Below are 72,056 nucleotides of genomic sequence, written 5' to 3'. Positions count from 1 at the left end.
ACCGTTATTATTTTTTAGGTATAAATGAACAAAACAAAATAAATCCTATCTCAAATCTCAAATCCGATTGATTTGTTTTTACTCCATCCATGACGATCAACATACTTAATCTTTGCTTTCTATGATGAACCCCGAAGATGAAATCTGATTATTCACTTTTAACAAGTCCAAACAATAACAACTCATTTTGACATACCTCCCAACCATTCTATGTATATTTAAGAACTCCATCTAGAAACATCACTTCTTATATTTATTTTCTTTATTACATGTTTTGAATGTTGTGTCGAATTTGATCCCGACAGGAAACGGTTTATATTACTTTTGATTAGGTTCCATAACGAAGGATGTAGAACGCTCTGTTGTATCCATTAAATTTTGAACTTAGATTCATCTCCTCATAACTCCATGCTAAAAGAACTATATTAATAATATTGATTTGAAACATAAGCCGGGTCCATGTTTAATTGTTCCTCACTTTGTAAAAAAAAAAAAAAAAATTATCAGTGTGGGCACCTACACTATCAAAGCCAAGTTGTTTGACTCCAGTCAAATTGTCATTCTTCTTATTTAAAATTTCCCATAAAAATTACCTTTTTCATGTTTAAAATAAGGCATATTGCCAGACAATAACGAAGGAAGGATTGTACCCCGTTTCTTTTTAGAAATTATGTTGTTTGTGGCTTTGTCAAAGCTTTTAATTCAAAAATCGTTTCAATTCAAAATTTACGATTATGGCCCTGTAAACTTTATATTTTTAAAATGTGAATCATAAAATGTAAACCCACATCTTTTCTGAAGAAAGGACTCATACTTAAATCATTATGAACTTACTACGATTCATTAACTGTATGTTGTGTACTTCAATGAGTGAGAAGGATTCAGTGCAAATGCTTTGCACGGGTTGACTAGCTTAAATTATTAAATAACATATGTTTACGCTAGTTGGGTATCTTTAAGGTTTATATATTATAACATGAGTACTCACGGTTGTAGATTATCATGAAAACTATGGTTGGAATGCTATGCTATTTTCAACTGTCCAGGGGTTTCAAAGAGCGTAAACAATTACAGAATAAAAATTGTTCAGCTTATTTCTACGGTACATATAAAATGTGAAATAAAGAAACAAAAAATAACAAACTCTATGAAATATTGCCTAAGCAGCTAAATTCTCTTTTTCTGAAACACTTTTAATTAAATGCATAACACCTGAACGTTTTCCCTATTGGATTCCGTTGATTTCAATATAATTTCATTTGTTGGCAAAATATTAATATGGCATGACTTCAACAGTTTAGTTTTACCGATGTGAGATGCATCCATCATAGCTGCTGTGCAATAAGGTTCTATAAAAGTAACATACCAGAGACTTGCAAAGTAAAGTATGAGGCAGCCTGTCGACTTCATCAACCTTTATTGCTCTCATATGTCGTTTACGCCTCTCCAGTACAACGCGCTCTAGTTTCATTGTCGCGGGAGATTTTACTCTTTAATTTAGACTAAAAACTTTACAGGGCTGAATAATTATTTAGTTTGCATTTATGAGACTAAAGTATGTTTAATTATAGTTTTATAAAATTTAATTTCAAGTTAACTTATTTATATAAAATTATGTACAATATTATCCACCATTAATAATCCGTCCTTTACGATGGATGATTCCTTTTAAACCTTCAAGGAACAAAATTACTCATTAACATTATTGTTATTATTTTTAAGGTATTTTTGTTATTTGCTTTTTTTTCAATTGTCCTAATCGATCACAACTTTTCACCGGAAATTAATGTAGACAATATTTAATGTATTGTAACTTTGCTAGTTATGTTTAAAACGTGGTAAATCGAACTGATTACCCGATAGAAATGATTGCTGTTTTGAGGGACGCCTTCAACTCTTCCAATAATTTGATATTGCTAGTAGGCCTTGCAATTGCCGCCTCTCCACTGAAGGAGCAAGAGAAATTCAATCTGTAGCCAAGGGAGATACTCCTGCCGACCATCATTTGCCCTAAGGTTTGAGCATAGGTAGGCCTACCGATAAGCCCAGCTGATAGATAAGGAAAACTAAGCATTGATGGAGTGGACTTAGACCTGACTCTTTGTGGATATCCAGAACACCCGTTTCTCTTCAAGAATATTTTAAGGAGGATATTTTATTGTATAATACAAATATCTAATCCAAAGTATAAGTAGTTTATTTTTAACTAAATCGTTACTATTGTTTTTGAATTAAAATCGATTCACACATATCAGTTACGGCACGTCACAATTCATATCAGTCAAGTCCCAGTCAACCAAAATATTCTTTAATGGATGTTCTATTGTTTTATTTACACTGATCTGGAGAGGTCTGTCAGTCGCTCTATCGGCATCCGTCAGTTAATTTCAGGATTCTTTCAACCGATACTGTTGGATTGTTCGGACGCCTTACGGACGAGTTTGAGGTAAGAAAATAGTGTTTTTGTTATTTATATGGTTGCGTTTATATTCTGAGTACTGTTTGTAATAGACAACAAGATGGACGATGAAATTTTGATAAAATATAGGATTTTAATTTAATATTTTTGACTGTAACATCACTATAAATATTAGAGATGGAGGACTGACTGGAACCAACTGACGGGAAGTTGACTGAAGGATTGCGGATGCAACTGAGACTAAACTGTGACTGGACTGTAATGGAATTGTGACTTGAGTGATATGTGTGAATCGACCATTATAATAATTCTAACATTGACTTTTTATGCATAGGCAATCTCAAAAAGCACATGTTTCTAAAACGTTGTAAAATAGGTAAAATATATTTTATTAGTAGTTTTGCTGTAAAATCAAAGTTAATTAACTTTATAGGTGATTTAATATAAAGGATAGCTTGAAATTTGAAGCTTACTATTGTTGTACATAAAATTTCATGAATATAAAGTTAAATAAATCACAATCATCGTTGGGCTATAACTGTAAAAATATAACTAGGTGTACAATGAACTTGTCTGCTTGCAATATTGAGCGGAGCAAGCATATTAATACAATACTTTTCTAAAGTCAATGCTACATCTGTTTGTCGTAAGAGATATACTGTAAGCTTGCAGTTTCATTGCCAATGGTATATTTGGTTTACATAAATGGAATGTCTACTTGCAGTATCCAAAGTATATTTACTGTACGTCTGGTCCATGTAAATAAATTGTCTACTTGCAATCAATGGTACTACACCTGCTTACACAATCTACTTGCAGTATCCAAAGTCAATGGTCCATTTGGTTTACATATATTAGATATCTTTTAGCAGTATCTAAAGACAATGGTAGACTTACTTCTGGTTCACTTAAATGTAATGTCTATTTTCACTATTCAAAGTAAATGATACTTCGGGTTCGAGACTAATTCAATAAAATCACAATTTATAAGTAACCGTTTGCCTTAAAACGTGTGGGACTAGAACTTATTTGGTAAAATCTATACATTCTGTTTATGGTTAGATCATTTACTATTCAGAATGGAATTTTGTATGGTTTTTGAATACTGCTGCTTACGTTTGATCTAACATTCCTGTCACTGATTCGTAGTCACAGTATGTTAGACAAGTAAGCATGTATTAATGTTTAGAACCCCAAAGACTATTTAATTTGTCCTTAAAAATTACTTTTGGTAGAATAAACAGTTATATTTTATGTTGACTTAACATATTTCTATATTATTCTTTAGGGTAAAGCGTTATTTGTCGATCCAAAAACACTAATTTGCATATGACTACGAAATCGCAACATATTATAAAATTGTTAACAACTATTTCATTATACCGCCAACACATGCGAATGTCAGCAGCTGGCAACAACAGACGCCAGATTTTGTTTTCATATCAAAAGGAATACAGACGCAGTATTGGGCCACGCCACACAACGTAGTGTTGCTTCCAGCGGTTCACGGGCTTGGAGAACAACTTTTATTGGGACTCCGCGTTGTATAACACTGCTTTTACTTTCCCTCATAAAAATTCAATACGCTCGTTCATGTGTTTGTAAAGGCTTTATTTTATGGTTGGCATTATTATGCTATTTTGTGTTTGTATTACTACTACTTCATATTCAGTTTGTTAGGCAACCACCATAAATGTAGTCAATACTGTCGTGTACATAAGACTCAATTCATGACTTTAATATAAATAAAAATGTTTGAATAGTTTTATTCATAAAATTTCATTCTATATAAAGCAAAAAATGTGCACGTGTGTGACATTATCTGGAAACAAGAATAATACATGTAACGTTGTTATACAGTAGTTGTATGTAATTACAAAATAGAGCTTCATTCTGTTTTCTTGTAATTATTTGAAAACTGTGATGGTGTTTTTTTAATATATATATATTTGTTTATTATAAAAATTACTCTTGGGATTTCTTTAAGACAATAAAACCAAACATACCTCGACGGATTTTTTTTTTATTTGATATTTTTATATATTATGATAAACTCTATTTATTTAATCAAGACTTAGCTATCTACATAAATATAATATGGTGCGTTAACATTTCCAAATTAAATACTTGGCATACTTATGGTAACCATGATTATGGTTAGTAAAACAAACAAAAAATATCTTTCAGAACACAAAATTATTTAACCACATTTTTGATTGGTGATATAATAGTAGTTTTCATTACTAGGAGCGAAAGTGGCGGTTTTTGGTACGCAATCGTGTTTTACAAGCAAGGCTCAGCTGAGCTTGGAAATACGATGAAGTACCAATAAGACAAATTTCCTCCGTGTGATGAACAATAATAATTTTCATCATACTGTGTAAATAACCTTCTAATCGTTACAAAATTAGACCACTTAATTTGAGGTAATACAATGTCGTCATCAATGTTTAAATTTCTGATGTTTACAAATATATCTTTGAATATCGTGTGATTATAGTAGAGTTTTAGGTTAGCGAACAGAAATTTTTACCATGTGTCTTTTTTTGTTCCCTATTTTAAGTTAACGAAAACGATGGTTTTGCTGACGATTTAGATAACTAAAAACGGCTGCTTTCTGGACAGTATGATGTCCGCCATTTTTTACCTAGCTGATGTTTTGAGCTCAAATTTGCGGCATTGTATTCTACTAATAAAGATCTTATGTGATGTGCATATCGACCTATGCTTACGTTGATGATTTTCATCCGACTCCTAGTGGGCGCCTCACAGTATAATAAGCATTGCAAATTCAAGGAATATTTGAACAGGTGTCATTTTTGACATCATTGTCCGTGTGAGTTTGGGGTTTTGGCATTGTATGGAGGCCTTTAATTTGATTTCAAACTTGACCTATCCTGCTATTTAAGAACTTTGTCTGACTCCTTGTGGACCGTCCCCCAAAGGGGTTAACCGGTCGGCAATTAGGCAGATGTGTGCGTTACTATCACCAGTAACCACGTATGAACTATGGTATTTTCTTCTTTTCTGGTTTAAACATTTAAAAAGAAGTTCCAGGCTTAGTTTTGACCCTGTAAAAGTTTATGATTGATTGAACAATTTTATTATTCTGCTCGACCCATTGTTTGTCACCAAGGTACTCATCCTGATCTAAATATATTATCAATGTAAAGCCACCTGTAATTTTAATATGACAATATAATGTCTACTGCAAGCCATGGTGAAAGAACTTAACTGAGGCAGGAAGGGTTAGTCTGGATGAATAAAAAGTCCGAAATTTGTATGCAGAAAAAACCACAAATAATTAACTGTTATGACGATTTAATTTGCCCCAGTACTTCATCTCCAGAATGATTTTTGGTGATTTAAAACATAGCCTTAAGGTATTTGTAAGCGAAAGAATACTAACCATTTCATTGTAAAGAAATCTATGAAGACATATGACACTACCTTAGTGACCACACAGTTTTATAAGGTAAAGGAGGTTATATTTAGGTTATATTATAGAAAGGTATAGTTTTAGGTTACATTGATTGTTTAACATGGAATTATTTTTAAAGAGCAAGAAAACTGTGTAACGTTAGAATTCGTGCGTGCATTTGAAGATAGGTCAATTCTGTGGAAATGCATTACGTCTAAAAATATAGAAATGGGTCCGGGCATAGCCGTTAGTATTATACGTAAAGTTAATTGCATTGATCAAAGCTAGGAAGCTATCCAGTTATCAAAGCTGCCCAGCTCTACAATGCAGTCCTGGAAGTATCAACAATTTAAAAATGCAATATATACTTTACAAAAAGTCTTACATCTCCGATCGGGAAAGTAACACTCTAAATGGCTTAAGTCAGGATGATTCGAAAGATGTTTTAATCAAAAAGCATAATTTTTTATAAATTATGTTATGAGCTAATTAACTAAACACGATGATGTTTTTCTACATCAAACATTACCATTGTAAATTATAAAGATTTGTGGGAACTCTGAGGTGGTGCTAACCCTTCCCAGACGGCTTATTGTCTATATACAGACAATAATATAGTAGGAGTATTTCAAGTAATATTGACAGGAATATCATTTTTGTAGGATATAAGCAAAAAAAAAAAAAAAAAAAAAAAATGTATGCCTCTAATTTGTAGAGTTTGGTAAATAGTTGACCCATGCAAAACTTTTGGACGAAGTACCTAATTGTTTACATACTTTTTGAATTTTCGTTATACTTATTTCTTTATTTTATTTCCACTTTATTATAAGCTGTTTTAAGCCCTGCATATTTCTTAGGGTTGTGTATCCAAGCGATACATTTATTTTAAAATAATAGATATATACCCTTATAAAACGGAAATAGTTAAGTAAGTGTAAAACAATATTGGTATTTGACAACAAACTCAGCTCGAAAATAAAGAATTATGACCCAGTTACTCAATAGGGTTCAAACAGAAAAAAACACTTGTATAAAACCCAATAACTCTACATTTGATATTCATTCATGTTGAACACGGCTTTTCAAGATCCAAGTAAATATGCTTCCTCTATCTCGTACTTTGGTAATCAAATATTCGTTTGTTGCTATTTTTCAGGTGATTGCATGTGTTGTTATGTAACGTATAGGCTTTTAAGAATCAATGATAAGGTTTAATTTCTTATTAAGAATAGGTATTTTCAGTCTACAGTCTACAGTAAAAACTGTTGTAATTTGACTTACGGCCGTTTTGGCATTATTTTGTTGTTTACTATCAACAAAACAGGTAAATACCTATTTTTAATTACGGCACTATCACAGCTCAGGGCTATAAATGGATTTTAATTTCTTAACATTATATAAATCTACAGACTGTTTTTTTCATATTATAAATTTCAAACAGTGCTATTCTCATAATGATATGTTAAATTATGTATTTAATGATATATTTGTTTTCAACAGAGTATAATAAGTGGAAAACATATGTATTTTTAATTTGTAACTATTTGAACCTCTTAAATATTATAAATAAAATTAGTGTTTGAGATAGTATAACATTCTATTATTTGTCATGTTATTTGGAATTATACCTATAAATAAATTTTTTTTAGAAATGTTTTCCATGAAAAACTTTTACTAGAACAAACTAATAAACCAACATAAGAGAGACAAAGAAAATAAATTAGAACTTGAATACGACTAGAGGCACAAAAGAAAGCAATTTAGGCAGATGCAGTAACCTGATTAGAGGGACACGACTAAGAGACCTTTGTGGAACTGGTGTTGCGGTGGCCAAAATTTTTTACCCAATTTAAAATAGTTATTATCTACGTGATATGTGTGTATTATTTAACCCCTGTAATTCGCTGGCAACTAGACATAGCTGCCACTGTATTTGTACAGTGCTAGCAGCTATACCAGATTGTTTGCAACTGGGTTGATTCTAAGTAGCCTACTGTTGTAAAAATATAAACATTAAAGTCACACTCCATCGACAAAACACAGTATTAAATGATTTTAATAGTCGTTTGTGGAATAATGAATGTATTTTCAAAATTTGCATTTTTACGGTTAATTGAAGTTGATTTAGTCAAACTTCTAATTAATAGGATTAATGAGGGTTTGTGATTTTCTAAGTACTCCTGTCAAACTACTGTTTATAATCATTGCAATACTTTCTTTTTTTATATCAATGTGTTGTATCTGTTTGTTTGTCAAAACTATGTAAGTATCCTCTTATCAAAACAGTAACAGTATTATTATTTGTGTACATTTAAATTACGTGTTTAATTTAACTTTAAAACTTAAAAATTCGCACACACACAGTGAAATTCACTCAATCCTGGGGGGGGAAAATACCGAGGGGTATGAGGGAATATCCCCAGCAAACGGGGGGGGGGGGGGTCTGGGGGTTCCCCTCCTGAAATTTTTGCAGTTTTGAAACACAAAATAGGGGTTTAAGCTAATTTTTATTGCCAAAAGCAGTTCGACAGAAAATTAATTAAACTAACAATTATTATTGACAACAGACAGAAACATAATAATGTGTTGGTAGTTAGTCATCTAAGAAAAGTGATCAATAGTTCCATGGTGTATTAATATTATGTTTGTTATTAGATTCATGACTAATTTCTCTTGTACAACATTTAGACCTATAGCAATAGCAATTAGACAAAGCAATGCTTCTAAAAAAATCTTCATGTTTATGTATACAAACTAGAAGTAAGTGGTTGATCATACGGAACCAAAGAGAAACAGTGTATGAATAACAAAACTACTAATTTATGTAAACTCAAAATGTGCTGCAGAGACACTAAAAAATAATATTTTGTTTCAAATTACTGTAGAAGAATAGGCAGATTTGTGTCTGCCGTGCATTTTCGAATTTGACAGGATAAAATATTTGTATATTAGCTAGTACAGCATATTTTATTTCTCTAGCCCAGGAACCAGGGGGGGCCAATGCCCCCTGCACCCCCCCCCCCCCAAATGACGCCCCTGCACACACAACAATATGTAGTTGTATAAAATGCATTCTATGTAAAAAAAAAACTTTGAATGTTATTCCATCTCATAACAACCTGTTTTAACTAGATACCACACTTGTGTTTTTCGAGGGCAACAGATGGTGCCACGTGCAACGTCAAACACTTCGTCAATGTCAGATGACTAATTATTTATTATCTGGCACTTGCTGTTTCTGTAGAAGCGCATATTCTTTGAAAATGTTATACCTATAGTGATTTGAGTATTATCTGCACAAAGATATTACAATAAGTTATTGTAATTATGTATAACAGCTAATAATTACGACAACTTTAGATAAATAATATAAATGAAACCCGTATATGATTACTATTGTCCTTGAACAAGACGTAGGCAGCCACATGGGTCCACAAAGCATATTGGTGGTAAACAACCATGTGGAACCACAGTATATACATTAGGTAGCTTTACAATGGATTTTTATGTGTCATCATTAATCGAAAGCTTGCATACAAAATGGCGTTTTCTTCAAATAAATTTATTTGGTTCTTTTGTAAATATTTCTTATATTTAAAAACTGAATACTAATGTAATATTACGCCAATGATAAAATGTTTGATGAGAGGATCTTTTGTAATTTCAAAGATATAATTGAATGTTCTAAATTGAAGTTTTTTTTACAGGGAACAATAGTGAAAAATCACAACCATAACAATAAATTTACTTTGCCGTAATGTAATAATATAGCAAATCATAAAACTACGGAAACATTAGTTTTAGTTAAAATGCATTTTAAACACCCTTTCCACGTATTTAAACACAAAAACTAATCAAAATGTTAATTTCTTGAGATTCCGCAACATATAAAAATACATGCAATATCCGGAAAAACTACGACGAACGAATATTAGATCACCAAAATACGAGATGAAGGAAGCATATTTACTTGGATCTCGAAAAGCTGTGTTCAACGTGATTGAATATCAAATGTAGAGTTATTGGTTTTATACAAGTGTTTGAACCTTATTGAGTAACTGGGTCATAATCTATTGTTACTGAGCTGGGTTTGTAGACGATAGAAACGTAAAATTTTAGCCCTAATTAAGAAATCTTTACCCAGTGTTCAAAACTTAAATACCATGCACAACTATTTGTGTAAGTATTATAAGTAGAAGTTTTTAAAATAAATATGTAATGGGTTGCAAAGTCATCTCGCTTGATACATAACTTTGAAATATGTCTCAACATAATACGATTTCAAATTCTTAACATAGTTCAGAAAACTTAAGATCTACGTGGAAAATTTTTTTCCCAATTTTGCTTAGTTGAGGATCTTTAACTTCTAATAAAACTAAAAAAGCCAATTGTTAACAAGTAAACAATGTAAACATGTAAACATGTGTAAACATGTGTAAAATCATGAACTACCTTTGCAATTTTTTTTTATTAAGTAAGAACTGTGTGAGTTACAGATTTATTTGAAATACACTAAACTAGCTCTACGAATCAAATACCCAAATTAAATAACACGTAACAACGATTTCAATATATTATTAATATAACAATAATTCTTTTTTTGATTAGTTGATATTCCTAACAATGAATACAAACTAGTACTGTAGTTTGAGAAACTCGGTGCTTTTAGTTGGGGAAGACGTTAGAGAACTATGCGTCCTAGTTGAGCAAGTAATCTCGGATTATAGAATAGTTCTTGTCCGAATAAGACCGAGCATAGAATTGTTTGTCCCATCTAAGTAATAACCCCTGATCAAATACCATGACCGTACTACGTACCAAAGCATCTGCTGTATAACAAAGAACTTATATTGTGTTATTGTTTAGTATTCTACAATCAACTTCGTAACCAAACTAAGTGTCAATAACCATTGTGTGGTTCAAAACATCATTTCACAGGTTTTCGTGTGATTTTTGGCATGAGGATGGTTTTTATTTAGCTATTTTGTCGTAGAGTAGACGAGATTCTCGTAAGTTCGTTATACGAAAAATCTTTTCAATAACTTTAATCAATTAGATTGTTTCCTTTTTGATAGTTTAAAAATGAATTATGGTAAAATAATTAATTTGATAAACGTGTTTTCTAATTAATTTTGGTTTCATTACAAAGTAGCTACCGTGCTAACGTACATAATTCGTAGTTTATGTACACGTTTTTTTTTAAATACACGTTAACATAAAAAACTATTAACAATAGTTTGTGTAAAGTTCATAAAATGTAAGAAACTGTAACATCGTTTCTCGGGAAGTATCTAGCAGCCGTTCAGATAACCACACCGTTTGTTATGCTAGCCCCCGTTGTTCTGGATAACTGACAGATTTATTGAAAAACTTGCATCGCATTGTTTCGTATTTTAATCAAAACTTGTCTAAATATTGTATTTTATTTTCTTTATTTCATAAGACATGTATGTAAACTATTGAAATTATTATGTAAACCATATATGCACTATCAAAAGGAATTAGCATTTACGTTGAAAGGTCTTCAAATTAATAGTATTTTGAAAAGTTAAAAATATTTTTACGTTTTTCTTTGTAATCAATTTAGCGGGGAATAATTTTTATTTCATCCTTGTACGTTATACCGTAAATTAGTCTGGATGAAACTATACAACCTTTTTAAACATTATGCCTGCTAAATAATTTCCGTCGATTCTTAAGTTGAATAAAAATTGCAAATCGTTTGTTGATATCTCTACTTAAAGTAAAAAAAATTATATTAATCTAATTTAATATTGTAATATCGTAAAACCAACTTCATCACAAACTGAATCAAAAGATAAATGAACCTCAATAGCAATAAATGTAAACAACATACGTTAATATGAAACATTACCAACATCTTCCTTTTTCAAAAATGGCTTCAAGCTGCTAAATTACGTCTATTTCTAACGTAATATTTAGAGTCGGAGATCAATGAAATAGCGATTTTTACGCTTCCGTATACGCTGTATACTTCCAATCCTTAAAATTAATTTTCTCAATAACAAAAATCCTATCTACTACGATAACGTCGTGTTGTTTGATGTGGATGGTGTTAATTGAATTACATAATCTCTCGGGGGATAACAAACACAATAAAAGTGTTTGAGCGTAAAACCGCGATCAACGACTACTTTTATCACTCATCATTGTATAACTAAACGCATATTGTTTGTTGGCGTGATACGGAATAAAACTACATAGCCTAGTATAAGTAAAATACCCCTTACTTCAGCAAACCTACAGACTATGCTAATATGCTTTTATCAGGTTGAATTTTGGTTAAATATTCCCTAACATTTTCTGTTTATTAACTATCTAAATAATATTAGTTTTACGAAAAAAATATTTTTGACGCTACAGATTATGTTTATTAATTAAAATATTAATAGCTAAGTATGAAAAATCAACAAATTGGCCAACATATTGTCAAATATCCCGAAACGAACAAACTACCTGTACACCAGTTTATGAATTTTCTATAAAAACAACATGATGGTTTAAAAGTTCCATATTAATTTACATATATTCTCCGTAACAACCTTTAAGTATACTCAATTAGTTGTATTTTTAAGTTCTACACAAAATAATTTATGACGTTGTCTTGCATCACGTTATGAGGATTTTTGTATTCTAAAATTAATAATATAGTAAAATATTTCATATCAATTTCGCTGATGTATTAAAAATTTGAAAACATGTTTCGATATTTGAGCAAAACACTTAAATAATTCGAAAAAGGTTTACAAATTGGTGGTAAGCATTTTAAAACACTCACTCTCACAAACCAATAAAAATTCTTTATACAGGGTGGTCTGGACCTAGAGTTAAAAACTTTTTTTGGATAGTAGAGCAACACAAGTGTGACTCAAATCCACAATTTAAAAAAAAATATTGTCCATACACCCACTTGCAGAAACATTATTTAGATTTTTTTAGAAAACCCTGTACATTTACACAACATTTTAAAATTCCTTTAGTATTTTAATACATTTTTATAACTTTGACAGTACTATCGTATTCTCCATTAAATTCTATGTAAGTTCTATGTTCTAGCTGCGCCACATGTTGCTCACGGCTAATAGGGGCCTAGAATAGAAAGCTTAAAAAAATAAGCTATACAATAGTTAAAGCTTTTTTTAATAGTTCGAAAGGTGGTGCTGTTCCAGCTATTATTATATCGTATTGTTCTGAAAGTGCAATAAATCGATATTTATTTTATATCCATAGCATTGTCTATTGCGTAAAATGTTTTTTTTTTATTAATACATCAGTTTTAGAGTAGAGAATACAGTTTTAATAACAGTTTGATTAATATTACATTTGTAGAGTCCAAGAATTAACTAATTTTTAACATTTACATTTTCAAGGTGTTGAATTGGTTGCAGATTTGAGTTACACAAAATGAGTATATATTGTATATTTTAGTCGATAAAAGGCAAGCGAGTTACGATATAAATAAATTTGTCAAGCTTACTGCAGTCGCAACGATAAACTGATATTTGTCTTGTGACAGTTGGAAAGCTTTTAAGGGCAGAGAATATATTTGATATTATTTGTATATACAGGGCGTTTATAAAAGAATCATCATGTTTTAAAACATTTTATTGACGTTGATGATAAACAAATACGGATATAAAATATATAAACATAAAGGAGAACTCTTAAATTTTTCATAGATACCCCTACAAGAGCGTGTCGGCCATTGGCCGTGGAGCAAGTTTCCAATCTATGCTGTAAATTGTCAAAAACACCAGCTAGCATCGCAAGGTTGATTGATTCTACGGTATTGCGATTTCGTCCACAGAGCTCTTGAAGCGTTTGAGGCATTGGCGGTACATGAACTTTGTCTTTGTCTTTTGCATAGCCTTGTGGAAAAAATCACATACTGTAATATCAGGAGATCTTCTGCCAATCCACCTCTGAGGAAGCTTCTCATTGAAGTTACGAACATAGATATTAAGGAGGAGGATGAGGCAGAGTTCTCAAACTAGCATACCACCTTAAAATGCTTTTGTATATAGGAGGGGTCTGTCTAAAATGCCTCCCAAACTCACGCTGGACGGTTATTAAAGATAAACTTGAGTCATAATGAAAAACAAAAAAAGGTTTTTTCTTGAATTGTAATCATTTTGAAAATTATGCAAACACGTCCAAGAAAAAAACCAAGACTGATTATTGAACAGCTTATTATAAAACATGGAAACATGCTTTTTAAGCACATGTTTCAAATATTAATGTGGGACATGAATTGGGTGAGGTACATGCCATTAAAACCTGATGATTCTTTTAAAAACGCCCTGTATTTTGTAATTCTCTAAAAATATTTATTCAAGGTATCATACAAGCAGTTTTATCAATGTTATTTTAATTACAACCTGATGATCATAATAGAAAAGCTACTTAAACTTTATTTTAATGGTAAATCATCTATGTTCTAAGCATCTTTGTAGATAATTTATTTTTAACTGTACTTAAATTTATGTTATGTGTTAATTTACTGTTAATTTATGTGTAAGGTAATTTGGAGATTATTAGGTAAAAAATTACAATCATGCAGTTATCAATATTAATAGGTTTACAATGAATAACAGTTGGCTACAATCAACGACCAATTTAAAGGAAAACAATCGACAGAACCAGTTAACTATTCGGAGATATTTTTAAAAGGCTTGGTTTATAGGTGAGGTAAATAATTCAGTTAGATAAATATTTTTGGGTGTCACCCACCTTATTGAAATCAGGAGAACACAGTTCCTGGACTGTGGTGACATGAACTGTATTCTCCTGATTTCAAAAAGGTGAGTGACAAGCAACAATATTTATCTAACTGTATTAGGAGTTATATTGACATTTCGTATCCCAAATCCCAATGTAGAAAAATATTTTGTTTACTAAAACAGACGAATAATTTTATTAATTACAGCTTGTAATAGTAAACACACACACAAAAGAGAGTTCGTTTTCAGAGTAAGTTAAGTACCTTTCCAGTTTCGATAACTGGAATGGAGTGATTGATTACATATTTTTGTTGTTGACTCTTTTAAGTCATAGAAAATTGTGATTGTTATTTGTTTTAAAATATAACGCCTGTAATCCTTTGTAATTACTCGAATTTGAGCAACAGGTACACTAGTATTAATATATTCAACGATAACAAACACATGAACGTCACCAACGTAAGCTACAAGCGAAAAGATTGTTTCTGGGTTTCTAAGAAAAGATTCTAAGTGACACTGCGAACGTACCTACAGTTTTCCATATAGAATTTAGTGAGTGACATGCCTGGTGAAATTTTAAACTACAAAAACGTAGTACTCATTAAAGATAAATACTATTACGGTTCATAGGTATTATTACTGTTAATTTTCAAAACACGTATATGCTAGTAGTGGTTACCGATCCTTTGTGACAAACATATTTTAACACACTTATTAAATATATACATTACATGGTGGCATTACAAAAGTTTGAACACATTTGTAGGCCTATGTAAAATTGGAGAGGTAGTGTTTGTAAAATTCGAAATCACAATAAAAGTTGTTCTTTTAGCCTGTGAACCGCTGGAGGCAACACTACGTTGTCTGGCCCAATACCGCGTCTGTATTCCTTTTTTTATAAAAAAAACAATCTGGCATCTGTTGTTGCCAGCTGCTGACATTTCCATGTGTTGACGGATAAATGTAATCGTGAACAACGATTCGATTACATGTAAGGTTTGCTTAGTCATGTGTGAATATGTTTTTGTAGGATCGTCGCTCTATCGTAACACACTTTCTTCTCTTCTAATTATATTGAAACATTCTGTGTGGTTCTATGCCTGATTGATTGAACTTTATTATGGACCAATGTCTATCCGTGGTGTATAAAATAATCATGCACCACATGATTAGGAGTTTCATGTTCCTATGAAATTTAAGCTTAATTGAACCGGTTAGCTATGTGATCTACACACAATATTCGTACTGTCTCAATTATAATATTGCAACATTAATGATATAGTGTAAGGTAACATAAATACTATTTGGCTCTAAGGATCCAATCATCCTTTTGTGCACTATTGATAAATCTTTTTTTACAAATTTGTAATCTATTTCACAGTACATATGAAACAATGATATGGATATGGTAACTCATAGCTACTTCTAATTTTGATTATATTTCAATGAACACTACACTTATATTTATACATTTTGCTGGCTGGTGATAAAGTTGCATAGTTTCTCTTAAATGCCTATAATCCAGTTTAGTTTCACTGGTGTTGGATCCCTCTATTAAAGCTCCTCTGCAATAAACTCCTACTAAAAGTAACATAACACAGACTTGCAAAGTAAAGTATGAGGCAGCCTTTCGCGACTTATATCAACCTTTATTGCTCTCATATGTCGTTTACGCCTCTCCAGTACAATGCACTCTATATATATTGTAGCGGGACTTTTTAACTTTCATTTATATCTTATATATATATCTTATCTTATCTTACTAATATTAAATGTGAAAGTTTGTGTGTTTGTTCCTTTGTTTGAAGTTGATCTGAAATTTGGTACGATTATAGCTCACATTCCCGATTAACATATATACATATTGTTATCTCAAAATTCCTTTTGGGATCCGCCCCATTGACTCTGAGATTCCCTTGTTAACCTTATGAGTATTCACATTTCAAAGAATTAAAGAATTTTGTCAGCTGTTTCAACTACACAAGTTGGTCCTATGGTATTCAACATAATTAAACAGTTATTAGGTTTACCACTTTAATTAGGTGTAGCACTATATTTTTTTGCATTTATGACATCAGCTAATTTAAACCAAGCAGCAACAAAAAGCTGTGATACACTGTCAATGTAGGATTCTTTACAGTTGAGTTTATGTTTTTAATTTATAAATAATTTCTCGTATATTGTTCGAATATTCGATAATTTATTATTGTTTAGGTGTAGTGGTAAAACATTATGGCTACGATAGATGTGTTATACTAATGCATACCGTAAACTAAAAGAACCAATTTTTTTCAAACCGTGTTCCCTTCCATTGCAAACGCAAAGCAAGAGTATAACTGCAATATGCATTTCATACTTATACGCTAACCCACAGAAAACGTACTACTATACCCCAACCCCGTACGAAGAACGGGTATTCTGCTAGAATTTTATAAAAGGACAGCATGTTAATACAGATTTCAACATGCAGTCCTGTAGAACATTTATATGCTTTCAAACTGTTACTCAAGATTATATAATTTAAGTTATATAATTTATTTATTGTAGCATACGATATTCTCCTATTCTGCTACAACAGATGTGTATGATCTGTTATGATTGACTACTGCTAAAAGATATGATACAAACATACCATATCAAAATTGTTTATAATGAAGATAGTCAAGTTTTGGAAATATTTGAAAAAATATTTTGAAAATAGTTTTTGGATGTTGCATAGTACGAAACATTAAGTCTTAACTGGTGTCTAGGATTTCAGCCACAGAACTATTCCTTTGAAGGTCCAAGTTCTATGTCCAAAAGCCCCCATAATTTATAGCAGTGGTAAAATTATGAGGCTTTAACATTTTGCAGTTTTTGTTTTACTAAAAAAAAAACAAATTTAGCAATACTCAAAGCTCTTAACCTACTATTACCAACATTAGCATTTGGGTTTCTATGAAAAAAATCTATATAAACTATTAGGAAATTCTAGGAACTGTAATTATTTTAAATCAATTAAACGTAAATAGTGTTTTTCTCTTAGCCTCTTAACATAATTTATACAGTTGGGGTAAGCGGTGAACATAGCTTTAATAAGTTAAAAAACATTATCAGCGGTAAAATCGAACCAAACCTGTGTGTTTTGTTTACGAGTCAGATGGTATACTCACTTCCAATGCGTAATAATATAAAAAAAAAATATTATTATTGCATTTTTACTTTGTCACACACATGCGCATATGTTATAGTGGTTACGGTGGTAGTTATGATTAGACTAAAGTGTAGGAGTGTTTCCCTCCTTAATACTGCATATTTTTAATAACGTATAGTAGGCATATATTAGTGTTTTTACAGCATTGCCAAATTTGACTTGATTAATAGTAATAGAATCACGACCTAAAAGTGTGTGGTAAATTATAATGTAAGAAATATCTGTCTGCACAAGAAGATAATTGTCATTTTAAGGAATCGTATTTATACCAAAATATAATGTAAAATCTTTTTCATAATTTATAGCAGTAATACTATCAGCCTTTTTGAACGAATTTCCTGATCAAGCATACAAACAGCGAAACAATGTTTCTCGTAAAAAAATCAACACGCTTTATAAAACTCTGCATGTTCCAACTTGTAACAACCTGTTTTGACTAGATACTGTAGTTTTGTTTGTCGATGGCAACAGATGGTGCCACGTGCAACAGCAAACACTTTGTCAACGCCAGACTACTAATTATTTCTCTCTAAAATCTGTTATTTCTGTAGAAGTTTTTAATTTGATCTATTTACTGATAATTAATTACTATTTATAATATTATAATTTGTTATACTGCTAGATGAATCATGTGTAGAAACTTGAACTGCGGTTTTTCATTTGAATCTATTCCTAAACATTTCATGATAATTATTATTTAAAATCAACCAAATGCTTAGTTTGAATGTTTTCTGCGGGTTTTGACGTTATATTGCTACTTAAACTATTGGATTTTGATTATTTAACAAAGCTACTTTTAAAATGCTAGTCTAATAGGCTAATAAATGTTTAGGACACTGTGGTAAATTTCATTAATCATCACAAGATAAAGAATATTTTGACAATAACTAAAAATAAACCAGTACCATGAATGTCTTCATGATGACGTTATTTATAAATGTGTACACTTTAGGACTTTAGGGATGTGCTCAAACTTCTTATAAAAAAAATATGTTTTTGTGCAAATTTGGGAAACATTTTGAAATAAGATTAAAACAAAATATTAAATTTTAAATATCGGTTTTAAAGTTAACCGTCATGCCACGAAAAATTAAGGGTAATCAGTCGTTTAAAATCTCCGTTGCACCTCACAGTTTCCACCTCAGTTCACAGCAAGACTGTCGACTCTCTGCGGGCCTCTCGCACCACTGAGCTGTGATCTCACTTCCCTACAGGAGGTGAAATAAAACAGTGTTAATTAACGGTTAAATAAAAAAAAAATGAAATATTAAAATACAATATGTTTGATAGCAGTATTAAATACTGCTTGTTGTAAGGGATAGTTACTTACAGACTGGGTCTATTTTTTATATTTTTTAGATTAACTTGGTGTAAAGTTGAGTAAAAAAATTTACTTTGCCCTGCATTGATGTTTTAATTACACGCTGTTCACTTTACATGGTGTTGTAGGAATACATAGCTCAGTAAAGTATTCAGGGGAGATTAGGAATACAAAATTAGAACTTAAATACGATCAGAAGTACAAAAGAAAGAAATTTTGGGCTGATGCAGTAACCTGATTAGAGGGATCCTTTGTGAAACTGGTCTTGTGGTAGCCTACATCTTCTACAAGCTACAGTGCTGATACTCAACATAATTTATTAATATTATGTATTCAGTTTTAAGTGATAAATAGTCATATGATACAATTTACTATGTAACACAATAATTAAATTAATTCATCTCATTACCAATATAGATCACAATTTGAATCAGAAAAATATCGTATACATTATGCTATAAACTAAAAAAAAAAACATAATGTGGAATGAGCAAAATTTAATTCATCTAAAAGGATTTTAAGTAAAATATTTCCATAAACAAGTATTAACAATGAATAGTTTCCATGAAATGTTCTCCAAAACCTTTGATCATACAAGAATGCTTCAATTTAAAAAATTGTTTGTTTTTGTGAGCTCTACATGTTTGTGACGGTCATTTAACGATAGTGGTGACTAATACTCTGGGTACTTTTGTGGATAATTCGGTTCTAACGTAAGGTATACACAAACTATTCTAGTATTTACGTTTAAAATAAAATTACCACTGTCGTAAAAACACACAAAAATAGTAGATTTTATCAATAGGCATAAAGTAACTCTTTAGGACACGAACGAAAGTTTCCCATTTATGCTTAATATTGTTTAATATATCGTTCTAACTGGATAATATAGGTACTTGGATAGATAGGCACCAACATGTTCTTCATGATCAATTCGTAATAAAAGTCAGATATTTTGTAACAAGTCTACGATTGTTTGAGCGAACTTACATTTGTTCTAACAAATATTTTAAAAGAAATTGCAGGAATACTTAATTAGGGAAACGCCAAGGAATATGTAAAATTAAATAAAATACAAAAATATTTAATATTATCGAACTGTTATCATTATTGTATACATATAAATTACACTTGTATTAAATACTATAAGATATCTTCCCCGTCACCTTCAGACTAGTTAGTTATCGTTGTCACTCTCGAACATCTTGGTTCAATGAACTGCGAATCTCTCGTCAAATGCTGAAAACTTTTCCATCATATTATTGACAGTGAAAGAAATACTTGTATGAGAGTGCTGTAAAGATAAACTTTTGGGTGCAATGTTTTGCTAAACATATTATTTACCAGTTACATAAAATATTAAAGAAAAACTTTATAAACATTACCCAAAATGCTTTTTAACCCATATAATTTGTAGAGATTAATAAGCAAGTGGTATTTACAACATGCTGACAGTAGTCTACATATTTTATTTTATCAGATAGCAACTGAATAATTCCGATTTTATTGTTTTCAAGATAATTATGATAGCTTAACAATAGCGAAACCTTATGTATAGTACTTTATATAGCATATATATATGTATATATATACGTATTTGTTTTTCCACAGCACTTATTGTCAGAATGCTACATTTGAAAAGCATTGTCTTTAAATGAAACTACAATATTTAATAGTTAAGATAAATATATTAAACTGCGAGGCTGTCTAAAAATTATCACATATAGGCAAACAATAATATGTCGAGATATCATACATTATTGTTTTAATCTTTTGGCGTAATAATCAGCTAATAAACGTCTAAATGAAGAAAAAAACTTAAAGTAATATCTGTAAAGACGAAGACTAAATACTTTTAGAAAATGTTGTGCCATTATTATTATTACAAATACTTTTTTCAATCGATTTCTTTAATTTTTGTTGGAGAATGGTAAGGTATTTTCTATCACTATTTGTAATAATAAATAATTAAAGTTTCCAAGACGATTCGGGATCTGAAATCTGATCCTGACCTTGGGCGCTTAATAAATAACGAGATGAGTATACAAGCTTACCTGAAGCTAGACAAAATCAAATTTAAAATGTTTTTGTTGTCATTGTGGTCCCTTCTTTTAGTTTATTACTATTACTACTATACCAAAGTATTCTATTTAAATGGATTTTATGACTTCCTTGGGTGCCTTTCCAATTGTGATTTTGGAATGAACTTATGGACATTTACACCACGATAAGTAAAAACAAAAAAGTCATCAAGTAAAAGTCCGATTCAGTTGTATTTGTCTACCAACAATTAGTTTTACTTTCTCACCTAAGGACTAAACTATATTCCATTTCTTAAACGTGGTGAAAACCTTCACTCGATAACTTGTTTTCACTAGTCGTGGTGTAAATGTCCATACGTTCATCTTAATTAGCATATACTCCCAAAAAAAAAAATAGTTGCTTAAAAATTTCAATGAATCATTTACTGATAGTTTATAAATCAAACGTTTGCTACTATTTTTGTAAAAATTATAAACCAATGGTTAAAAAAATGGGTTTTCTATTACTTTAATTGATTTAAAATGCCTGGTCACATTGAAGCAAATGTTTTGTGTTTCTTTACTTTACAAGTTAGTTTCATTTACAGTACGTTTGATTGTCAAGAGAGCCAAACCTCAAGCATAGAGTTCTAAGTAAAATCAGAAGCATTAAAGCTCTGTGTATAGTTCGTTGCATTGCTACTTTTAATGAATATATTATGGTCTATGTAGAACTTTACCACTAACTAAGCTTACTACATCAAACGACAAACATCTAATGTAAAAGTTCAAGACTTTGATGGATTGTTCTTATTGTGTTTTGTAAGATTTAAATACACTTACAGTATAAACAATTCTATATGAAGTATAGAATATTTAATAAGTCTAATTAAGTATTTATAAATGTATTTTACGTATCTTCAAGATAACACCTATTGTTTCATTATTATTATACATGCCGTATTGTCATCGTTTTAAAGTTTCAATTAAATTTTATTAAAATTTCGATCATATTTTATAATATTTATAGTTAAACTATATACTCTTCTTGATCTTGCTGTAATAACAAAAAGAAAGGTAAATACGCCCGCCACAGCAAACCTGCATACTAAGCGAATTTCCATTTGCTTGAATTGTTTTTAAATTAAATATATATAAATAAGATATTAACGATAAATAAGGCCGATGAAATTTTGATCCATAAATATATAAATAATAGGTAAGATGATATATAATTAATATTTAACGAGTACATAGGTTTGCCGCTACAGGGAGGGTAAAAAAAACTGTTTTTTTTATAAATATTAGTAACTTAGTATAAAATAAATAAATCTTCGAGGTTTAATCAAAATATTTCCATAAACAAACAAACTAGAACATTTAAGAATATTCTTTATAAGAATAACATGGGAATTTAATTTAAATTTTTTTGAATTTTCTCCGTACTCAATTCAACCGTACAAAAAAACTTTGGTATACTTAGGTAGTTATTTCTTTATTTAGGCTCTAGAGATATATGATGGAGATATATGGAGGGATATAATATATAATGGTCTAGAGAGATATTGGGAAATCTTGTATTTGAGAGTCAAAAATGGGAAAACCCAAATGGGAAAACCCATAAAACCCCCGTAAACCCTGTACCAATGGTCCGATCATGCTGGTTCGCGAACTCATTAAGTTTATCCTTCCTTACACCTTCAATCTAAATGACATTAAAATCAGAGAAAAATCCTCAAGTTATCGCTTTTACGGACGTAGGCCTATATATCTATAAGTATAAAAGAGGATGTTTGTATATATATTTGGCAGTGATAAACTCAAACACCGGTGAACCGATTGCCACGAAACTTGGTACATATGTGTAGAATTTCATGGAATAGGTTTATACACCATCAATTTCATGATCCGTCCAATCGGCTCCGCCCCAGTGGCTCTGGAGTTTCCCATGTTAACCTTATGGGAAATGGAATTAATGAATCTTAACAGCTATTTCAATTAAACAAGTTGGTTCTGTTCTATGATGTTAATAACATTAAAGTTACAAGGATTACCAACAGGGTGCAGCACTGTTATTTCTTTTACATTTATGACAACAGCTAATTTGCAACCAAAAAGTGAGTGAGCATAGCGAACTAACTTCAACCTGGAGGCGAGTTAGCGTAGTGAACGAGCTAACCTGAAGGCAAGTGAGCGTATCGAACGAGCTCCAACCTGAAGGTGAGTGAGCGTAGCGAACGAAGTTCAACCAGGACGTGATTTAGCCGAATTGAAAGACCAAAAATATTGTCTACCCACTAGCATTAATATAAGAGCAATAATAAAGAATCGGTTATCCTTTGTACTATATGTGTTTCATTAGTTGTCGTACGTATTTTAATTTAGTTATACGCACTTCATAATACAATAAGACAATTAAACGTTACGGTACTTAAATTATAAATAGTCAAAGGCAAGACAACGTCTGCCGGGTTCAGCTAGTATATATATAAATTTGAACGAATAGTGTGTTTGGCCTCTAGGGACATCAAAATAAGAAAGTATATCGGTCCCGGCTCCGGGTCTTATTGTGCCACCTACGGTAATAGCTACTTCTCAATAGGGAAATTTGCTAAAACGACATTATTGTCTTATTTATTGCATGTCCGGTAAATTTATTTCCTTGAAATCCACATTGATTCCCCTGAAACTTAGTGATTAATTTAACACTTAGAATGATTTGTATGAACATTAGATAATGTAGCTGACTAAGTAAAACAACAATAAACTAGGGACTTATTATCATGGACATTATATTTTAATTTGATCCTTTAATAATGGATAAACACTTATAATTAAAATATTCTAGACCTTCTATGACTGAAATGCAGATCTCACTAATGATTTGCACATTGATATACGAAACAAGTGACACTGCGACATCGAAAGAATAATTAAAACCTTTCAATCAGGGATGTAAAGAATATCGTGTATCTTAAAATATATTAAGAAGTTGTGTATGTTTTAAATCTAATTAGAGCATTACCTTTCGCTGATTTAATACGTTGACCTTAGGTTTTCATATTCAACCCAGTTTTGGAGTCGTGCATGTGAAATATAAACACAGTTTTAATAAGTTTCAGTAAACTCGTTTTGTTAGGATTACACAGTCTGCATTTAATATTGATAATCTTAATAGCACTACGTAAAACCAGAGATCCAGGGCAGAATTAATTACTACTTACTTACTTAATTAATTACTGTTCTCCAATGAGTGTATATATAACAATTTAGTTTTAAAGCCACCAAAACATTTAAAGGTTCAATTAATTAAGATTGTTTTCTTTCTATAAGCCTATAAAGTATATTATAGTTAGGAAGCACAAATATTATATAAAATTAAAATGACATATTTGGAATGGGTTGGTTATGAAACACATACAAAAATAATAAAAGATCCCATACTCGCGTTTGTGAATGAACAAAAGCTGTTTTGCATCATCAAATTAAAGTCGTGTAAATGCATGGTAAAACGTTGTATTTGAAAGAAATTACCACTGTTTAAAAACAAAATTGTATACTAACTGACAGTATATATTTTATTCAGTTAAATATTATATATTAATTGAATAAATATAAATGTGAGATAAAAAACAAATTTTATATATCATGGTAAAAGAGAGAAAATGTAAAACCAGTGTCATACAATGCGAAATCACAATAAAAGTTGTTCTCCAAGCCCGTGAACCGCTGGAGGCAACTCTACGTTGTGTGGCCCAATACCGCGTCTGTATTCCTTTTGATAGGAAAACAAAATCTGGCGTCTGTTGTTGCCAGCTGCTGACATTTGCATGTGTTGACGATTGAATGAAATCGTGAACAACAATTCGAATGCATAATTGGGATGTTGTAGGATCGTAACATTTTCTTTTAGATTTGTTGTTGTTTGTAAATGTCGTAGAATATTTAAAACATTTAGTAAGTTTTTAATTGTTTCCTGTAATGGTAAAGGTTTTCTGTTACTTCATTTCATTTTTGAAAAAGATAATCTCGGAATTTTCAAAGATAAATTATACACACTTTGATAGTACAAGACATCAATAAACCATATTCCATTGAAATTTTAAGTGATACAGGATTAATTTAGCACATCAAATAATGAATTGATCTCATTATCATAATATTTTTGTCGTAATACTTTTTATTCACTTTAACTTTTATAAGACCTGCCCTTCTTTATGGAGCTTAAACCTGGATTATGGATAAAAACACGGAGAAAAATAATTACTTTTGAAAAAAACGTCCTTCGCAAAATCCTTGGCCCTACACAAGAAGGAGATTCATCGAGAATTAAACATAATTAGGAACTAAGAGTTTAAGTAGCTATATACAGGGTGAGTTTTAAATGAGTTCCCCCCCTACTTTTTTCTACATTTCTTAAGATATCAACTCCGGACCACGTCAGATCATTTTAGAGTAGTAAGTACTTTATTTTGACTGGGTATAAATTTTTGGCCACCATCTTGGAACCGCCATATTGGATACAAAGTTTTTTTTTCAAATGTAAAGGTAGGGTTTTGACCCATCGTTTTCAACTAGGTTTTATGCTGAATACGATGCTGCAACCCGTTTTAAAAAATCTTGATCCATTCTAAAATTATGAGAACTTTTTTTAACATTATTTTTAGCCCATTTTAACATTGTGCATTTACAAACTAAGAACATAATCGCAAAATAGTGCTAGATAAAGATTTATGTATATTATGTGGTGTATACTTATCTTTATCTAGCACAATTTTGCGATTATGCTCTTAGTTTCTAAATGCACAATGTTAAAATGGGCTAAAAATATCGTTATAAACAGTTCTTATAACTTTAGAATGGATCAAGATTTTCAAAAACGGGTTGCACCATCGTATTAAGCATAACAATCTAGTTTAAAACCATGGGTCACAACCCTACCTTTACATTTGAAAAAAAAAACTTTGTATCCAATATGGCGGATCCAAGATAGCGACCAAAAATTTATACCTAGTCAAAATGAAGAACTTACTACTCTACAATGATCTGACGTGGTCTGGAGTTGATATCTTAAGAAATTTAGAAAAATGTAGGGAGGGAACTCATTTAAAACTCACCCTGTATAATTGCGGAGGCTAAAAGCAGGAGGCTCCGCTGGACGGGCCACATCATTAGAAGAGAGGAAACTAGCACACTTGAAAAAGTGACCCACTCTATACATGGAAATATGGAAAAGAAGACTACGAGGGAGATCGAGGAAATGCTGGACGGATGAAGTAAAGAAAGATATGGCCAGGATGGAAGTCATTGAAGATACCGCAAGAGACAGTGTGACGTGGAGGCAGTGTGTTGGTGAGGCAAAGTACCCCTTGGGGTACAAATGGCCATGGGAGTAAGTAAGTAATTAAGTATATCATTACTCTCATTTAATGTAATATAACTTTTATATCTAAAAAAACTAAGGAAGCTCTTCAAAGTGATAAATTAATATATATATATATATATATATATATATATATGTATCTTTTACTTTTAGAAAATAACTGTTTTTTTGAACACACGAACATATAAACTTGTGGTAAACATACTCTCATTTGCTGTCACATCCAATTAGTTAGTCAAAGGAATCTAGAGAAGAGACAACTCATTAAATCAGTGTTCTGAGCAAAGAGATGTTTTGCAAACAGTCCAATTACCGAGAGTTTATATCTAACGTCTAGTTTGCTGACAATATATATCCCCTGTATCAACAAGATGATACTTGACACGGGCAGACAGACAGCTAATTACTTGACACTCAGTCTCACAGCTCCAAGCAGTTCTCTCATTAAGTCCTTAAACAAACAACGCGTTTTATTTACCTAGAAACCAGACTATTATCTACTGCAGGATGTCATTTACTTAAAAAATATATTTATTTGGATTTTAGTGCTATACTTATCGAATAGTACATTTCATAATATTGTCCTACAGCGTATTATTGTTTAAACTTACTATATTTTGAATCATATCGTCTATTAAATTATTTGTACTGCACTGTGTATACAAAACATATTGGATAACCTAAATACATTTGCAACGAAAAGTAACGAAGTAAGACATGGAGAAATAGAATTTGTTTGTATCTTGTAAAGCAGTGTTCAATGTAATCTAAATATATAAAAGGCAAAGCCCTCACTGACTGACTCACTCACTCACTCACTCATCACTAATTCTCCCACTTCCCATTTACCTAAGAGGCTGAAATTCGGTACACCGATTCTTTGGGCATTAAATAGGAAAACTAAGTAGTTTTTATTCTGATCGGGCTTTCGGGCTCCGCCCCAGTGGCTCTGGAGTTTCCCATGTTAACCTTATGATTTTTCATATTTAAAAGGAATTTCTTAACAGCTGTTTCAATTAAACAAGTTGGTTCTGTTCTATGATGTTCAATAGCATTAAAATTACAAGAATTACAAACAGGGCGCAGCACTATTTTTTTAAAAAATTATGACTACAGCCAATTTGCAACCAAAAGGTGAGTGTGCGTAGCGAACAAACTTCAACCTGGAAGCGAGTTAGCGTAGCGAACGAGCTAACCTGAAGGCAAGTGAGCGGAGCGAACGAGCTCCAACCTAAAGGTGAGTGAGCGTAGCGAACAAACTTCAACCAGGACGTGATTGAGCCATGCGAACGAGCTCCCTTGTGAAGTTAAACGGGGCAAAGCCCGCGGGTACAGCTAGTGCAATATAAAATACAGCAATGTAGGTTATATACAGCTTTACAGCACTGGTCACTGATTCATTATGATATGGATATTACTGTACAAAGATTGTATTTTTTTCCTGAAATCAGCTGAAATACTAAAATAAATTATTATTTACTTTGTTTGTTGGTAATTGATTTCTTAGCATACATGTATTTAAATAAATATCAGTGGTTTAAAAAACTTCAGAAAGAAGAAACCTAGCGAACGGGAGATAGCAGAATATTTTTTATCCAACCGAGCCTGGGAATAATTTTAGTTAATTAATTGTTTTATTTTAATAAGTTTATTAAGTATCAACAAACTTGTACTCTATAATTTAACATAGATTTTTTTCCTACATAGTTTTATCGTTAGTTTATAGATTACTTCTTACTTATTTTTCTTCCAACGGTCGAGACCACTACTGTGCTGTGCGTGTCACCATTTCATATACAAAGGAACCGGACGTTTTTTTAACAGCTGTTCCACTGTTGTTGCACGTGGTATGAATATTGAAGTTATGTCATTACCTTCAATGAGGCTTGCCATTTTTGCTGAAATGGCTCAGTGGACCCTAGACCATCGTGTTTTCGCATATGATACTTTGCTCCGAAATGGTCAATCCGTCGTCAAATCCAGCGGGAATTTAGTCGACATTTTAATATTGAACGCCATGGAACGGTTCCAAGCCGAAATACGCTAATAAGATGGGTTTCAGGGTTCCGAACAACTGGGAATATAACAAGAAAGAAACCACCAGTCCTTGTTAGAACTTCGAAAACACCCGAAAACATCACCAGAGTGAGAGCAGTATTGAATAAATGTTTCCTAACAAGGTGATTTCTCGCTTTGGTTACGTACCGTGGCCACCAAGGTCACCTGACCTGTCCGATTATATCCTTTGGGGGTTTCTTAAGGAGCGTATTCATGCTCACAAACCACGCACTCTAGAGGATTTTAAGTTTGCAATCACAGAAGATATCAATGGCATTGAACAAGACCTCCTGACCCGAGTTTCAGATGATTTTCAGACCAGAATGAACAATTGTGTATAAGTACATGGCCACCATAGCATGACGTCATTTTCAAAAAATGACTGATTTGTAACAAATGGCAAATGTTTAGCTCAATATGTACAGTATTAAAACCATTTTATTCCTTTTAACTATTGTGTACTACTTATTTCAAAACCGTCCAGTTCCTTTGTGTCACCCTGTATATAACCAGTCTGCAAGAAAAAAATTACAGGTCTAAATCTCTTTTGCTCTGGCTACATAATATCAGTTGTTAAACTTCACAGAACGAAAATGAACCGAAATCTAACTTCCCTCACCTCCAAGCTTTTGTTATTTGCCATCAAACAGGATCACTGTTTTCTGTAAGTACCTAAGTCTTTGCGTAGGGTCTTATTATTCTTAGTTTTGGTCATTTTGTTTGGTATGCAAATGTTCAGATTGAGTCAGGGCTTTGCCAGGGAGACACCATGGGTTCAGGATGGCGTCGGTTTCCATGAGTTTGGACAATGTAACAGAAATCACATGGTATTTAAGTGATCAATGGTTCTCTCTTGCCAATCCAATTCACTAGTCCATAAAATTATCACAGACTAGGACTCAGTGTTCAATAGGTAATCATTTAATGATTTATTCATGTTAATGCAGATCTGAGATTTTCAGGTAGTGTTTTTTTTAAGTTGTTCATCACAGCTCATCAAAGCTGACTTAGTGTGTTTACGGCAATGGGCACGATCAGCCTCAGGGAAAAGCCTTTTTTTCCTTTTAAATTAAACAGAACTAGCGCTTCTTAAGCCCTCAATTATTAACCTGACCAGGCATTTCTTGAAATACCCCAATACCACCACCCATGTGATAGCTTAAGCTCATGTTCCTCACTTCCATGTAACCCAATCCATCAACGAAACGAGCCATAACTAACATAAACAGCCTATCGCTACACTACTTAATTGACACAAGTAATACAATCTAATAAGAAGTTATATAAATTATGGGCAATCGTACAGTTCCATAAATAAAACATTCAAACAAAAATAGTGAAAGCTTTCATTAGAATATATTAAATCACAAATGTAAGTATGCTTTAATACTAATTACACTAAATTGAGACCTTATTAAGCCTTAACTAACATACAAGAATTCTACTCGTATGTATGTGCTTTTACTGTTATGTAATTGGAAAAAATCAGAAAATCCTCTCTGCCGTCATGACTTATCAACCAAAAGGTGTGCTGGATAGGCCTACTATATGAATAATTGAACAACTTATACGTATACCGTTAATACTGTAAACGCACAGCATATTAATGATTACAGTAATAACGAATAGAAGAGTGCAAAGCACATGTTTTTAAAAGCTTTTCTGTAGACGAAGTTTTGATTTTATGCGATTGTCATGTGTACATTTAAGGATAAAGGGCTAAATGAAAATTTATATATTAACAGTGGCGATGTTCCTAACTAGAAACAAACAGAGCTTTGGTGCTTCTAATTTAATTAGCTCTCCATCCCTGTGGTTTAGTTGGCGCTCTTGACAGTTCTACTGAAAACTTAAATCTGTGTCATTTGTATGTCAACGTTATGTTTTGAGTTCGCACTTTGACGTGGATAGTGTTTGACTTTGATTAGAAATATTTAAGACTTTGAATGTAAGAACTAAATAATTTTAGAACATTTACAAGGGCCAAGAATATTTTTGACAATATTGTTGTGTGACGTTTTATAACTACATTGTGAAGAGAAAAAAGTTATATTGGTTTAAGTAAAAGTTAAATACTAATTTGAAACAATTTCTATTATTATATACTTTTTTTTATTATTTCAAGTCCAAACGGATATTTCCTACCAAATTCTACAAATTGTACAAATTGTAGGTACTTTATTTATTTAATACGAAAAAAACAGCAAAAAAAATTAACAGCCTGCTCCTATTTGAGTTTTTTAAGACGTCTTGGTCAATCGAACTTAACACTATACACTTATTTCTTTGTTATATTTCAGAGTAATTTTGTTTTATTACTCTGAGGTTATATTAATAACACATATTTTTATTGGGATACCTAGAAAGATATTTAGAATATACCGATATCATCAATAGGTCCACTTCTTCTCTACGAATACCCTCTATTATTGGAACTAACTGATTCCAACCAATCAAAATAATTGCACAGTATTTTTTTGTTTTTTTTTTACTAACTGACGTTTTCAACTTGAATGCTTGAAAGATGGATTTTTCAGTATACAGTATAACATTCATAAACTAGAATTAAGTTTTTTTTTATGTTCCAATACGCTCTTGAACTATTTAATGAACTACAAGTTATAAGTTATAAGATAATGCAGTGATGTGATTGCAACTTAGTTTTAAATATAATAATAAATTCAAAAAGGTGTTCACTAAAAGTGTTATCTTTAAAGGTGGTCTGGTTTCACGAGACAAATGGGAGTTAAAATTTAATCAAGACATTTTAATATGACACCAAAATAATTTATATGTTTAGTAAAACTGTGTAGTTCTTGATAAGTAAAATTTGACTAAATGCTTGAAAAACACATTTTGATCCAAGATTATTACAAAACTACATTTTGTTTCCTTCTTTCACTAGCTTACGTGTACAATTAAAAAATAGACAAGAAGGCTTAAGGACATTAAAGAATATAAAGTTTTCATATGCTTTAGTTATAAACATACAGGGTGAGTTTTAATTGTCCCCCCCCATCTTTTTTCTACATTTTTTCAAATATCAATCCCAGACTACTTCCAAACATTGTTGGGTAGTAAGTACTTCATTTTGACAAGGTGGTCATTTCCGGCCGCCATCTTGGATCCGCCATATTGGATGCAAAATTTTTTTTTCAAATGTAAAGGTGGGGTTGTGACCCATTATTTCGAACTACATTTTTACCCTAATTACAATGCCGCAAACCGGTTTTAAAAATCTTGATTCATTCTAAAGTTACGAGGGCTTTTTAAAACTTTATTTTTAGCCCATTTTAACATTGTGCATTTACAAACTAAGACCATAATCCCAAAATAGTGCTAGATAATGATAAGTATACACTACCAGTAATTGTCCACCTATTTTCACTTGATTATGACTGATGTATTTATTTCGGCCGCCATCTTGGATCCGCCATTTTGAAATGTGATAAATTATTTTAAATATGAAGGGGGTGTTGTGACCCATCATTTTGAACTACTTTTTTAAGCTAAACTCAATACCGCAATCCATTTTTTGTTATCAAGTTTTATTTATGAAATATTGAAATTTTTTTTTAAAAATGTCAATATTTCAAAATCAAAAAATGAAAATGTAAAACGGATTATGGAATTAAGTTCAGCTTAAAAAAGTAGTTCGAAATGATGGGTTACAACACCCCCTTCATATTTAAAATAATTTATCACATTTCAAAATGGCGGATCCAAGATGGCGGCCGAAAAAAATACATCAGTCATAATCAAGTGAAAATAGGTGGACAATTACTGGTAGTGTATACTTATCATTATCTAGCACTATTTTGGGATTATGGTCTTAGTTTGTAAATGCACAATGTTAAAATGGGCTAAAAATAAAGTTTTAAAAAGCCCTCGTAACTTTAGAATGAATCAAGATTTTTAAAAACGGTTTGCGGCATTGTAATCAGGGTAAAAATGTAGTTCGAAATAATGGGTCACAACCCCACCTTTACATTTGAAAAAAAATTTTTGCATCCAATATGGCGGCCGGAAATGACCACCTTGTCAAAATGAAGTACTTACTACCCAAAAATGTTTGGAAGTGGTCTGGGATTGATATTTGAAAAAATGTAGAAAAAGTTGGGGGGGGGACAATTAAAACTCACCCTGTATTTATACACAATTATAAGTTATAAGATAATGCAGTGATGTGATTGCAACTTAGTTTTAAATATAATAATAAATTCAAAAAGGTGTTCACTAAAAGTGTTATCTTTAAAGGTGGTCTAAATGGTGAGTAATGATATATAAGATTGCAATTTTACTTCGCATTGAACATCCTTTCTACATTATGGAAACAATTCAAAAAGTAAAATATATTTAGTGAAATGAATTGATAAACTAATATCCTCGAATAATCCAGATGTCTTATACGGCAGTTTGAGGTCATTGCTATCATGTACATTATTCATGAAATATTATAATTATTGAAACATCAACCGCCCCATTCATAAAGCTGAATGATAAGGGTTCAGCCAGATACGATACTAAGATTTAAAAATCTATGTAATAACTTTAGAGTAAGTTTGTGGGTATTATATCATAAGTATTTTCACAGAGAATGGAACATTTCATGATATTTATATTACATAACTTTACATTTTAGAAAACAATTCGTTGATGTCAACAGTAATATTAGAAGTGAAATTCCTATGCGTTTTTCATAATCCACTTAATGCTATTAAGCATTTTGTAGAAAAATATGAATTCCATTCATTTCATTACTAACCATAATAGCATATGAAACTTCTCCCGAACATAAAAAAACGACTTCCAATAATTAAGCTTTCCCTAGAATATACTGTACTTTAATTATCAGTTTTTTTAATTATAATTAATTCACAATATTGTATTATAATGTATCAATAACCGAAGAAAGGACAGACTGATAAAACAGAATATACACTTGCAAATTTGAGCCCAAAACAGTAGTCAATTAAGCTCAAATGTTAGAGTAAAGATGTAGGGCCTACAAAAGTATGTGTTTTAAAATTTTAACTAACTTAGCTATAATAATCCTATATTTCTGGTATAGGCGATTTTACTTGATTTGGTTCATACAGAATAATGGTTTATAAAAAAATTAAATAATCTGCACTCATACAATCAGCTCTTCTACGAGACCGAATCCACAAAACCCTCCTAGCAGTGTCCCTCCAAATTGGTTCTCTATCAACCCCAAACTATCTTTTTGCGTAATTCTGGTTGGCACAACCGTTATATTTATAAGGGTTAATTTCATTTGAAATATGTCATAAGTTGAGTTCAAACGTATATTTTTCGTAGAACAAAAACTTAGTTGTGAGCCAAGTCACGTCCTATTTGATTAGTTAGAGCTTACTTTTCAGCAATTTTTATGTTTGGCTTTACACCCTCATACCCAACACAGGTTCAGTGAGGTAAATCAAACCTCTGAGAGAAGACTCAAAGGCTAGCATACATCAGTAATGTGGTAGTTCGTACTACTAAAACAGTTGTGCCCCAGAAGTCATGTCAACATAGTTTCTAGACAAATATTTAAAACTAGAATTTTGAAAAAAAACATTAAAAAGTATATTATGCTTTTCCTCCTGTAGGGAAGTGAGATCACAGCTCAGTGGTGCGAGAGGCCCGCAGAGAGTCGACAGTCTTGCTGTGAACTGAGATGGAAACTAACTGTGAGATGCAACGGCGATTTTGTATAACTGGTAACGTTGCATTTTTACGTTGTAAGTTTCCTGTAAACTTAATGTTTAAAAGTTAAAATGGCCTCGCCAGAATATCACAGAAACAATTACAGAAAATTCGTGTAAAGAGACAATCGTAAAATACATGTTTATAAATTTGTTGTCTGTAAATAAACGCTATTATAATCTACAGTGCATAATCGCCTTCAAAGAAGTGTTGCAAATAATTATTAAGGAATATTGCCAATATGTTTAAATGGACTTCTTGAATGGTTTTTAGCAGTTGTATGCGATTTAATATGCGTACTACTAATGTTACATTAATCAAACAGTTGGCTACATTTAAGAAATGTAAAGTTCAATATAAAGCAAGACACGTATCAATATAAAATTAAAGAAGATATTATTGACCTAATTTAATATCGGCTTCTAAACACTGCTTGATGCTTAAAAACCTTATTTTCCTATATCAAAAGCTTGTTATTTGGGTTTTACACTAATGGCCCCATTTCATTTAGTGTAAAACCCCAAATAACATGCATTTAATATGGGAAAATTAGGTTTTTTGTTAAAACTAAAAGAGATACGAAGTAAGTGTAAATTACAAAGTTGTTAAATATAAAAGAACCTATAACATGATGTGCCACTTGACATACGTTGCTCTTTGAAAACTTTGAACGTTAAACGTGAAACACCCTGTAATAATAGTTATACATTTATACGATACGATTATACATATAAGATCGATTATACGAATAATAAAAAAATCTAGTAATAGATTTTTTACTAATGTATAGTAGTAATAGTAATAATAATAATATAGTTAAACAATGAAAATTCTTCTGAAGAAGTGGACGTATATTTAACAGGACAGTTAATACTATTGTACTGACTAATTATAATAATGCATTTCATCAATCGCTGAATTACTTTATGTAGGCTAATCGGTTTGTCAAGGTGTTAGTTTTTCAATTATATATTAGTCCAATCGAATATTTATTTTTTACATTTTTTAAACGTAGTATGCAAATTAAACATAGAAATTTTAAATTATCACAATTGAAATATTTTACATATTTTGATCTGTCTTGATCAAGATATTAATAATCTACATATCATTGAAATAAAGCTTCAATGCGAGCCTTGCCATACATTACCTTTAATCCTTTCATTAGTCAATATAGTCTGGATGAAACTATAAATCTTTTTTAAACATAAGCCTGCTAATAATTTCCATCGATTCTTAAAAACATTTATAGTTTTAATAGACACAATTGGAGAGATTTATTCAGTAAAAAAGCTCTATATTCTTACAAGTAAACTAATTACTAATATTACTTATTTACTATTACTTATAACTTTGTTTAGTTTTATCTTTCCTCTTGTAATATTTAATTTACAAAATGTTTAAAGAAAAATAAATAGAGGTTTAAAATTTAACTAGCTGTGTGCCCGTTCTACGCACGGGGATCTTATAGTAGTCAGTTGAAACCTTCTTATATTAAGATTAAGAACAGCAGTTAGTTTGCATATTTGCAGATATGCTGGCAAAACTATTATATATAAACCTCCGCAAATACAGTATCTGACAGTTCAAGCCAAAATAAATGCTTCGCAATTAAATGTCACCCGGATCGTTATGGTCCATATGTCCAATGATTAAACTAAAAAATGTTTTATAGATCCATGAAGCGTAGCCCTAAAGTAGGCCTATAATTGAAAGTTACTTTCCACATCGGTTAACTTAAACGTATTTAAAGTACTACCTCAACCTCACCATTTAACACTTTATTCCGGTTGACATTTTCAGTATCAAAGGTGCTCTTGTCCATTCCGGAAACACTGAGAAATAAGTACATTAATGCGTTACCAACAGACATACACACAACAATCCAAAAAAGGCCACGAACTATTGATACATAAACAATATAAAGGCGTAAACAATTCATGATGGTTTGCCCAACAAATGTTTTACTCAAATAGGTTATCATTTTCTTAGCATACCGGGTAAGCTAAGATTTGGAATCCAGAGAGAAAAAGCAAAACTTATACATAGTTAAGACATCACTTAAATTGAATACGGACGGTTCTAATAAATAAGGTGCAACACCAACGATAACTAATTTGTAAACTACAGTGATGTGTTGGTACCTACGTAAAAATTATTCTAGCAGCTACCAACGGTTCTAAGGAAAAGAACCAGTACCTACGTAAGAACCTACCTAAGAACTATAGTACATCCGACCAATTAAATACATTAATATCTAGTCCCGAGGTTATTGATCTCTTGCTTTTGGATTTTCTCGTAAAAAGTTATAGCGTAAACTTATCGGTGTCAGTTTGAAAAAAAAAAAAAAAACAACCTTACCCAAACAACTTTTTGTTATTTAATAGATTACGCATTCTCTAAACAATGATTAGTATATCTATTAACATTAGAAGCAAATGTGACGAATATCACACAATGTTGGGGTTTTGGTCATTTGTAATTATATTTCTTAAGTAGGTAGGCCATGTATTCTATGGAAAACTACCGGTATCAAGGATCGTCGTCAAAAAGGTTGTTATGAATAAATATGTAGGCTTACGTACCCAAGACATAGGGCCTATTGGCTGTATGGTCCAGCGATTGCATCACACGGTGAGTAGAAACAGAAAGTGACACATTGGAAAAGCGAGTTTAGCACTTCCTCTGTTAAACCTCTGTTACAATCACCCACTGCAGTTGTGATTTTTTTACTTTACACTTAACAAAACCGCCATTGAAGCGCCGTCAATGAGTGGAAACCTTTTTTGTAAGCTATTAGCGACGATCATTTCAGTGTCCCAGCCCTATACAACACTGATTCAAGGTCTTCTTTCTGGTTGTCAAAACTCAAGAAACATTTTATACTCAAAGAATTTCTGGTTACAATTTGGACGATGTCTAGTTATTTAATTTCATTTACGGTTACACTATTAGACTATATTATTGCACTTGCGATTAATTAAATCCCTAATGTAAGAAAAACGTTTTTAATCTCACTTGGTTGGGATTTGCTTTCAAAACGTGATTCGAAATGGTTGCGGTATTTGTAAACAACATTTGTAAACATATCATTGACAGCTAGAAAAAATAATCTTGATCCGAACAGCTGTTCGTTATTTCATAGACGATTATGTGATAAAAATTTGAACGAAAATTTGACAAAAATCGCACAAAACTGCATTTTTGAACGTCCGTAATTTTATTTACAAAGTAGTGAGGCTATATTTAAATCACTAAAGACACTCTCGCCAATCCAGTGAATACATTAAAATGACTTGGATCTTGATAGGTACTCTGGTTTTCACGGAGAAGATTGCGTAAAATGCCATCTTGAGTGTTACAGACAAAGGGAAAGACAGACAGACAGACAGAAATAGAAATAAGACTCGTTTCTGCTTCTTTAATGTATAAAACGTAAAAATAACCTAAAAGTATATAATTCTGAGCAAAGTACAGACAAAACTCTAATTTTATTTATATAGAAGATAAAAATAATTATAGGACTAAATACACCCACCGCAGAAAACCTGCATTCTTAGCGAATTTCCATTTGCCTGAATGCATTTTTAATAACATATATCCTTTAATAACAGGTCACGTTTATTTCCTATTAAAAAAAAACACGAGGTTCAAAGAGGTCTCAGGTTTGCTGCTACAGATACCTTATATCACAATGCTGCAAAATATTCATAAAACAATGGAGAGTTTTTTTTCTTTACGTTATAAAGTTTTTTTTTAATTGTGTGTATAGATTCTTGTAAATATGCATCTCAATCTCAACATCCCATCTGTCCCAACGTTACCTCTTAGAGAACTCCCGGTCTTCCAGTTGGAGTCGTTTTTAGTTGTGTTTACACTATGTACAGGGTGGGGTAACAGGAACCATACAATTTGTTTTTGCTACCAGGTGATAAATATTGCAACAATGAGTGAACAGCTGTGATCATAAACAAAATTGAATGATACCATGTTAGTTAACATGGCGTTTATGAATCCAGAACATCGTGATTTTGCTGTGTACTCTTTTTTTAAGAATAATGATTATTATACAGGGTGTCCCGGAACTCTCTACCAATATTTTAGGGCATTGCTCCTGGGTAAGAAACATACCTAAATATCACATTTAAATTGTCCGGAAGTCCTTAGTTACTCACACAGCCGCCATTTTGTTTTTTCAGTTATTAATTTTTTTCTAATGAATGGTTAAACATACGAAATGGAAACTTTGCACAAACATTTATGACAACTAGACAAAGCTACAAAAAAATTATGAAGATATTTCAAATTCATAAAACAAAATGGCGGCCATTTAAAAATTTTGTAAAATCAATGGTTTTTGAGTTATTTAAGAAAAAAAATTTTAAATGGCCGCCATTTTGTTTAATGAATTTGAAAAATCTTCATAATTTTTTTGTAGCTTTGTCTAGTTGTCATAAATGTTTTTGCAAAGTTTCCATTTCGTATGTTTAACCATTCTTTAGAAAAAAATTAATAACTGAAAAAAACAAAATGGCGGCTGTGTGAGTAACTAAGGACTTCCGGACAATTTAAATATGATATTTAGGTACGTTTCTTACCCAGGATCAATGACCTAAAATATTGGTAGACAGTTCCGGGACACCCTGTATAAAAATGCAGAGATTGTTTAGGAACCAATTCAATATTGATCAAAAGAAAGATGTTCCGAGTCAGTTAACGATAGAGAACTGGGTATCACTATTTAGACGAACAGCATCAACCCGAAAAAAGATTTTTGGAAGCCATAACCCTGTTAGCACAACAGCCAATAGGATAGTACCCCCGCGCAGTCACTCAAAGACCAAAGAGGTCCATCAGGAAGCAATCCTTGGCACTTAAAATGTCTAGGAGATCTATTGAAAGGATCTTGCATCAAGATCTCCATTTCCACCCCTACAATATGCAAAATGCCTGCTCGAACTCAGACAGATGATTGCCGAAGAGGTTCAAGCGATTGCAAAAAAAAAAAAAACTTGAAAGTGTATTCGACGTCACTTTAGTCGAATAATGTCCAAATTTTCAAGGATTTCACTTGAAGGATACTGGGAATTTGAAGATATGGAATTATGGTATATCCAAGACAAAATGGAAGAAGATTACCTTTGTTTAATTGGAACGATATTATTGTTACATAGGCAAATAATACCACTTATTGATATAAAAAAATGCAATGTTATTTCTTTAATTTTGTGATACTTCTATTGATATAGATTTAAAATATTTTCAAGTTGTATTTCTTTCAAAATATAAACCATATTATGACTATAAGAAACAATATCGTTCCGGATCCAGTATCAACACTTATAAAAACATCGTACCGTTTTTTTGAGTCATAAGTCATGTGGAAAGTCATAAGAATTGTTATACTTAAATAATATTTTGTAGATCTTTTTGGGTTATGCAATATTTAAAATGTTGTAACGATGTTTTACAAAAGATCCTAAAAGGACTTCCACATCTCCAACTCGAGACATCCCACATTTGAAAGCTACAAACTACTATTACAATTTAGTCTAGGAAATGAGACAGAACTTAGATGGAAATATTTTATAATAATTTACATTCACAGCACAAGTGTCAAGAGTGCCAAACCAAAGAGATGGATCATAATGAAATTAGAATCCCTAAAGCTGTGTTTGCTTCTAGTTAGTAACATAGCTCTACCATCAATGAATAAATTATGCTGTATACACATTTCTTCTGACATTAAAGTTACCAGAGAACACAACTATTGTGTTCACATAAACGATAAACCCTAATGATTATTTGTAATTGTAACTTGTGGTACCCTAAATAATTTACAAAAATGAATAATTAAATTATTGAAGTTGTTAGACTTAGTACAACTACTCACTGGTCTGGATATAATTATTTATAACTAGTGTACCTGTTGCTCGAATTCGAGCAATTTCGAAGCATTACAGGCGACTCAAAGATTATGGAAATACTCACGATCTACACAACAGTTAGATATAATTAAAATCTTTTGTAAAAATATCTTATCTTTTTTTTCAAAAAGCTGATTTTATTTTAGTGTTTCTACAATTTTTTTTCTCTCATAGCCGCATTAGGTTGTCTATAATAACGATTATAAATTAAAAAAAAAAAAACCATTATTTCTTTTCTTCTACTTGGTTGTGTTTTATGACTTTTTCTATGTTTCCATTGTTTGCAAATCAGTTATTTCAATGATTGCTCAAGAAATGTAGCATATTGTTAATTCAGTTTTATTTTTAGCCTATATCAAATTGTCCAGGATTTCTCGCTTTTTTCCATTGTAATAATTTCTCCAACCCAAGTTTCGTCTACAGGTGCAATACGCCAAAGAATATCACCTACGTACAATCTCCAAGAAGTGGTAAAAAATGGCAGAAACCAACCCATACAATAGATATAAGTTAACTCCATAAAAAAATATTTTAAGAGTTACTATGATATTAGGATTTTCCACTCATTTGATAATAGAACATTATATTGCAAAACATGACACGATGCAGAATAAAATCGATTTTAAAATCAGAAAAACCCATTGCAAATACTGTACTTCATTTTGAAAAATTCAATAAATCACAATTTAAATATTAACAGCTGTTTCATTAAAAAGTATTGTAGAATTATGAATAGGCCTATGGTCGTAATGTAAACAAATCTGAAGAGGCAACTTTAAAGGCCACTGGGGCAGAGCCCCAAGGTATTTCACCATGTTTGTCTTTTGATGGCTCATCTACAGACCAAGACCTTTCTTTAGACACCTCTACCGAGTTTCTACGCCCAGCCGTTCTCTCAAATTAGCTGTGACAAAGAAAAACAGTTTCAAATTATTATTTATAAAGTACAATTGTAATTAATTGATTGTGTGAATTTATATATTACTAGCAGAGCACCCATCATTCGTACGGGGTTGGCATATAAGTATAAAATGCTTATATTGCAGTTATACTCAAGCTCTCAAGCTTTGCAATAGGGGTGGACACGGTTTGATGAAATAGGGTTTTTTAAATTTACGGTATGATATAGTAGCACATCTACCATAGCCATAATGTTCTACCACTGCACCTAAACAATGGAAACAAATAAATTATCAAACAGTCACACAATATCACAAATTATTCATTAAATAAAAAACACAAACATAACTGTAATCAATCCTACTTTGACAGTTTTCATTGCGTATCACAGCTTTTTGTTGCTGCTTAGTTCAAATTAGCTGTTGTCATATATTCAAAAACAAAATAATAATAATGCGGCACCGTGTTGAGAACGATTATAACTTTTAATTGCTATTGCATATTATAGAACCAAGTTGTAAAGTTGAAACCGCTGACTAAATTCTTTAATTCCTTTACATGGGAAATTGCACAGCCACTGGGGCGAAGTCCGTAAGGAATTTTGAGATAAGAATAAAACTATATGTTAATCGGGAATGTGAGCTATCATCATGCCAAATTTTATCTCAATCCGTCCTGTAGTTATTGCATGATTGAGCAACACACAAACACACAAACTCACAAACTTTCAGATTTATAATATTGGTAAGAACTAAGATGTCCACTATACAATAATTGACAAATGAGATTATTGTATATACAATTGTTGTATATTAATATTTTATTATAAACATAAAAAATTTATTTACAAGTCAAAACATGTTCTCTGTTCTTATGTTTTGCAATATGTTTTAAAACAATTGTCACAAGATAATCACCTACCTTAGATAACATAATGGACACTTATTACAAACATATTTGAATTTTGTGTGTGTTTATCTTCATAAATAAAACTATTAAATTTTTGTCAGGTGTTGATTACACACACAAAAACACTATATTTATTAAATATTAATTATTTTAGAGCAACACAATTTATTTCATTCATACTTGTATCATGATAGTGTAAAAAACGTTTGACAAAATGCCCTTTTACACCATATGCGTTCATAAAGTATAAAATTCATAGTTTAGTGACCAATCAATCAGGCAAATGGAAACTCCTTTAGTCTGTAGGTTTGTTGCAGACCTTTTTATCGTATTTAGTTATAGTTGACAGTAAGTATTTTATGTACTTAAATATATGAAGGGAACATCTCACCCAACAGATGTTTGTAGAAGTATGTTTTTAAGAGTTAAACTAGCTGCGTGAGAAAGATAATGTATGGAACCTTTTTCAGACGTGACTCCTACTTTAGCTATAAATACCCCCGCCGCAGCAAACCTGCCAACTAAGCGAATTTCCATTTGTCTGAATTGATTTTCAGTTAAATATATTTTAATAACATTAGGTTTAACGAGTACCTAGGTTTGCTGCTACAAGGAAACTAATAAAGTGTGTTTTTGAGTAAAATATTGATAGCTTAGTACAAAATAAATAAATTTGCCAAGTTTGATCAAAATATATTCATAAACAAGCAAACTACAACATTTGACAATATTCTCCATAAGAATAACATGGGAATTTTAAATTTACAATTTTTTTAATTTTCTCCGTTACTAATAATCGAACAAAAATACTTTTATATACTAAATTATTTGTTTTTTAAGCTCTTTAAAAAGGTAGAGAAATTGGGAAATTTTGTGTTTTGAGGGTCAAAAGTGAGAAAACCCAATTTTTACCCCATAAAACCCCCCGTAAAGCCCCGTTCCCATGGTCCGATCGTGCTGGTTCGCGAACTCATTCAAGTTTATCCCGCTTCACACCTTTAAACCAAATTTCATCAAAATCGGACAAAAAAACTCAAGTTATCGCGTTCACGGACGTATATATATATATATATATATATATACATATATAAAAATTTGAACGAATTGTGTTTTTGGCCTCTGGGGACATCAAAATGAAAAAGTAAATCGGTCCCGGGTCTAGGTCTTACCGTGCCACCTACGGTAATAGCTACTTCCCTATAGGGAAATTCGCTAAAATTTAGATAAAAACTAAGATTTCAGCCCTTATACTACAAATATAAAAAAAGTTATTTAATATGCTTTATCCTAAACTCAATGTTCAATACTTGGGTAAGTTATCAAGTATAAATACTACTTATTTAAACAGTTAATGTAAGACTTCAATTCTGGCTTTTCTTTACTTTTAAATTTACTTAGTCGTGGTAGATATACAAATATTGTACAGATTCATAAAAGGATACACATTGTTTTGTTTCGTGGGAAAGGTTTTAATAAATATACCCAATCTCTCGGGGGATAACAATCACCAAAAAAAAGTGTCAACCAACAACCAATGACTGTTTTTATCATTTAATTAAAACATAATTTTCGATCAAGTAAATATATAATTTTTCTAATCATTTATTTTTAGTTATAATATCTAAATATATAAAAATGTATGTTATTTGCATATTTCTTGCATACAGTGGAGAATAATTTTGCTCCCTAAGGTAGCAAAAAGTTGGGAAATGTTTAATGAAAAATATTTTTCTAACTTACATTATAAACCAGCTAACTTGCAATTACCCTGGAGGATGGAGGTAAATATTTTACATGTTTTTTTTTTTAGATTTAATTGAAACAAATACGTTTTCCTACAGTTACCTAACAATGTAAATGTCTCTCACTGATTTGAGAAAGCAAAGTGGCCAATTCGCTCATCAGTGAGACAATGTTAACATTGTCTCACTCTAATTACTTTGTCTTACTCCAGATTTGCATAGTGAAGGCACGAAATAGTGAGCGCGTAACATGCAGACAAGGTCGTATGCGCGCGTAATACGTTGGCAGCACTGGCTGTAAATCAGCTGGTCAGCTGTTGAACTGTTGTATCATTAAATGTCATATTAAAAGTTCATTTCTGTGTAAAAATATGTAACGTTTCTTTACCAATTTATTTGTTTTATGGTATCTGTAGGAAAAATATAATGTGCAATTCGAGTGCAAAGTGCAATTGCCTCCCTCGAGAAACCATTCCTCACTCGCCTACGGCTCGTGAGTAAGTATTTCTCTCGAGTGAGTCAATTACTCACTTTGCTCACTAGTTGCACAAATAACGATGCTAATTCATGTTACTGTCACAGATGTAAAATATTCTTAAAATCATTAAAATCAATATTAATGCAAATAATGAATATTTGTTTTGTATTACAGATTTATTATTTTTGCAACCAGAATCGATTTGTTGTATAGTGTGAACTTAAAAAAGTGCACCAGTTTAGGCAAATTGCATTGCCAAATAAACATTGAAGCGTGATAAATTCGTATTAGTGGAGCTGAACAGACCCCGTGTAAAATTTCCTAAGTTTAGGTAATTTTTTTCAGACACCCTTTATTTGACCTATAACAGCCAAATAATCACACGGTTTATTTGTATTGTGTGCTTTAAAAGTATGGAAAACTAAAATTATGTTTCTATGGTTACAAATGTACTTTTTTCCTCAATTTCTTGACATTTCTTTTTTTGAAAAATGTTTTCAGTAGATCATATTTAACAATGAGCTAGTAAAGACAACTCGCATCTTCCCTGGTGCTAAGATTTCCAACACCTAATTTCTAAGTCTATTTAGCACCTAATTTCTTTCTTAAAGCACTAGGTGGGCAAGGTCTAGGAGAAAGAGTTACTAGAGACACAGGTCCAGTTTCCAAATAGGGTAATTTTCATGTCTTGATTACTGAACTTATTTTTTATATCTTTTCCCATTGAGTTTTTTCAAAGGTAGGCTTGCTCTTCCAAGAAACACTTTGGTAATCACTAAGAAACACACAGGAGAGAAACAAACAAAACGAATATAAATTATTGTTGTTAATGCTTATTGTTTGTTGCTATGCTACATCTGGATCTGAATGACAAAATCATACCAGGTGTTGCAAGCCTCAAACGTATAGCATAGTAAAAGGAGTTAACATATTAAGTAGTATCATTGACTATTGGAGTAGTATTGTACTAGATGCTCATTAGTTTTGAAAATATTCAAAATATCTTGGTGATTTACATAATCAAACATTTGTGGAGTCTTGGGTAGTGATAGACATTAAATCATATAGGTACATTTTCTTTTTCAGAATCAAACAGAGAATCTAAAAACAAAATAAAACACAACTATATAAATATATTTTTTTCGGTTCAGCTCTCCAACAAAACACATAGCCCACAGGTTTTTAAGACTGAAATCTACATTTTAAAGTTTTTAATAATAATTGAGTACCGTATTCAAAAATAAATTTATAATTCAAGAATTAAATTAACTGTTTTGATAAAGGTATTCCCTGAAAATACTAATGTTCTCAATGATTCATTTATTGACATTTTCGCATCGGCACCCATTACTCATAAAACATTATAAACATAGATCCGAAAGACACCAATACACAACCGATAAAAGTATTTAATATTTGGCCTCAAATCGATTTGCAGATCAACCTCGGTTAAAAAAAACATAAGCCATCATTACTCTTATCATTTTCGTTTCTTAATTTTGTTTTTAAGGTAGAACCATAGACTAACCAACACAAGTAGACTTCTCATCCCATTGTAAATTTTGAAGCACGTTTTTCGTGTCTAGTTCATGTACGTGACACAAAGGCGCTAGTGTCGATAAAACTTTGTTTCCATTATTTTAGGGTTAATTTCTTGATTTGTGCTTTACTGTTTGGTTATATAACTAGGGTACAAGATATTTTTTATGATTAGATCGTATTATTTGGTTAAACGAGGTTTTAAATGGCTGTAATAACGGGAAACAAATTGTTAACAAAACACGACCTCTACATAAACCGTACATGAACTAACAATAAAATTGTCTTCAGCTGTTCCATAAGGATGAGAAATCTACTAAGGGAGTATGTTTTATCTATGGTAGAACAGAGGAAATGAAGTCATAAACGGCTTCATTTTAGGCGAATTAATGCAAATGAAGGTAAAACAACAGCAAACCATCTAGTAAATCTGTGTAATTTGCAAGGGTAATGTTGGATACACTTAATCATACACGTGGCAGGTGTGTTGACGACGAAGCGTTAGCATTTCAATCGACTGCATTATAACAAACATAACCACCCAAAACATTTCAAACCAACAGGCACAGTTAAATGATAAAATTTATATTTCAATCTTTTAAAAAGACTTTTTGGATAATAAGTTTTTAAACATAGATTATTAGTTTAAATATTATTGTAGTTATATTCCTTTAAAACCTAGTAAGAAAAAATAACACATAATAATCTTCAAAATGTTCAATTATATTCTTTTTTTTTGTTGGTTTTTATTTAAAAGTCGTTTTCACTGTCTTAAATGCCTTTTTATACAGGTGTATATAAACTCTTATTTTTGCTTACTTGTATAGTATCAAATCACTTTTTCGTTGATAAAATTATGCCTTGTAATCTGTTTTTATAAATAAAACAAGTATAAACATTTATAGGAATTTAGTATTACTTTTACATATTTGTAATATTTTAGTTTAATAACTACTTATGGTTTAACACAGTACAAAGCTTTAAGGGTTACGCCCCCCCCCCCTACTAAATTACTATTATAAACCCAAATAGCCAGCTGAATGGAAACCCACTGAGGAAATGCTACACGAACGTAAGTATGAGCATTAAAGTATGCTGTTTAATTAATTGCTTCTTTAAGAAACTATCTTATATTAAAAACATAAATATCCAGATCATAGTAAATATTAAATTAGGACGTTAAAATCACATAACTAATTCAACGTTTGTACAAGACGAATAATGGTTTGCTTTTCAAAGAAGAACGATAAAGAGTCAATTAGTGTGTTAACATTAGTCTCAGATCCCCAGACTCGCTACAATTACGACACCAATAGTCAATACCTAATGGTAAACACAAGAGACACAGATTAATCTAATTACTTAGTTCTTACATCATAATCATTCGTGTAGCTAGTGCGCAAAATATCACGTTGCATGCGGAAATTCTCTCGAGTGCAGCGAAGAGACATTATATTTAAGATATTATAAGGCATCTATCTTCTATATTATTAATACGCTACATGAAACATTAAGAACAATAAGTCTGTTTGAAATTAAAATTTTACCACACATATTATATACTAAAATATTCGTTTTGGTACAGTATGTCGATATTCAAACTGACCTTACATTTTTGAAAAAAGTTCCTTGGGCTTGGCTTCAGTGGCTTTTTAAGTTCCCATTTTATCGTTATGAAGAAAATATTAGTTTACATTATGATTAGCTGGATAATTTAATTTCTGTTAATATTTTAGTTGCAATTTAAGAAAATATGTGCTACAGACTACTGACTTGGTTGAAATGAAATATTTACTACCTATTGAAATTTGGGTTGGCGTAAATATTACAATGGAAAAAAGCGAGAAAGCCGGGACAACTTGATACACTAAAATAAAAACTGATTTAACACTGTGCTTTATTTCAATCATTGAAAGAGCCGATTTGCAAACTATGGAAACATTGGAAAGTCATAGAACACCACCAAGTAGAAGAAATGGAAATATATTATTTTCATATTTATAATCGCTATTATGGACAGCCTAATATGGCTATGAGTGAGAAACTTTTGTAGAAAACACTAAAAAAACAAGATCAGCTTTTGAAAAATTATGAGATATTTATAAGAAATATTGATTATATCGAACTGTTATGCACATCGTGATTATATCCATTGTCTTTCAATCGACTCTTTAAGTCGTCTGAAATTATAACTGCTATTTGTTTTAAAATACGCCTGTAATACTTTGCAATTGCCCGAATTCGAGCAACAGGTAAACTAGTTATCTTTAGAGAGTGTGCTCATATAATACATTAATTTATCCTACAGTTACAATAAAGAATAAATAATGGGAAATTATAAGTATTTACAGGCTGACTGTTACTATGTAGTTAAAAATTTGCGTATTCTTAAATGAAATTGACTCACAATCAAATCAAAACCTAAATAAATTGTTTTACATACTAGCAAATAAAAACTGAATGAAACTTCACAATTTTAATTATTTAAAATCTTAAAATAACTGTTGGTTCGTAATGTTTAAACAGGTAACACGCAACAACAGGTACATGGGTTAAGTCGTTGCATCAATGGTCAAATGGAATGACAAATAAACACTGAACCAGCTGATCGATTTAGCAGTGTTGCCAGCTTGTTTTTAAGCATACCTGTATTTGAATAAATAAATAAATAAAATTAGATAAATTAAAAATTATTAAATTACATCTATAATAAATAAAATACAACATTCAACGTATTAAAAAACATACGTTATTGAAGAACTGTACGAAAAGAAGAATACCCTTGGATTGTAAGTAGCAGTCCCCGAAGAGTGCAATCAAAGGTAGGTTGTAGTGATTGATTGTCTATTGTTGACAAATGCTGGTCTTCGATTCAATATCTTCGTTGCATTGGTTTTATTTGCATTATTTAATATATTTTCAAGTGGTAAAGGTTTTATATCGGCAATTTATAATCATGTGAGAGTTTCCAATATTACAATTTTATGTAAAAATTTTAAACCATTTCTCTGTGTGCTGCACACGTCAAATTTGCTTGAAACTGGACCCTAAAATATCAGTTGTTATCCATTCTGTAAAACCACGTAATCTTAATATAAAAGATCCGCAAGGGAAAAAATCCTTGTTTCTGCAGGCAGTCTTTATTATTTTGAATCTGGTTACATTATTCTTCCATGAATTACTGATTAAATTAATTAGTATTATAATAACTAGGCCAAATTAGTAGTAAAGTTAATAAAATACTTACTACAGTTGAACTTTACTTATCGATAGCATGAATTGTTAAAATTAAAAGGAAGGCGAAGTACAAGATATGTATTTGAACATTTAAATACAATTTGGCAAATCATACTGACCTTTTGTTGCCACAACATTAAAGAAAATTGCATGGCGACACATAGTTTATTCAACTTACATATCAAGCTATGTTTACCTCTAAGATTTTCAACTTACTCCTTATGGGTCATCCCCATTGGTAACATCCGATCACAATGTCTTTAAATAAGTAGCTTACTATTAACAGTAATGATATGCCAAATTTGTTGGTGATTTAGTTTGTAGCTTTTAACTTATTAAGTCGTCCTAAGACTTAATTGTCACCCTGTATTGTAAAAAAAAAGTTAAATGAAGATTCTCGTATATTTAAGGGAGCTAGCCATCTATTAATAACATGTAATGTTGGATGATATAATATTATCAATACACGCCAAATAATTAACCTTAACTCATTACCTAACAGATTACCAAAGAACTTATGTGTTACTAATTAGCTGGTGAGTACCAAATTCTATTGGAATAATCATAATTAGTAAAGATAGCTTGATTTTGTTACTGTTTTTAATCTACTCACTCTACTTTTATGTTTAGTGTGTACTATTTTTGTAACAAAACGATTTTTTTTAAGTTACACTACATTCCACCCATGAGGTGGGTCACATGGCTGTGGAAGAGGAGTGTCAAGTCTAGTTTTATACAGTTATTTCAACAAACGTGTCCCTAACAATGGTTAAATGTCGATCCACTAATGTTATCTATAAGTACTATATCCTCAACCGATAACAAGGTTATAATTTTTCAAATATTTAAATGCATCAATTAAACTAGACACACCAGTGTTTGTAAAGGACAGCAGATGGTGTCACAGGCAACGGCAAACACTACGTCAACGCCAGATTACTAATTGTTTCTGTCTGAGTCTTGTAAATCCTGAACCAGATATTAATTAAATCCTATTATTAATAATTAAATCCGTTCTCAAAGCTTTTTTCAATACTTAATTAATATTTATGGCATGACTTAATGTATTAAAGGTAAAAACAAAATAATTGTACTTTATTTGTAGATTCCCTAGCTAAGGGATTTGACAAAACGTCCTAGAGAATGCTAAATAATAATTTTTATGGTTTTGCAACAAAAGCGTATTTTCAAACTACTCAATACCTTTCACCCTTTAAAACCCTTTAAAAACTCTTAATCAATTTTTAAAATTAACTCCTCGTTAAGGACTACGAGATTTCATTGATTTCAAATAATGCAATTTGAAAACAATGAAATCTCGTAGTCCTTAACGAGGAGCGACACTAACAAATATCAAGATCAATGAGAACGGGTCGCAATGAGACAAAAAGGCAAGGTCTTTTATTATTGGAGTTAAGTTGTGTAGTGCCCTGCGGCACGGCGTTAAACGGCCCAAATCAAGTCTTTCTCGTTTAGCAGGTCGTATTGAGACAAAAGGCAAGGTTTTTAGTTTAGTGGAGTTAAGTTGTGTAGTTCCCTGCGGCACGGCGTTATACGTCCCACATCAAGTCTGTCTGGTTATTACGCTTAGGCGCCAGGTCGCAATGAGACAAAAGGCAAGGTTTACAGTTATTGGAGTTAAGTTGTGTAATGCCCTGCGGCACGGCGTTAGACAGCCAACATTAAGTCTGTCTGGTTATTACGCATAGTCACCAGGTCACATTGAGACAAATTGCAAGGTTTTCAGTTAGTGGTGTTAAGTTGTGTAATGCCCTGCGGCACGGCGTTTGGACGGACCATATCAAGTCTGTTTGGTTATTACGCATGGACAAAAGGTCGCAATGAGACAAAAAGCAAGGTTTTCAGTTAGTGGTGTTAAGTTGTGTAGTGCCCTACGGCACGGCGTTAGACAGCCAACATTAAGTCTGTCTGGTTATTACGCATAGGCACCAGGTCACATTGAGACAAAATGCAAGGTTTTCAGTTAGTGAAGTTAAGTTGTGTAGTGCCCTACGGCACGGCGTTAGACAGCCCACATCAAGTCTGTCTGGTTATTACGCATGGACACCAGGTCGCATTGAGACAAAATGCAAAGTTTTTAGTTAGTGGTGTTAAGTTGTGTAATGCCCTGCGGCACAGCATTTGGACGGACCATATCAAGTCTGTCTGGTTATTACGCATGGACACCACGTCACAATTTGACAAAATGCAAGGTTTTCAGTTAGTGAAGTTAAGTTGTGTAATGCCCTGCGGCACGGCGTTTGGACGGACCATATCAAGTCTGTCTGGTTATCAGTTAGTGAAGTTAAGTTGTGTAATGCCCTACGGCACGGCGTTAGACAGCCCATATCAAGTCTGTCTGGTTATTACGCAGGAACACTAGGTCGCATTGAGACAAAATGCAGGGTTATCAGTTAGTAAAGTTAAGTTGTGTAGTGCTCTGCGGCACGGCGTTAGACAGCCCACATTAAGGCTGTCTGGTTATTACGCATAGGCACCAGGTCACAATGAGACAAAAGGCATGGTTTTCAGTTAGTGAAGTCAATGTGTAGTGCCCCACGGCACGGCGTTAGACAGCCCACATCAAGTCTGTCTGGTTATTACGCATGGACACCAGGTCACATTGAGACAAAATACAAGGTTTTCAGTTATTGGTGTTAAGTTGTGTAATGCCCTGCGGCACTGCGTTTGGACGGACCATATCAAGTCTGTCTGGTTATTACGCATGGACACAAGGTCGCAATGAGACAAAAGGCAAGGTTTTCAGTTAGTGAAGTTAAGTTGTGTAGTGCCCTACGGCACGGCGTTAGACAGCCCACATCAAGTCTGTCTGGTTATTACGCATGGACACCAGGTCGCATTGAGACAAAATGCAAGGTTTTCAGTTAGTGGTGTTAAGTTGTGTATTGCCCTGCGGCACGGCGTTTTTACGGATCATATCAAGACTGTCTGGTTATTACGCATGGACACCATGTCGCAATTGGACAAAATTCAACGTTTTCAGTTAGTGGAGTTAAGTTGTGTAGTGCCCTAAGGCACGGCGTTAGACAGCCCACATCAAGTCTGTCTGGTTTTTACACATAGACATGGCTTTCGGAACCTCATCGGCATGATGTCTGTAAAGTCTGTCGTTTTGCTTGCGGTCTGTGAAAAATGCTGATTACTTATGCAATAGGAAACCGGCTTCATATTGAGGAATGCAAATGTTCATACAAATGTTTTAAGATGCTTCAGTGATGTTTTATTTCGGAATAAATTATAGTTACAGCGAATTCCCCATAGGGACAAGCCATTGCCGTAGGTCGTATGTTAAGACCTATCGACACGAGATCAATTATTTTTCTTTTAAAAGATAATAAAATTAAACATTATTAATTTACACAGGCGAAGTTAGGTCCACATTTCCCTTTCTCACACATAACCTGTGTGTTTTGGTTTTCCTAGAGGCTAAATCACTTGCCGGATTCCTTTGTCTCTCCATTAGCACGGTAACTCGAATAAAATTCATAAAATTGTTATGAAACTATGTACCAAGTGTAAACCTATATTTATTCGAATGGGCCCTCAAACCAGCATTTAGATTATACCTAAGAACGGGGTTTTATGAAGTAAAAATGGGGGTTTAATTTTTTTTCGTAAATTAAAGAAGTCATAAATGTACGCTTTGATTTTATATTGGCCTCCCACGAAATCAAACATTACAGAGCAACGATCGGTCCCCTGGTGCCAAAGCGCCAACCCTTACGAATAGGTTCACAAGGCACTAAAAGGGTAACTACAGTTTGAACCCAGGAAGGTTGTTCTTCTCCAGTTGCTATTTTATGCTTAGTGCTGATCCTTTTAGTTGATAAAAAAGCTAACACGTACAGTTCAACAATTACATATGTTGCTCGTTTGTGTTAGCAAATCAACATAATGCCAACTTGCAGCACTTTTTAACCAACCATCAACATTTTTCATGAGACAAGTATTAATGGACAGATGGTTCCACAAATTATTTCAGTTGGAGCGTGGCAAGCATGGCGTTCACTAGGTTTCACCCAGCTATGTTACAACTGGCTTTACTCTTGTTGGTGGTGAGTTTAATTAAAATATAACTAGTTTCAACTTAAATTATTTCATTAGATAAAAAAATACAACGTTATATTATATACAAATGTGTGCGATAGGTAAACAGCCAATTTTCCGTTAAATAGTTTTAAGGGGCACTACAAACGAAAATCGCGAAAAATTGTTTTTAAAAAAGTCCCTTGTTAGACATTTGCGAAACGATAAATGAAAAAAAAATCAATGATAATTGAGAGACCCTTAAAAATATTGGGTCACGTTAGGTCAAAACAACTCAAAAATATGAAATTCAATGCCTCACACACATGCCAAGACAAAGAACAATTTAATTATAACGATACAAATAATTAATCGTATATTATGAAATAGAAATAGTATAACAGTATGGTTTTGTGTTTATTATTGTTAGTTTGATTGTGTTTCTGTATTAGCATGTTTTTTTTGTATTTAAAATAAATATCTATAAAACCGTCACTTTAACTGCGAACTATTAAAAAACCTATAAATTGGCCACCATTGCCAGGGCACCAAGCATTTTAGCATAAATCAGGTCAGGGCAGTCCTAGGGTTAAATTACCACACTTTAGCTTATTTTATAAAAAAGAAAACTGTTAACCACAAACCCCAACAATTTCAATAGTTTAAATAACAAATAGCTAAAGAATTACTACATTTAGCTTTAAAATAAGGCAAAATTAGACTAAGCTAACCTTGTTTTACTTCATTGATCCCTAGGATATATCATAAGTTTTCGTTAAGAACGGGTCTTAATGAGGTACAAAAAGACTAGCTTAGACTTTTTATGCCTCATTTTACTACTAAACATCGTGATTTTTTAGAGATTTGTTTATTAGATCTTATTTAACTTAGTGTATATGGTGTTGTTTTAAGAAAATTATAAAAGTAAAATTAAAAAATCATACATTTGTTCATTAAACCGCCATTATTAATTAATTATGTCAAAAAAGTAAACTTTAAGGTATAAGATTTTTTCTGATTAAGTTTATACAATCTTTTATTTTTTACTTTTATCGTATATTGAATTTCATAAATATGCCTTTAATAGGTTTAGAGAAATTAAATTCATGGTGTCTTGGCCTGTGGTAACATCAAAACCAAAAAGTAAAATGGTCCTGCGTCTGGGTTTTACCATGAGACCTGTGAATATAGCGTCTTCCCTACATACCCCATACAGGAAATGCAAAACATACTAATATTATAAACGAGAAAGTTTGTATTTATGAATGTATGTATGTATATATGTATGGATGGATGTTTGTGACAAGGAAACGCGAATAATACTAGTCGGATTGGGCTGAAATGTAGGGTGATGATAGCTCACATTCCCGATTAACATAAAGGCATATTGTTATATCAAAACTCCTTTAGGCTCCACCCCATTGGCTCTGGAGTTTCTCATGTTAACCTTATGGTTATTCACAATTAAAAGGAATTAAATAATTTTGTCAGCAGATTCAACCAAACAAGTTAGCTTTATGATATTCAATAGCATTAAAAATTTGTAAGGTTTACCAACAGGGTGCAGCACTGTTATATTTTTTGCAATTATCATAACAGCTAATTTGAAGTGAGCAGCATCTTAAAGCTGTGATAACTAATGACAACTGTCAAAGTAGGATTGTTTACGTTTTAGTAGGGTTGTTTTTTATGTTTTTAATTTAATACATAATTAAGATATTGTTTGAATGTTTGAACATGTACTTTTTATATTGTTTAGGTGCAGTGGTAGAACAGAATGGCTATGGTAGATAAGTAATACTATACTGTATATACTATACTATATCTGTAATACTAAAACATATCGTAAATATAAAGAACCAAATTCCTTTAAGCCTTATCCTCCCCCATTGCAAATGCAAAGCTAGATTATAACTGCAATAAGCATTTTACAGTTAAACGCCAACCCTGTACGAAGAACGGGTACTCTGCTAGTATTCTACAAATGGGAAATTCACCAAAACCATACATTTTACAGGTTGGGAAGATAAAAGGGGGCTCTATCCCTGTAGAAGATGCAAAACCAGCCTTTCTTAACCATGGAAAGACCTTCGAACTGAAGAGTGGTGTTATCGCAGATTTGTTCATGTGGCGGTGGACAGATGTGGCTGATGAATGTGAGCAGTTTTTGTCCAAAAAAGGATTTGATGGTGTCCAAGTAAGTTTATTATCCTAACTTAAGGTTATAGCATATATCGATCGAAATATCTAACAAAAATATGTCTTAAAAAACCTATGATATTAAAAAACAAATCATCAGCTCATTGCCTCTATTTAGTTTCTCCACCATTGTTACAGATATCCCCTCCTGCAGAGCACGTTGATTCAGATAACATCTGGAGTAGGTACCAAGTAGTGTCGTATCAGCTGGTCAGCCATTTAGGCAGCGAGAACCAGCTGAGGAATATGGTCAAAAGGTGCAACAATGTGGGCGTCAGGTCAGTATTTCTCTAATTATAGAATGAAACCCCCTTTAAATACTGAACACTTAAAATTTTCTTAAAAAAATTTAATTTAAATCAACTAAACGAATGGATCTGGTAGTAAATAAATGGGTTCTTTGAATAAATTGATAGAGCTTCCAAAGGCATTGTTGTCAAATAGGTATCTTCACGCAATCAAATTCAATCTTAGTGCAATTGTCAACACAAAGACTTTGGCAATTCAGAATACAGCCTGGGACAGGGATTTCATATTGTATTTGGATTGTGCTTAAAAACACTAAGTTTATACGAGGACAGATTTATAACGGATAGTAATTAAAACACAGATTTATAACGTGGAAATTGAATTAATAATGACTAGAGGATGCCACTGGGGTGGTATTCTATTCCCTCTCCTCTAGAACTTAGAATAGCAGCTGAGTTATTGCAATCTTTGAATAATTTTTGGTTATTTGTAGACATTACTTGCAGTAGTCCTTTGAAATTGGTATCAAAGACATATATTAATTACATTTCGGTTTACGATGGAAATAAGAAATATATGAAGTTTCAAGCTAAGAAAAATGATCTTCTTTTACCATAATAACCATTTAAATATATATATGAATTTAATGGGAATTTGATTTTGTTAAACTTTTTAATAATAGTATTATACTAAAAAATGAGTTTACTGTGTAAAAATACTAAAACAATCAATCTCTATTGCTTATACAGGGTGTTTGTCGATGTTGTTCTCAACCATATGACAGAGGTTACGAAAAATCGCGTTGGCGTTGGAGGTTCATCTTTTTACCCTGAAGACATGTATTACCCAAGTGTACCATACACGAAAGAAGACTTCTATCCACCGTGTGAAATAAAAGACCCCTCCAATAGAAAACAGGTATTTTTAGGGATGTGAGCAGTAAATATTGTTGGGACACTATGTTACAATTATGAAATAAGTCCAGAAATCATCAGAAATGTTCATGTGTTAAAATGCTATACTGTTTGTTAATTATTATTCATTATATTAGCCCCTGGAATACGCATATATGACTTTATAGACTTACCTCCATCAGTAGTCCGAAATTGTGTCTAACTTTAATTATTATTTAAAGCTGACATGTTCCGTTGCAATGCAACATAGTCAGAGTTCCACATAAAAAAACATCAAAATTTACACTTTAAGGAAGTACACGGGACGCAGGACATTTGAACACGAAACAACACGATAGCGCTAAATGACACGGCGTGGCGGTGGTTGTAGATGGACTGGCTACCATACTGGTCAGAAGGGAGTATTTTTTCAGAACTCCGACAGTTTATAACAGATGCTAACGTGTCATGCCTTTTCTGTATCTCGACCAATATTTTACCTGTCCAGATGCTGCTTTAGCGAATTTTGTCATATAGGGAATAACCTATTACCGTAGTACTCATTGTAAGACATGCACCCGGGACGATATACTTTTTCGTTTTGAGGTCCCCAGAGGCCAAAAATACCCTCAGTTTAAGTTAATATATATACATATTTATTTATTTATTTATACTCCCGTTAGTGCGGTAATTCGAGCCAATAAATAATCCGATTTTGATGAAATTTGGTAGAAACGTGTAAACCTATGTTTTACTCGAACGGGTCCACGAACCAGCATGATCTGACCATGGTAACAGGGGTTTATGGGGGGTTTTATGAGGTTAAATGGGTTTTTCTCATTTTTTACCCCGAAAAAAAAACATAAAATGTAGCAATTTATTTCCAAACTATTTTGTAGAGCTTAAGAAAAATAGTTTTGTACATTGAAGTGTTCTTGTATGCCTAACGGTTACGGAGATTATAAAAAACTTAAAATTTAAAGTTGCCATGTTATTCTTAAGGGGAATAAATAAACTGTTGTAGTTTGCTTGTTTATGGATATATTTTAATCAAATTTGGTAATTTTGTTTATTCAATACTAAGCTATCAACATTTCAATAAAAACACGATTCAAAACCTTCCCTGGAGCAGCAAACCTAGGTTGCTCTTTAAAATTAATGTTGTTGAAATAGATAAAAATTTGACTATTTTCAGGGAATATTTTTGTAGAAATCCAGCCAGGTAAATGGAAATTCGCTTATTGCAGTTTTGCTGCAGGGAGGGTATTAAACCTAAACAGACGTATTATGTACTTCTAATGTTTCACATATATGTCTGCAATATGTTGTGTAATATTTACTTCAAATTTGGGTTTTGTGTTAAAGAAACATTTTTTATTTTCTTTCAATAAATTAATTATTTCAACATGAAACACTATATTTTGTTATTAACCAACCATCAATCAATTTATTATTTATACTGAAAATTAAAATCTTGTATTCTTAAATGCAAAGTGTATATCATTAATATATTTACGATAAATAGTTATATTTATTATATCAGAGTTTGTTTTGCTTGTGTAGATAAGAGAGTGTCCAGGAACTGGACTGAATAACTTGAACCAGTCCCTTGAATCAGTAAGGGAGAAGATAGTGCATTATTTAAACCACTTGATTGAAATCGGAGTAGCTGGTTTTAGGTAAAAAGTTTTACATTTAGCCTTCACATACGTTATTTAAAATAGATCATGCTATATAATGAAAGATAAATAATTTTGTTAGAAAATAAAGCATAATATGCATTAAAGTATTCAATATGCCATATTTCTGTATATTTTCATGCTTCAAACCAAATTCAAATTTATTTGTATGTCCCATGTTACACAGAGCACTGTCAATCTGCCATATGCCTGTATATTTTCATGATTTCATCATGTCCCCATATTACACAGAGCACAGTCAATCTGCCACATTATGCCTGTATATTTTCATGATTTCATCATGTCCCCATATTTCACAGAGCACTGTCAATCTGCCATATGCCTGTATATTTTCATGATTTCATCATGTCCCCATATTACACAGAGCACAGTCAATCTGCCACATTATGCCTGTATATTTTCATTATTTCATCACTTCCCCATATTACACAGAGCACTGTCAATCTGCCATATGCCTGTATATTTTCATGATTTCATCATGTCCCCATATTACACAGAGCACAGTCAATCTGCCACATTATGCCTGTATATTTTCATGATTTCATCATGTCCCCATATTTCACAGAGCACTGTCAATCTGCCATATGCCTGTATATTTTCATGATTTCATCATGTCCCCATATTACACAGAGCACAGTCAATCTGCCACATTATGCCTGTATATTTTCATGATTTCATCATGTCCCCATATTTCACACAGCACTGTCAATCTGCCACATTATGCCTGTATATTTTCATTATTTCATCACTTCCCCATATTACACAGAGCACTGTCAATCTGCCATATGCCTGTATATTTTCATGATTTCATCATGTCCCCATATTACACAGAGCACAGTCAATCTGCCACATTATGCCTGTATATTTTCATGATTTCATCATGTCCCCATATTTCACAGAGCACTGTCAATCTGCCATATGCCTGTATATTTTCATGATTTCATCATGTCCCCATATTTCACACAGCACTGTCAATCTGCCACATTATGCCTGTATATTTTCATTATTTCATCACTTCCCCATATTACACAGAGCACTGTCAATCTGCCATATGCCTGTATATTTTCATGATTTCATCATGTCCCCATATTTCACACAGCACTGTCAATCTGCCACATTATGCCTGTATATTTTCATTATTTCATCACTTCCCCATATTACACAGAGCACTGTCAATCTGCCATATGCCTGTATATTTTCATGATTTCATCATGTCCCCATATTACACATACCACTGTCAATGGGAATGTGCTATATAGTATCTGTATATGTTCATGATTTCAACATCTCTCTATGTTACAAAGATCACTGTCAATGTGCCATATTATGTCTGTACAATTTTCATGACTTCAACATGTTCCCACACTACACTCAGCACAGGCTTGGTTCAATGTGCCTGGGAGAGCGAGTATTAAGTTTTAGAAAATAAATAATGAGGTATATACATTTATACACATACTAGCTGTACCCACGGGCTTTGCCCCGTTTAACTTTATAAGTATTCGCATGGCTCAATCACGTCCCGGTTGAAGTTCGTTCGCTACGCTCACTCACCTTTTGGTTGCAAATTAGCTGTTGTCATAAATTTTAAAAATTCATCCCTTTTATTGTTTATAATACTTTGATAAAGGTTTTTGTTTTAATATTTAACATTGGAGAATTTAAACGTTGTTAAGTGCACAGGTGTGCTGCGATTGGGGTTTAATACATTTGGACTTATTCAAAAGTAAAATAGTTTTCTGTGCTGCACTCTGAATAAACACTGTGGCACTATTTCAAATCATGACTAATGCCAATACAGAATGTTGTAATTATTCAAACCTACAAAACAGTTGGTAAAAGTAAACATCTGCTTTTAAATTATATTTATTTGTAAACATTGTAGATCAAAAAGTCTGACATTGGCCCACTTAAAACCCACTGGGGCAGAGCCCTTTTGACAGGTCTGCACCAAACTTCACTCGAAACATCCTTAAACGATGCTTAATAATGCCTGAAAGTTTCATTACAATCTGTCGAGCGGTTTCGGAGTCCATAACGTATATATATATATATATATATATATATATATATATATATATATATATATATAAACACACATACATAGTTCCTCTTTTATAGATATAGATTAAATGCAAAGATTCACTTATTAACCAAAGGATAAGTTATGCGAGTATTTTACAAAATGTTAATGTTGTTTTATAAACTACGTCAACATGGAGCAACATACTGTAGTCTATGGTTTAATTATTCTGGGCTTAATCAGAACTGATCTTAAATGGTGGATATATGAAAGATTGTCCTTGTTAATGAACAACACGTTGCAACTGTTTATATGATGATATAATCTACAAATATTTCAGATTAAACTTTGCCAATGAAATGTATCCTGAAGATTTGTCAGTGATTTACGAAAGATTGAATTATCTTAACACAGCACGAGGATTTCCTGCAGAAACTAGACCTTTGATATACCAGGATGTCTTTGTTTTAGGTTTGTAATGTTTGACATGTAATTATAGCTAATTGTCAATCTCAGTTATATAACTTACGCATAAGGAATAAGCTATTACCGTAGATCTCATGGTAAAACCTTAATCCCGGGTCGACTTACGAGTTTGCGAACGAGCATGATCGGACTATGAAAACAGGGGTTTATGGGGTAAATATTAGGTTTTCCCCAGTTTGGACTCTAAAAACATTAAATTTATAAATTTCTTTCCAATGTTATTATTAATTAATAATTCTTTCCAAAGTAGGGCTGAAAAAATCTATTATATTTAATTATTGTTGTACGTCTAATAGTTACACAAAGCATTCCATAAAACTGTAAGTTTACAATTCCCATGCTATTCTTACGGAGAATAAGTAAACTGGTTTAGTTTTCTCGTGCATACGAGTAGATTTCTCAAACTTGGCAGATTTATTTATTTTATACTAAGCTATTAGCCTAACACTTAAAAGGCACGCTTTATTGTCCTGTAGTGGCAAACCTATCCAGTACTTGTTCAAACTAATGTAATTTAAATAAGGAATCAATATGATATATTTATGGAAATATTTAAGGGAATATCTAATTAGGTAAATAAGAATTCACTTTAATCCGCAGACATGCTGCAGTGGGATATTTATTAATTATCAAAGCACATAAACCAGAACACACACCAACCCACATATTTGACTCTAAAGTAACTACTACTATAAATTGTAGTAGACCTAGTGTTGCAGTAGTTTAACACTTACCATAATTGTACCAAACAATAGAGTCATGTTCTAATGTACTGGACGGAAAATTTCCATTAAAAATGAGTTAGCAATCAAGTAAACAAATAATTTTGAGATTATGATATAATACTTTTATTTAGATGATTCTTGTATTTCGTTCTTCAGCTCCTGAAACTATGCCTAGAACTGATGTAGAGGCAAAAAACCACTAGTTAATATATATAAAAAATAATATATTTTATTAGTGTGTGTGTGTCTACGATCACAATTACTCAAGTACTTTTAGTACTTGAATGAGTTCCCGATACAAGCAAGATAGGGTCATGATAAATAAATACTATGGAATTTTGAATTTATTAACATATTTTTGCGATAAATTCTATAAAACATAGAAATGCCCAATCCTCACTTCCTCATTACAGGCATCGCATAGAGCTTGAAATAATAATTCGTAAAAGATGCTCAACTGTCTGGTCAAAGGTAACGGATTAAATAAAAAAAACCGATTGATTAAAAAAGCCCATGATATTCTAATTGAAAAAAGAAAACTGTTTAGATTGGTTTCCTTATGGATGTTTTTTGATAAAATGAATTAATTTTATTCTAAACAATAAACTATGAATATTTAACATCCATTTGGATTAAAAACGCTATGCCCTTCCACGTAGCAGCAAATCTAAGCACTCGTCAAATCTAGATGTCAAAAAGGCGAATAAATATTATTTGCTTGTATGGAAATGTTGTAGTTAAAATCTAATCACACAAATTTAAATTCGCTTATTCTGCAGGTTTGCTGCGGCAGGGGTATTTTTACTAGGTTTATAACTGTTTAAGTCTTTATGCTCAAAACTAATATTGTACCACTGGTATGGATTAATGACACCTTTAACAAGAGCTGATGTAAAAATCAAACTAATGTTATGACGATGCTTATCAATGATGTGTTTACAGATAATGCCGGGCCCATAAAGTATGAGGAGTACAGCCCCCTAGGGTTAGTCCTAGACTTTAAGTTTGGCCTTCAGTTGGGGACGTTTTTCCTAGGCAAAAAGGATCTAAAAGATCTTCAAGACTTTGGTTTGTTGGGCTTAGTCTTTTTAGTTGTATGTATACTTACTTGTACTAGAACTTATATTTTTGATGGTTTGTTAGAATGTGTGTTAAAAGAAAAAAAAATACAACATTGTTTAGAAGTGAGTTAGAAGTGGCTATTACTTGGGCCAAGCTGTGTATTTTTTGCTCCATCTAGAATGAAATCATTATTTTAGTTAAGGTCAACTTTTATAGCAAAATATGACTTATCACTTGCTTTAAATGTTAAGGGGGTTTTTGTTCTAGTTGCCGGAGGCTAAAACCACAATTTTTTACTAAGGCAACACATCAATACCTACAAACCACATAGGGTAGATCCGTTAAATGGCCTTGCCATATAAATATGCGCCCAATCCCAAACTCTAACAGGTACATTCCAAGGATAAAGTGGCACTTCTTCCACATTATCTCGATTCTTTTGACAAGATGTATATCTCTTTAAATATACTTCAATGTGTGCCACCACACTTAATATCTTGCAGCATACCTCATTGAAGCAGTACTAGGATTTTATGCGTACAATATCTGCAAAATATAAGATCTTATGCATTTTGGAACTTCAATTCTTCAAAAACACAATAATATTATTATCTTTAACACACAGGTAATATTTTTTCTGTCTGAACGGCTTCAAAATTTTTAGGAACAACATTTATCTGCTAATAAATTTTGTTTTAAGAGGTCATAAAACATGATAATGTTTACCTTATAAACATTCAAACAACGAATGTGGGTCACCTCAGGTTGATTTTGTTTCAATATGAAGTCTTGATAGAACATCAACACACACGTTATCTTCTTCCTTTGATGATTTGCAGTGGGCTATTACGAACCGTGGTCCACTTAACTTGCTCGTGAGATTTTTGAAAATAACACTGCACTTCGACTGAAAAAAATTGGCACTAAGAGTAAGAAAGCCGAACTTTGATGGAAGATCCTACCCAAACTAATAAAGATTTTAAAATACGAAAAACACTTTGAAAAACTACAGATGTGGGCCATTTCTTTGACACTTTAATCATATAATAATATAAATAAATAACTGTCTAATAAAGATTTCGACAACATGTAGAAAACTGTTCAATATTTACTGAACCTTTGAAATTTCACAAAAAAACACATGCTATTATTTTATCTGTGGCAGTAAACCCAATCACTCGATAAACGAATGTAAAATGTAATTAACTAATGTATTAGACCTAAATAGATAATAAAATATGACATTTTTAAGAAGATATTTTACAAGGTGGAAAAATTTTAACCAGACGAATGTAAATTCGCTTAGTCTGCAGTTTTACTGTGGAAGAGGTATTGTTTACATTTTCAAAGATGAGTTAAAGTATTTTCTGTAATTTATTTATTTCTCCTTGTTGTTTTTAAATCTAAATTTTAGTATGGATGTTGAATAGCTACTGGTTATAAGTTTTATAATTAAAAATATATATTTAGTTTTGATATTAGCACACCAAGCTATTCAAAACAGTTTTGAATATTGTTATTTTTTTAACCAGATTCAGAGGCGAGTATTTTACCAAAAAATCTACGCGTTGTGTTTGTTGATAATAATATCACGGAACGTATGACAGACAAAACCTTTCTGAGCTACAAGAATCCAAAGGCGTACAAGGTTAGAGTTTACTGTGTATTAATTAATTCTGAAATTTTTTTAGTTTTAGGTTATGTTTTATTTGTATAATTTTTTACCAGCTTTTACTACTTATAAGTGGGCTAGTCTTAAAATTTACAGTTTGGGAATGTTCCCCATGATTCAAAATTTACCAACATTTATAATTAAAACTCTGGACTCTTAGAAAAACAGAATTGGAGCCGTTCTCATCAACATAACAACTACTTATTTTGCAGTTAATTATGTTAATTTCCATACAAAAATTTTAGATTATTTATTTAAAAAATAGCGTTAACCAGCGCGCGTTGCTACGTTTACAACTAATATTTTAAATAGTAATCTGTTTTGCTTTTTTTTTAATAAATAATAAAACATTTACCAAGAACAAGATTACAACAACAAGGTTAAGATTAGAAAGATTAAGATTAAGATTAGGTCAAGATTAGAACAAGGTTAAGAAACTCAAAAGGTTAAGGTTAAGCTTTGTATAGGCTTTAAGTATTTTTTTTCCTATTCACAGATGGCAGTGGTGTTCATGTTAGCACGTGGTGATTACACTTGCAAGATATTTTCGAGTTTCCAGTTTTTAAGTATAGATGAAGGCCCTCCTGCTCTGCCACCTCATCCTATCAAAAAAAACATCTGTTCCAATAAATGGGAGTGTCAACATCGATGGCGTCAGATATACAACGCGGTGGAATTCCACAACGTTGTCAAAGGTAGAGTGGAACAAAATTAGAAGGCATTGATGGTAATCTAATCATGTAGGATTTGTTTGAATTGTTATAGTACATACATACTTCAATATACAAAGGAAATTTAAACCAGGGCATTTCTACTATCTTTTCTGTTAATTTGGGTGCACAATGATGGGCAGTCAACTAACTGTAAACATTTTGTTTCTCTTTTGCTCTCTTGCTGTGGCCAAACGAGCTATATAAAATCTGTAACGACCTAAAACAACAAAGGAACTTATACTTAGTGAGAGTGTCGATTTTACTTTTCATCGTTTTCGTACACTTTAACAAGACTAATCGTACTATAAGGGCGAGCGATTCACTTAGAATGGTAGTGGATGAAGTAAATAGCTTGGCGGTGGTCTCAAAATTGAACGAATAGGCTAAAATACAATAAAGCTGGGTTTTCCTAGCAGCGGAGTCGGCCGGCGGAGAGCGGACAACGGAGAGCGGACTCAGCTGGTCTTCGGCAATTTAATGTTACTGTTTTCCTAGCAGCGGAGCGGAATGCCATGTTAATTTCAATTCCGCTCTCCGTTGTCCGCTCTCCGCTGGCCGACTCCGCGTCTAGGAAAACCCAGCTTAAGAGAATGGTCCTTTGTTTGAAGTTCATTGTTGGTGATGGTGAGTTAATGTTGTTCAAGGTGAATTGCGGACCATCGTGGTGGAAAATATCCGCAATAAACATTTAAACAACAAAATAATGGTCTTTAAAAAAACTTGTATTTGGGACAGAGAGTTTAGTTTAATCTACAAATGGCAATCTTCTACGTACAACAAAAACTACTGTAATAGAAAGGTGTCTTTCAATTTCCATCACACGAAACCACTGATCTAGTGAAGTGTACATTTGACTGTCAAGGACTAAGCTGCAAGATCTATATTATTTACTTCGATCCATATATCTCCTTGACCAACTGAAGTTGTAAGTTACATACACGTCTACTCTATCAAGGAATGTTGTGGGCATATTGTCATTTTGATTTTTGACTTTAGAGGAGTACTATGTGGGTATTGGTCTCATTATCAAGAAAAATAACTAATACAATGTTTAAATTTCACAAATACTATTACTTTATTTCATACAGTGGCGGTGCTTTGACCTTGACAAGTAGAGGAGGTAGAGAAGGCTAAGGTTTCTTAAGAAAATAAAAAGGACTGGAGTCTCCTCTGTAAAATTCGGTATTTATCAAACCGTTTTGTGACCTCGTAAAGGAATTTTCAATGACTAGAACTGTGTCCAAAAACTTCCGTTACGTTTTTAAGACGGAATTCTTGTTAAAAAGTATTTTCCATGGTCCGGTGGAGAGTGCTTTACCCCCCTTGGATCAATCACTCATATCATACTGCTAAGCAGCCAAATAGAAAAAAAACAATTTAGTTGCGAAAATTTGTTCATATTTGTAAGATGCTAGAATTTTGGATTATAACTGTAGATCTATTGTTTCCTGAAGATTCTCTTCGTAAACCTACTACCTTTAGGGGCACATGTCCTATGAGTAAATAAGTCATTAATTGTATGTTTGGTAACTTAGTCAGTATACATTCAGTTTATACAGTGTTGACAGCTTAAATGTGCCACCATTGGTGTCTTAAAAACTATTAGATTTAAAGAGAACATAAACTGAGAACTTCATTTTATCTTATGACATAAAAATCTTAAAACTATTTTTTCAATAATGGCTGCTAATTTCCAATATATTCCAAGAAATTTAAAATTTCTCATAGAAAATGGTATTTAATAACGCGTTTAGATTTAAAAACAGTTATAATAAATTTCATTCTTTACCTCTTTTTTCTCAATAAAAAAATAGTAGTAGTGTAGTGGGTTTGACCATACATCTATGAACTGTGGACGTGAAGGTATGTGCCTTAAATTTTAGTCTAATCAACAGTTCAGGGGCTACACAATGAATTTTAATTCTCAATAAACAACTTATTTAGGAGCTACAGTGATTTACTATTATCAAAAACGTGACTTTCGCTGAACATCCTGCATCAGTAGCTCCAAAACGAATGAGTTTGGAAAAGGAAACGCAAAAAGTAAATAAAAAATTACATCTACATTCTAAAAATTCAAAATCTATAGGGCGTTTCTTAAGTAATTTTTAAACTTCCTGCCTTTTCAAAAAAAGTGGAATTATATTTTTTGAATATCATAAGAAACTAGTTGATGTTCTCAATTCAATATTTTCTCGAAATTTAGATTTCGAGAAAATATTAAATTGAGAACATCAACTAGTTTCTTATGATATTCAAAAATATTAGTGCCACTTTTTTGAAAAGGCATTTTTTTCTGAAATACCTATGGTGGTAATGTATAATCTTGTATCTTGTATGGCAGGATGCATCATATATTTTGAAATATACTAACTGAGACAGCTAACCCGCCTGCCTACTGCCATTGAATATTCAAAGCTATTGTAATCGAGTAAATGCACCTTTCGATACCAAAAATAAACTTTCATTTGTGGCCTAGGGCCTTGAAACACCTCTTATTCGCTGTTCATGCATTGGTATTCTCTGAGCTATCACTATGTAAAAGATTTACATTTTCCTATACGAGTATAATGTTTTCCTAGGTACACCAGTGACGAGTTGGTGGAGCAATGGGAAAAATCAAATTGCTTTTTGTCGTGGGGACAAAGGATTTGTAGCTTTCAACTTGGACTCCGTCGAATTAAACGTTAATCTCCAGGTATGAACGCCAGAAAATAAGATTCCCATCCAATTACTTTCAAACGCCAATCAATGAGTGAAAAAGATAGACTTCCAAACACTACATGAAAATGATCACATCACTACGTCTGTAAACAGTACCCAAAAATAGACCATATCCCCTTTATTCATCACCACACATAATTAAATTACTATTCCCGCACGTTAAATCAGCTAATATTACTGTTGGCGTTTTTACAAGAAACTAACATAATGATAAGAAAATAGCTTCTTGGAAGCTTAATATCAGATATTAATGAATTAGTGTAATCAAAGCTGGGTTGACTTATTGCCATGTCATGTTAAAAATTCTTCCTTCAGTGGCCCCCAGCTAGATTTATAATTTGGTTATATCAGTCAGTTTTGGTAGCTGCTAACATAGGTTAGGGCTCAGACAGGCTAAATTCTGAAGTTTAGGCACTATTTCACTATCTTTCAAATAAACCACAGGGCAAGTCTCAGTACCTAACTCTATACACACATCACAATATACATATTTCACTTCCTGAATAGTATACTTACAGCATACAAGATACCAGGCACCATACATAGCATCTCCATCAATTATCCTTTCACAGTATACAGGGTGATTGATATAAGTGTGCCAGCCGTTTTATTCAAAAACTATAAGAGGTATAAAAAAAAGTTAAATGGTAAGAGCCTTGGATTTTTTATTTAAAAAATTGTTGTCAAGTCAAACAAAATATTTTAGCCGCCATTTTGCCAATATGGCCACCAACTTTGATTTTTCTTACGGAACACCCTGTATTTTATGATGTATTCTGGTAGCACAAGTAATTTTAAGACGATTTTATTCTTGTGTTTTTTTTCATAAACCTAACCGTTTGAAAGATAATAATGGTTCAAGTTTTGACATTTCTGCATGAGAAAGAGTTTCGATAAAGGCCTAATAAGCAAGCATGCCAGCTGTTTTGTTCGAAAACCATTCAAAATTTCACAACTTAAACCATTATTATCTTTGAAACGGTTAGGTTTATGAAAAAAATGACAAGAATAAAATCGTCTTAAAATTACTTTTTCTACCAGAATACATCATAAAATACAGGGTGTTAAATAAGAAAAATCAAAGTTGGCGGCCATATTGGAAAAATGACGGCTAAAATATTTTTTTGGACTTGACTATAATTTTTTAAATGAAAAATCCAAGGCACTTACCTTTTGACTTTTTTCGATATCTCTTATAGTTTTCAAATAAAACGGCTGGCACACTTATATCAATCACCCTGTATGTTTATCCAAACAAGATATATATATACCGTTCCAGACATGCTTGCCTGAGGGAGAATATTGTGATATAATATCTGGAGAAGTTACAACTACAGGGTGTTCTGGCAAAGTAATAACTGTTAATAAAGACGGAATAGCAAACGTAGTTGTACCAAAGTTCGACCCTGGACGTCCTGATGAGGATGGCGTTGTGGCAATCCACATTCAATCTGGAACTGTGTATGGACTTGGGAATTGGAGAAAATCTGAGATGTAATTTCTACAAATGAAATTGTATGAAACAAATTACATGGGTTTTATCCTTGTTGACTTATTTCTTTATAATCACTACACATCTAGATTAAACTAATTTTACTAGAGACACTGTGAGGTGTTTATGTCGGGTAGGGCACCTATCGTAAACTTACCTCCGATTTGCTCGGACAGCTCAGGAGTAGTCCAGGGTTCTCGCTAGCAGTCCTCGTCGCTCGCCCGCCGCCTCTCGATCTTCGTATATGTTTTCGTCCTACACGTACCCGAGACTATGGTTGCGTGTCAGCACAACGACGCGCTGACCAGGAATATATCGGCACTAAATACGATGATGTTATGAGAATTAAAATAAGTGACCAGCTTCTAGTCTAACAAAAGGTATCGCTTCTCGAATGAAACTAAAAATAAAACTCTCGTAATGAAATAAAAGGTCGACCCGCGCAATAACAAAATAACGAAATGAAATGGCGTCAGCGCTAATATGCCAATGAACTTCTTGGCTTCGAAATATAACTAAATGAAATACTTTTAGATAAAATAAAATAAAATAACCTCTGATAAATAAACTAAAAAGTGTAGGCTACTGTGACACCGCACACGCAGTGCCGGCCCGAGAAATACAATAGGCTAATCACTTACAACTAAGATGATAGTAAATAAGGTTAACTTTTACTCGCCAAAGTAAAACGGGAAAATAAGATTATTATTAACGCAATGATAGACCGCTGTACTTACGTCTGACGATACTTCTCTCGATCTATTATTTTGTCGCTTTTATGTATTTTGTCTCGCACGTTGCGAGTCGACATCCACGACCTATGCTCGCAGGTCCGCTGCACGCTCTTGAGGAAGGTTGTTAGGCGAACAAGCGCTCGCCGTAGACTGTCCTAAGAACTGTCCACTGTCCACCGGTCTCGGCTTCTCCCCACCACGTCTACGTCAGCGCCCCGAGGTCGCGGCGGTCAAGTCACGAACTAGGAGCCTTGACAAGTGGACAACTGGACATGTTTATTTCCGATGATTGTTGTCGAGCGCACTCTAGCACTTCGTGGTCTTTAAATAATTAAAACGAACCCCCCTAATAAATTTGACCATTCCACCCCCTTTTCACTTTGGCGAGAAAAAAAAACGAACAAAAAAAAAATACCTCCTGCCTGCAGGTATCAACTCAAACATAATCCCACGAGGCGACAACCTTCGCACCCCGCACGGCGCTCGACCTTCGCTTGGTCGAGTAACCTAACTCGTCCGACTCGTGGGCGGGGAGAACACTCTCCTCCTGCCTCCTTAACGAAACGAAAACACTCTCGTAAAACAAAATAAAAATTTAACCAAAAATAGCTTCTCGCTTAGGAAGACACATATCTTTAATTCCGGTGATATTCGTCCTTTAAGAACTTTCGCCGGTAGGTGGTCCCATCTTCTCGCTGGAAGCGCACCCGGTACGTCTTGCGGACTCGTTTCCGCCCTCGGTTCCTCTGTGGGTTCCGGAACCTCTTAAGAGATTCTTGTGAATCAGTAATAGTCGTGGGCCCTTGGGTAGACGTCGCTGTTCCCATTTCCGCCGATACGCGCTCCTCTCGATAAGGTCGGGGTTGGCCCCGTGCAACCGGGTCAAAATCCTCGAATGGGTCGGGACTAGAAATATCCGACAGTATCGGTGACCCCATTGGAATCGCGTTTACCGGGATTGTCACTTGAAATCCCCCCTCACGATTCACGACTCTACTACGGTTTGGAGAAGCCACCACTTCAATCGAAGACCCGTTGCCCTCTACTGATTTGCACATTTCCTCAATCTCGTCCATCATCGGCTGTAAGTGACAGAGCGGGCGACTCACCCCCCGCCGCTTCTGGTGACTTCACTTCTTCCGTCTCCTGCTTCACTACTCGCTCTTCGCCGGAAGCTGCCTCCTCTCTACTAAAAATCGGGACGTATCGCGGTGACCCATACGACCTGAAGCTAACCGGGTCTATCGCTACGTCCACCACCTCTGTTGACGAGTCGGATGTCGTAACTGTCAACCGGGATAAGTGAGATGGTTGGACACGTCCTCCGTACCGCAGATCTTGTTCCCTAGGGACGTTTACTTCCAACAGGTCGAACACTTCGTCCTCCAATCGTCCCCGTCGTAAGGCTGTCGCAACGTCACGACGCCAACGCTTTTCGTCGACTTGGAGTTTCCCGAATGGCGTCGAAAGCGAGATACAAGAAATACAGGCGCACACAAATATACCCGTTGACTCCGACTTCTCAGGTCGGGGATAATCACTCGGCGTATCTAGAAATCTCCAGCTTCTCTCCTCTAAACAGTCTCCCTGTTCTTCAGCTACCTTCGCTAGGAAAGAGAAAACGATTCCCATCTCTCGACGTCGACTGACTAGAGACGGGTCATATGCGCCGATCGTCGCCGAACCAGGCCTGCAGACCACTATGGCCCAGAGCCCCTTACCATCTTCACCACTTAACAACACAGGAAATAACAGCAGCGAGTGCGTTAATACGTCCATTCCCGTCGTCAACGAACGAGTACGCTCAAATCCACCATCCGCCCATTCTTGAAAAAAATTAACTGGGAACGCAAACACACTGGGTAGACCAATGTAAAATCGGCTCCGCCTCTCAATCAATCGTAAAAATGCATTCATTACGTGAGGGTTCAACGAGCACCCAGGATACAAACAGTCCATTTCAGCCGGGCAAAGCGTAATAAGAGGTCTTACACATGCCATCGTGCGCAATAACTACTAATACACTTTAGAAAAAGCAGTCTCATGCACAATACACTTCACCAAGCACTACCACAAGCATCTAAGATAAGAAATTTGAAGCACAAGCAGGGTGCGAAAGCATGCAGAGCGTGCACACGAAGCAAACCTGCGAAAGAGAGTTTATTAATAAATATAAACTAATAAAATACGACAGGGAAATCCTACTAAAGTATTATAATGCACTAGTCACAACCGCAACCACAAGCTAAGTATCACACAGAAATGTAAGTTTGGTGAACTAAATGAAACTACTATGAGTGTAAATGCACCTCACTAAGCGATAAACAATAAAACCGGAT

At 32.7% G+C, this 72,056-nt stretch overlaps 1 protein-coding gene across 1 annotated transcript; it reads left to right on the top strand.

Annotated features, from left to right (window-relative positions):
* The first annotated feature begins 53,011 nt into the window (after nt 1-53,011).
* LOC128982998 (alpha-amylase-like) lies at nt 53,012-69,016 on the top strand. Its single transcript, XM_054402113.1, has 11 exons — nt 53,012-53,074; nt 55,063-55,242; nt 55,383-55,522; nt 56,243-56,411; nt 57,950-58,065; nt 60,450-60,580; nt 62,263-62,388; nt 63,915-64,030; nt 64,551-64,749; nt 67,350-67,465; nt 68,771-69,016. The coding sequence occupies exons 1-11, from the start codon at nt 53,018-53,020 to the stop codon at nt 68,987-68,989; spliced, it is 1,569 nt and encodes a 522-aa protein (XP_054258088.1). The 5' UTR covers nt 53,012-53,017; the 3' UTR covers nt 68,990-69,016.
* The last annotated feature ends 3,040 nt before the right edge of the window (nt 69,017-72,056 follow it).

Source organism: Macrosteles quadrilineatus, unplaced genomic scaffold (genome assembly GCF_028750875.1).
Source record: "Macrosteles quadrilineatus isolate MER2022 unplaced genomic scaffold, UCM_ALF_1.0 Scaffold_1__1_contigs__length_201487025, whole genome shotgun sequence".
In the NCBI taxonomy this organism is placed as follows: Eukaryota; Metazoa; Arthropoda; class Insecta; order Hemiptera; family Cicadellidae; genus Macrosteles; species Macrosteles quadrilineatus.
This window is presented reverse-complemented; position numbering and strand designations above follow the sequence as displayed.

Coding starts and splice junctions, on each gene's coding strand:
- LOC128982998 (XM_054402113.1), top strand. CDS start 53,018: ATGGCGTTCACTAGGTTTCACCCAGCTATGTTACAACTGGCTTTACTC. Junction 55,523..56,242: donor TGCAACAATGTGGGCGTCAG/GTCAGTATTTCT, acceptor TTGCTTATACAG/GGTGTTTGTCGATGTTGTTC. Junction 60,581..62,262: donor CCAGGATGTCTTTGTTTTAG/GTTTGTAATGTT, acceptor ATGTGTTTACAG/ATAATGCCGGGCCCATAAAG.